This window comes from Sciurus vulgaris (genome assembly GCF_902686455.1).
Source record: "Sciurus vulgaris genome assembly, chromosome: 16".
NCBI lineage: Eukaryota > Metazoa > Chordata > Mammalia > Rodentia > Sciuridae > Sciurus > Sciurus vulgaris.
The window spans coordinates 32161007-32221954 of record NC_136477.1 but is presented as its reverse complement, the minus strand read 5'-3'; the positions used below and the strand labels follow the sequence as shown (position 1 = coordinate 32221954).

Sequence of the window (60948 nt, the reverse complement as noted above, 5' to 3'; positions counted from 1 at the left end):
CTGTAGTTCAAGATGTATTTGCAGGGCAAGATGTGTTGATCAAGGGAAACTCCCAAATTAAGGAAAGTTAGAGAAGAGCAAATCTCACACTCATTTGTCTCTCAGAAAGATCAGAATACTCAGTAATTCTATAAGCCAAACATTTCAAATTACTGATGAATCTTATTCATTAGCTGAAAAATTAGATATAAGAAAATACAAGTTATTTGAACCCAAATGCAGAGAATAAATACTTTATTAACTGATTACAGTTGAAAGTCACAAACCAAAAAGGAGTATATTAAGGCAGAGCCATATATATATATATGTATAGACAAATCCAAAGACTGTTACCTCTTTACATTTTTATAACCTCTGCATTTTTCTTTTACACATTTAGGCAGTGTGCTTTCTTTCCTTCTCAGCTGAAGAAAATACCTTGGCCAATAAATTCTACATCGTATTTTGATGACAACTTACAGGATCATTGATTTGAGTTGTGACTTGTATATCAAATGCTATCTCAGTTTTCTCAGTATATCCCACTTGTTGGTTCATTTATGTTGATGTGCAAAATCTGACAATTTTCTTTTTCAGCAAAACACACAAAATTTTTAAAATGATTTTAAATAGTCTTAACTAAAACATTTGGACTTCCAAGTCAGTCAAATGCCCAAATTGCATACTGTCTGCCCTTCTCTAAACCCTCCTATATGATAATTTAGCCTTCAGAATAAGATCATACGGTTATATTTCAGATCTATACATTTTTAGATTTTCAAAATCCAAAATTACTTCCCTATGCAAAATGGCAATGCAAATAGCAATTCTACATAATGTAGAATATATTTTCTTCTGTATAGCTCCTTTTATAAAAATGGGCAGCCACAAAAAAAAAAAAAAAAAAAAAAAAGGACATAAATTTAGTCCATCTGTAAAAGCACTCCAGCTCCCTAATTCCACTTTTGAAGGAAAAGGCAGAGGCAAGTTTACATTATCCCAGAAAACTGAATAAATGGCTTTATTTGGTATCTTCAAGAAGCTTCTCCTTCCGTAGGAGATGTAGGTGTTGTAGGAGAAACTGAAACGGGTTTCCGGGTAATTCTGTCTAGTTCTGCGTGAACATCTGACAGGACAGGCTTCTGGCCTACATTGAAGGAAAAGAAAAGAAGTAAGAATTAGATACAGTCAAAGTGTCTTTTTCACCAATGTCTCTGCACTTAAAATTGCCAACATTTTCACTAACTTTATCAAGCATGCTAAAGTTAAACAACCTAAATTTAAAAATAAATTATATCATTTTAAATTGTGAGATATGTTACTAAATGAGGCAACACTGGCACCCATGATTTAATCTCCTAAGTTTTAAAAATCATAAGACAAAAAGAATAGCAGCAAAAAATAAGCAAGTTATGCACTAAGAAAGTACAAACCTAAAATGATAATAAAATAGCAACAAAATTTTGGAATCTGGAAAGCAAGATGAATGAGTTGTAACAGTAAATGAACAATAACAAATGCTGAAGAGGGTATGAGAAAACTGGAATCCTCATCCCCTGTTGATGGGAGTATAAAAGGGTACAGCATTTTGAAAAACCTTATGGCAAGTCTTAAAAAATTTAAACAGAGTTGCTGGGCCCGGTGGCACTTGCATGTGATTCCAGCAACTTGGGAGGTCACTGAGGCAGAAGGATTGAAAGTTTGAGATCAGCCTGAGCAACTTAGCAAGACCAGTCTCAAAATAAAAGGAATGGGGATACAACTCAGGGGTAGAAAGCCCCTGGTTCAATCCCTAGTATCATACAACAAAACAAACAATAGAGTTACTGCATAACCCGGAACTCATAGGTATTTACCCAAGAGAATTAAAAATTTATGACCACATAAAAATGAATGCTCACAGTAGTATTATTCATAATAGATTTTTTTTTAAAAAAGGAAATAATCCAAAGATCTACCAAACAATGAATAGATAAAATGTGGCATATCAGCACAATGGAATATTATTCAGTAATAAGAAATGAATTATTGATGCATGCTGGATGAACCTCAAAACATTATGTTAGCCAGGCGTGATGGCACATGCCTGTAATCCCAGCGATTCTGGAGGCTGAGGCGGGAGGATCACAAGTTCAAGGCCAGCCCCAGCAACTTAGTGAGACCCTCAGCAACTTAGCAAGACCCTGTCTCAAAATAAAAAATAGAAAAAGGCTGGGGATATAGTTCAGTGGTAAAGTGTCCCTGGTTTCAATCCCCAGTACCAAAAAACAACCACAACAAAAACTGTGTTAAACAAGAAATACAGAATATGTATGATTCCCATTTTATGAAATGCCCAGACTGGCAAAATCATAGAGACAGAAAACAGATTAGTGACTGCACAGGACTGGGAGGCTAGGAGACAGGGAAAGTTCGAGGTTTCTTTTTGGGAAAATGAAAAATGTTCTAAAATTAGGTTATGGAGGTGGTTTCCACAACTTGTAAAGATACTAAAAACCAATGAACTATAATTTTAAATGAGTGAATTTGATGGTAAGTAAATTATACCTCCATAAAGCTGTTTTCAAAGAAAAGTGACTTGGCTCTAAGTAACTATACCTGATTTTTTGGCAGATGGTGGTAAAACACTGCTTCCACCTCCAGCCCCACCTCCAGGGCTACCACTACCACCAGGGCCTCCAGGAGAGCCAGTCTTTTTACTCAACAAACTATTGAAGAAATTTGCCAGGACACCTTCACTTGTAGCTCCAGCTATAAAACACAAACACATACCAAAAACATTACAAAAAAGCTACTCGAAAAAATTAGATTTTCCCATAAGTTATTAGAGTAATCACACACAGAAAACAAATGGTAGACTTAAGTTTAAGAGCTATATTCAGGTATAGTTTGATCTTTAGGGCTGAGTAGCTACTCATACTCTCTAATACACTCACACATAAAACAAATGAGTAAACTGCAAATATAAGGTAATTTAAAAATTAGAAAGTTCTTAGAAGGTCAGAAGCATTTCAAATAAACAACTGTTGAGAAATATTTGCCTTAGTATTACAAAAAGTTCCTCAATCCTACATGGAAACCAGAAGTTCTAAGAGATAAATGAGCAAAAGATAGTAATGGTGATTTCACAGAATAGAAATACCACTAGATGAGAAATGGCTGTTAGTATTTAAAATGTAAAAATTAGACTGTGGTAAAACTACAACACTGAATATTGATGATATTTATAAAACTGAATATTCCATTTGAAAGACATCAGAGGGTATGACCTACTTGTCCCACTTATGGCAATTATTCCAACACGAACAACTATTATGCATATATTTTTCCTATGTTAATTGCAGATTACTGACTGTAGTATAAAAATGAATTTCTCCAATGACCTACCATAGGAAAATGATTAGACATAAAAAAACTTTCACTATGTGCATAGAGATACATTAAGAACACACTGCAAAATGGTTTAGAATCTGATTAACTATAAGGTTATGTCTACTAAGACAGAGTTTAGAAGGTATTGCACTAGAATGAAAATAAGTTGTACTTAGGTGAGAAGCTTGGTATATTTTTTCCACTGCACAATGTATTGTGTTATTTTCTCCAAAAAAGAAAGATATACCTTTCATGTTTGGATCAATTTTTTTTGACCCAGCAGGGATGGGTGACACACTGGCAACATTGGATGACACGGATCTGTTTGGTGTTCTAGGGGAGCCTCCAGGGACTCTTGGTGAGGCATCCTAGATGAAAATAGGAAAACCACAAATACTAAAACCTAAAACTGTCAAATTAAAAAATTACTTGGCAATGATCCCCCATCTATTCTAGTGGCTTTTATACTGCAACCCATTGACAAAAACATTAGTAAATCTTGTCCTCATTATTAAAGAATACCAAAGGCCCACCATATTTTAGAACATTAATTTTTCCCTCAGTGAAAAGGGAGAATGTATAAAGTAATGAGGTGTGGTTATGAGCTTTAGCTTGGAGTCGGATCTGGGTTTCAATATGGATTTATATCGTATTCGCTAAATAATCTCAGGCAAGCCCAAAATGTCCTTGAAAGCCCCTGCTTTCCCATCTGTAAAATGGGGCAAATAAACAGTATCTGCTTCTCAAGGTTATGAGAATATAGTAATGGACATGTAATATATATTGAAAATAGATCTTTATATGATTTAGATATTCTGAAAAAGACTTAAAAAATCCTTTAAAAAGAACATTTCTTTTAAAATCTCACGATTCCAGAAGAATTACATTAAAGTAAACCTATGAGACAGGAATATAATTAAGAGAACTAAAACAATAATGTACTTAATTTTAATAATTATGTCAAAATTTGTAATACTGACCACAGGCCTTCCAGCTGCAGTTGGTGGCTGCTTTGCTAAAAGGGACTGAAAAACAAAAACATGAAAGAATCCTAGTTTAGACCTTCAAAGCATGTGGATTACTCTATTTTTAAAATACATTAAAAAATCAGTTTATTCATTAACCAAATTAAGTCTGCTTCTGATACAATTTCGTACCTGTAACTTCATAAGAAATACTTGGTCATCTTCTGCCATAATTTCCTTCTCATGCACAAACTGAAATGAGCAATGCATAAATGAGCAAGTTTAATACATTTTGTTAACACCATTGGTAACTTATGCTCTGGGTACTATATTTACATATACCCGAGTGAAGTGTCCTATCATGGTCCTTACAGTAGTGCTGACCAATAACTATCTGCAATCACACACAGGTTCTATATTTGTGAAGTTTAATATAGCAGTCACTGGCCACTAGTGGTAATTGAGCACTTGATATGTGGCTAGAATGAACAAGGAAGCAATTTTTTATTTGACTTTATTTATTTGAAAGCTACAATGTGACTAATGACTACTGTATTTTAATAGCTCAGCCCTAGAGGCACATACATGCTTAATATGATTTGTTAAATAACTGTTGGGTGTTTTAAAAGTGTCAGTAATATCCCAGTTGAGTGAAATGCAACTTGTCTCTGGTTTCCCTGCAATCAACATATATATATATATATATATGTATGTATAAACACACACACACACATCAGCTGAATCATTAGAAATTAGAAATGAAATTGTCCTGCTTCTGCTCTTGCTAGATAACACAGGCCCAGTCTATTTTCTTCTCCAGAGTCAAAGGGTTAAATTATATTACATCATTCCTCTGTTCAAACTGTAATCACTCTGCGTCTCACTCAAGAGTGAAATCCAAAGTTCTAACTGCAGCCTAATGATAAAGTCCCAAAGATCCTAACTCTGCCTTTCATCTCTCACCAGGTCTGTTCACCTTACAACTCTTTTCAGTCTGTCTTGCTCACACAATGCTCCCTTGGAGCAGGCACACTTGAAGATTCTTCTTGACATCAACATTCTCCCCTCTTACAAGACAACTTCTCTAGCCCAGTCCTCTCACTCTCTGCACATCCTGTTTTATCTCCACAACCCTTATCCCAACTCCATGGATGACCTATGAGTAAGTTTATTGCTTGTATTCTCCTCCTTCCTAGTTAGCACCTAAACTGCACCTGAGCTGATGTTCAGTATTTGAGGAATGAATAAAAGTATAATTTGTTGGTAAAAGAATGGGATACATTTTTAATGGGTCATTTATTTCTGATGTGTGCATTTCTTTTAATAGCTATCTAAACCTATTTAAATAACATGTCAACTGAATTTTCATTTGAGTTCACTTTTCTTATTACTAATAACCCACAAACAAAAGATAGATGCTCTACTTTACGAATATTTGAATTTTTTTGAGAGGTGGGAGGAGGCAGGGATTGAACCCAGGGGTGCTTAACCACTGAGCCACATCCCCAGCCCTTTTTATTTTTTTACTTTGAGACAAGGTCTTGCTAAGTTGCTTAGGGCCTCGTTAATTTGCTGAGGCTGGCTTTAAACTTGCAATCATCCTTTCAGCCTTCCGAGCCATAGAGATTACAGGCATGTGTCACTACATCCAACCAATGTTTGGATTCTTTTTCATTTTTTTAAAAATATTTTTTAGTTGTGGATGGACACAATATCTTTATTTACTTATTTTTATGTGGTGCTGAGGATTGAACCCAGTGCCTCACACATGCGAGGCAAACACTCTACCGCTGAGCTATAACCCCAGCCCCTGTGTGGATTCTTAAGAATCTTTCTTTTTTTCATACTTTTTATTGGTGCATTCTACTTACTCATAATGGTGGGATCTGCTATTAAATATTCATAAATACATTTCACCTTTTCCTTCCCTCCTTTAAGAATGCTAATATATATTGAATCAAAATGATTTTCCCCTAAAATATATGTCTAAATAAAAAGGAAGTCAGAGAAAAGTATTATATGTAAACATTCATGTGAGAACAGTACCCGATTTAATACCCATAAAATAACATGGTAGTCAAGAACACAGAAAACTGGAAGCTCTTGGATAGCTGTGGTTTAATGTGAGCAACTAATAACCATGGAAAAGAGCCAAGATCTATCTCAATAGGTCTAACTAAGAAAACTACTCTAGCAACCTTTTCTTGGCTTTTGGCTAGGCTGTAGACTGTAAAACTCACACACTTTCTATCTAAATTGTTAATTTGTTTTGAGATCCACATATTTACCGTGCCAAGTCATGATTTCTAAAGTACTATATCAATATATTCAGCATTAATATTTGCTAAAATTAATATGCCAAAGACTAATAAGATTCAGTGACTGAATAGTTCATTAATATTTTGCTAAAACAAATCCTTATGTGAACTGTACATTAGAAACACCCAAATTATACTTTGAAACTCCCCTGATAGTACAGGACATCCTTGCTTTTCTATCTATAACTTTAAAGTTATGCCTACCTCCTCACAGTTTAAAAGCCTAAATATGGAAGCTGTTTACTAAAATTGTTACCTTTCGGACAGGTGGTTTAGTTATGATGTCTTCAAAGTTATCTTCTACTTTCAATGTTTGAAAGTTTTCATGTAATATTCCTATTTTCTTATCATTATCCCACCCTGCTGGACTGTAAAGAAATGAGTATGATAAATTCTCAAACATTTATATCATCATTTTTTTCATTCAATCCATGATAATGTAAAGGGAGTATTTTAATGAAGTCAATTTAACCAATTATGGAAAACTAATTAGATTTCTATTATAATATTTAATTTTTACTTCACTAATTTCTACTAAAATGATTATCAATATTCCTTATATTTAAATATTACTACATAGTTTCACTTTTTTTTCCCCTGGGGAGAGGATAATTATTACCCCACAATTTTATTCAGATAACTTTAAAAGTACATTAGATTACATATATGGTTATTATGTATCTAATCAATTAAAAAACAAGTAGATATAATATACTAACATAGGCACACAACAGACATTTCAGCTAAATAACAAAGGCCTTTCAAAACAATAAAACTAAGGCCAGGTAATAAATAATCTAGGAACAGATTCATACCTACTCATCCTGGAAAGGTCTACTAATCCCATCTTAAAAGTGAAAATGGTGACTCAACATCAACTAGTAGCAACAATTCACATTTAACAGTATACTTACATAAATACTGCATCCTTTTCCACAACAACAGCAGGAATCTTATAGGGAAATCCATATAGTTTCTGAACGATGTATTTATATACTAAGTCTATATTTTTGTTTTCTTTTACTGAAGTGTAAATAAGTGCTGCACCATCTGAATAATACCATTAAAGAAAATTTTGAACAAATTCTATGAATAGGTTCCATAAAACTCTGTGTTCTCAGCTTAACCTTTACATCTATATGCTTATTAGTTTAAAAAATAAATTCCAAGGGTATATAACACAGTTATCAAGAATTTCAAAGCATAAAATACTTGGCATTCAAAAGACCCTGGGTTCAATTCCCAGCACTGACAAAATATAAAAATACTTATATTTGGGCTAGAATGCAAATAAAATAATGTTCACATAATTTAACAGAAGGATAGAAGCCTCATTAAGCCAAGAAGTAAAGGTAAATTTAATAATATGCATACTATTATTTAAATGACATAGAGGATTTTGCTTTTAACCTTCCTAAACTTCATGAAGGAGGGGATATTTTTGTCAATAACTCTTTTGCCTTTTCAACAAAAATGGTTTGCAGTACTGTTTCTTACAGTTTTTACTAATCCTAGGAATTAAGATTAAGAAAACAAAGCTCATGAAACTCAGCTCAAAGAAGACTCAGACAATCCAATAGTGAGAAAAGGTGGAGTCAATAGTTACTAATGAGAAGATTTCAAGATGACCCAAGGAAAAAGTAGATTTCATGATGTTATGGTTTGGATGTGAGGTGTCCCTCAAAAGCTCACATGTGAGACAAGGCAAGAAGGTTCAGAGGAGAAATGATTGGGTGTGAGAGTCAACCCAATCAGTAAAGTAATCCTGATAGGAATTAACTGAGTGGTAACAGAAGTGGTAGGGTGTGACTGGAGGAGGTAGGCACAGGGGGCATGGTTTGGGGGTATATACTTGTATCTGGCAAGTGGAGATCTCTTGCCAGATCTCTGTTTCCTGATAGTCACGTGAGCTGCTTCCCTCTGCCACACTCTTCCGCCATGATGTTCTACCTCACATTGAGTCCCAAGGAATGGAGTAAGTCTTCTATGGACTAAGACCTCTGAAACCGTAAGCCTCCAAATAAACTTTTCCTTCTCTACTATAGTTTAAGTCAGATATTTTGGTCACAGCAGTGAAAAAGCTGACTACTACAAAGGCCCACACTTGAAATAACACCAACTTGCATGATATTAATCAAAGCAGATTCTACCTTTGACCTTTTATCTAAAAGACATGATGGATTAAAAGACCAAGAAGCCTATGGGAAAAGATGTGATGTGACTATTGACAAATGATATACTCAGAGTGGCTAACAGATAGTCTATGATCAGCCCTTAGGATCACAATCTAGCACATTTTCTAGGACATAGCCTGAAGTTTATGAATCTAAAAGCAATATTGCTTAATTTAACTTAGTAAAAGAAAACATTATAATCTTAAGCAGAAGCTTAATTGTGTGAACTTTGTATTAATGATCTTTCCCACATTAGAATCAAGATTTCTGCCAGGCAGGGTGGCCCACGCCTGTAATCCCAGTAGCTCAGGAGGTAGGAGAATCAGAGTTCAGGCTAGCCTCAGTAACTTAGTGAGGCCCTAAGCAACTTGATGAGACCCCAAATCTAAATAAAATATAAAAAAGGTCTGGGGATGTGGCTCAGTGGTTAAGCGCCCCTAAGTTCTATCCCAGGTACCAAAAAATCCCCAAATTTTCTATTGTTGAAAAATCTGCACTGCAAATAAAATTTTTTAAATAAAGATGATTTTGAACTGTCCCCTTCACTCACTGATAAACATATACCTCACTAACTTGAAGTGACTTCTCACATTTTGAATTCTTTCAAAAATCAAGTGGCTCTAAAAGTCTCTTTAGTAGGAAGACTCCCTCTTGATTATATTTTTATATTTATGTTTTCAAGTATAGCATCGAGTGTTTAAAGAGATTATCCTCAAATTTTCTATTTTTCAAAGATAATGAAAAAGGCTACAAGAGTCTATTTCAATTACTCCCCTTTTTGATAGTATGTAGACAAGTGCTCTTTAATGCAATGCAACTCAACCATTAGGTGACATGAAAAAAGCCCACGAAGAGGGAAAGAACTGAAGAAAAAGAGGAAAGGGAAACTACCAGTGTCAAGTGATCTATTTAGCTAGGCTTTCTATAAGTGGCCTCTAAACTAACTGTCGTCAATAAAAATGATTTATAAACTGCAGACACTAGGAACATGTGTGTATTGCTTATTATTATCTATCCCTAATAAAATGTCATGGCTTGTTACTATCCCTAGTATAATTTCATTACTCTTGGACTCAAAAGATTTGGCTGTGGAATGTAATTATAAATATGATCCAACAGGGGCAGAAGGGAACATCTAGCTCTTGTCAGTATACTCAAGGTGTAAATGAGTTCAACTGTGAATTCCCTTGAAAACATTCACTAGAACCTTCATTTCCTCTTTTTCCTAGTAATAAATGTTACTCACTGGCTCACCTAATCCCTGCAATCTAAATTTAAAAGGCTCCCTATGACAGGTTTTCCAACCTTGAGGTCAAAAATACAACACAAAGTTAAAAAGTACAGATTCTCCATTCACACCTTGGACTATTTCAGTCCAATAGGTATTAGCTAACCCTATAGCCATATTTTGAAGCCAATAAGTTAGACTCTATATGGAGAAGCTAACATATTAAACAAACTAAGAATGAAAATACACAAACTTGAAGATTTGATCTTGCCTCACCACCCATCCCCAATAAGTGAATAGTTTTTAATCAGATATGTCCACTATGCCTTTGCATTAGAATTTTCCACAATAATGATTTTTCTTAAGCACAGTACTTTAAAAGCAGCACATCAAACCTAGATATTTCAACACTTGTTTTCATACCTAAAAATATTCACATATAAATGACTTGGGAACTAAAGTTAAATTTCTAATCACATATAAGACAAATAACATTTACAGAATTTCTAAAGTACCTTAATGCCTTTATTTTAAAAAACAAAATAGGTAGGGTACACTGCATCCATAAATGTCATTAAAAGGATACACTGTAAACAAAACTTCCGGATGTGTGACTGGATAAAATCGAAATGTTCATCTCTGTAGTCATGTTCTTTCTCCAATACACTAATAGCATCACACTGTTGAGTTAAAATTATTTAATAAAAATTAAATGTAATAATTTAAGCAGTTCATTTCTGGGTGAGGAACATCACAAATCCACCACTTTGCTATTGTGACTGAACAAAATGAACACAAGAATATAAGTTAAAACCGCTAGCTGACTTCTGTTGTGTTGCATCTGACCAGAACACCAAAGAGAAAGTTTTGGTCGTGTAGGAATGAAGACTAACAAGTCAAGCTTATACTAAGTGATCATGAAATAGGATAGGAAAGAAAAAATAGGGAGGAAAGAGACAAAAAACAAGAAAAACACAACTTTAATTCAAAGCCTTGTACTAAAGTTCCAAATACCTTTCTTCCCCGAGCCAATTTCTCTCCCAGGCCTGACAGTCCCAAATTTCACTTATGAAAACTGTACTATTAGTCTACATAATAAATAAATAAAGCAAAGAGAGATATACTATTTCAAGAAATCTATAATGTACTTTCCAACTCGTCAGATAATGAAGACTGTTAGCCTAAGGATTCTAAGAATGCTGGGCCACCATAAATCAGCTTATGATCATCAGACTGATGTCATCCCCACACCTTCCCATGCCCACCCTATATTTTTCTTTCAAAAAGAGTCCAATAACCCCAAAAGTGTCTCTTACTCTTGAGATGGCCCACATTCTCCCTTGAATTTGTCTCTGATTTCCTAAATGAATCTGTCTGTGCCTCTAACTGATGTGTCTGTAACTTATTTCTGCTATTATGTGTCAAGAACCCCACTCATTCTGAGTTGAGATTCCCCTCTCTAGGAATTCGTTGGACCTGGTCCAATATCAGCCATACTTGCTAACTTGACTTTAAATTCTCTAATAACTTTTTTTAATCTAAAATCGATCTCAGTTCTTTAAAACATATCAGTATAACCAGGGAGTCTTCACCTCTCACCAGTTCCTCTTTGTTCTTCTATTTATGTTATAATTCCAAACGACTTTCATTTCTTTTCTGATGTTTTTATTTATGCTCACTACAATCTCACCAATAACAAAGTAAGGGAAATTCAGTTTATTTTTTAAATGCTACCTGTGAAATTATCTTAATTCAAATATTTTTTTCCAAACCCTTCTGAATTGAAGGTGTGAAATTTTAAAACTAAATATTTCATAATGTTCACTATACCAAATATTAGTTTGGGTTTAACTCTTTTGTTACATATATAAAACATTATAGGATAGAATCTCCTTGTATCACTTTTTCTTTTTTTTTTTTTTTTTTTTAAGGTACTGGGGATTGAACCCACGACTGCTCTACCTCTGAGCTACATCTCCCAGCCCTTTTTATTTTTAATTTTGAGACTGGGTCTTACTAAGTTACTGAAGTTGGCCTCTAACTTGCAATCCTCCTGCCTGAGTCTCCCAGGTTGCTATGATTACAGGTGTATACCAGCACACCCAGCTCCTGGTTTAACTGACTAGCACTTGTTTGCCCATTTTATAGGATATTGAGAGTAATTTCAAATAATTAAAGATACTTTAACCATAGTACTGTAGATTAAATGACACTTTAGTGGAAGCATGGCAGTTTAATAAAGAGATTTTAATTGTAGCAATGATAGAACACCTCCTTAGCATGCATGTGGCCCTGGGTTCAATTCCCACCACAACAAAAACAAAGTTAATCGAATCAGAGGGCTTGGACCTACGACAGGAAACTTAATCTCCTTGAACATCCATTTCCAATCTTTTAAGTGGAAGGAGTTGAACCACCATACTTCCACACACATTCACTGGTTCCCCTACACATTTAAAAACTCATAAACTTAAGTACATCTGAGAGTGCTTGAAGGTTTTATAAAATACAGTAGATGATAACTTCGGGCTTGAAAATTGAAACCCTAGATAACTGCATATCAATTTTATATCATAATAGGTACGTCGAGGTGTTTAAAAGTCCATTTTAAGTACATTAGTGGATTAATATATCAAAATGTAATGTTGAAAAAATTTTACAAAATTAATAAACTATCATTTCCCCTGTAATTGAAATTATGAAAATGAAATTCAATCACAAAGTATCTGAAGAAACAATTTCTTTAAAACATTTATGATCATGATCAGAGAAGCTACAGCCAAAGGAAAGGAAAGATGGATAACACTGAAGCAGCAAAAAGACTGCACTTTCCTTCTCGTCACACCGTCATCTGCTACACCAGAATTTTCTGGTGTGTGGGGATTAGAACTAAAAGATATACTTTTCCCTCTGCCCATTTTTTGCTATGACCATGAAAGCTGGACCTCATCTTCTATAGACACAAGCCAACTTATATAACCTTAGGCCAATATTTCTACAAGTGAAATGACTGTGAAGAAAACAAAATAAAAAAATTTAAGAAGTCACAAAGTAACATTTAAGCACTAACAAATATTTTAAAACTAGTATTTCTGTGTAATTAAAAAAAATTATTACAAACACTAACGCAACTCCAAAACAACATGGAAAACAAAGTAGTTGTTCATTGTTGGTGAGTAGCAATAGCAAAATCTGTAAGAAGCAAACTAACCTTTGTGCAAACTACTAGGACTGGAATGCCCAAGTTATGTGTAAGTGTATCTGCACCCAGAGGTAAAACTACACTGTCGTCTTTGTCTTCCTGCGATGCCGTGTTTCTTCTCTGAGGAGAAGCTGGGAAATCTTCTCCAGGCTCTACATATTCTTGGAAGTCTCTAATCACTGAAAAATCAAAGTAAACAGTTTAGAAATTGCTTTTTTTCAGCAAGTAGTTATTTCTGCCATAATTTAAATATATGGTTTACTAGAGTTTATACTTAATTTTATATAAGAGAAGAAACAAAAAAGTGTTTAAGAAATCTATTCCAGGCCAGGCATGGTGGTGCATGCCTGTAATCCTAGTGACCAGGGAGGCTGAGGCAGAAGGATTGCAAGTTCAAAGCCAGCCTGGGCAACTCAGAAAACCCTGTCTCAAAATAAAAAATGAAAAGGGTTAAGGGTGTAGCTCAGTGGTGAAGTGCCCCTGGAATTAATACCCAGTACCAAAATAAAAATTAAAAAAAAAAAAAAAAAAAGAAACCTATTTCAAAGAAGAGTATACAGGCACTGGAACCACAGCAATAATTTTGAGCCACAATACTACACTGATAACTCCAAAGAGTAGAGCTATATGTAGGTCTGATTCAATCTGTGCAAAAGACTTTGGACAAGTTATACTATACCTTTGGCTCTTTACCTTCTCTGAAAGGAAGGGTACTGTAGAATAAAAGAAAAATAAAAACAATTTAAAACAGTGTTAGGGCTGGGGATATAGCTCATTTGGTAGAGTGCTTGCTTCGCCTGCACAAGACCCTGGGTTCAATCCCCAGTACCACAAAAAATTTTTTAAATAAAATAAAATAAAACACAGTTTTAGCTGGGCATAGTGGTACACATCTGTAATCCAAGCAACTCAGGAGGCTAAGGCAAGAGGATCACAAATTCAAGTCCAGCCTGGGCAATAGTGAGACCCTGTCTCAAAATAAAAAATGACAAGGGTTAGGGATGTAGCTCAGTAATAGAGCACTCCTGGATTCAATCCCCCGTACTTCAATAAAAATAAATAAAAATCCCACTATGCTACATGACTTTCTAATATTAATTTTCTAAGTCTTTTATTCAGGTTTCCTTTTACTTAGACTCAATCTTGTGCCATGTTCATTCTTTAAACCTGATAAAAATTAATGAGCTATTACCAATGCTGAAAAACTTTTTGAAGTCATTTGCAAGACTGTCAAAACTATCACTTAAAAAACAAAGTCAATTAAAAAAAAAAAAGTGAAGTGAACATGTCAAAAGCCTTAAAAATGTATGCAATGACTCAGTGATTACCTTTCTAGGAATTCTCAAGGACACAATCAGGAAGGCACAAACATAGGAATTTCCATTTAACACTGTTTTTCATGTTTAAAAGCAAAACAACAAATCTGGAAACAAATTATTCTCTGCACAGGATTAAAACAGAATGTGAGGAAATAACTGCACAGACCCATAAAATGTCAAGTTTTCAAATACTTAATGCTGTAGGAAAATAACAACTAAGCAAGAGATAATCAAGAAGAAAACCAAAAACTTCAGCTTAGAAATAAAAAGAATATCAGAAAAAAATATACTAAGGCATATTTTGTGGATATTAATACACCTAACTATATCACTTTAATAACTAGAGAAAAAGTTATTTTTTTTTTTAAGCAGCTATGAGCTAGATTCTTTTTTGGATTATGAACTTTGACTCCTATGGAGGAAAACTCCTGAATTTACGTAGGATCAAGGAACAAGGAACCTGAACAGCTGAGTATGAGTCCCCAGGAAGACAGGGGCATGTTATGTACCATTAGCAGTTCTTGTGGTTATTACCTTTAATAAAGATCAGAAGTTGAAATCTAACAATCGCTCTCAAATTTTATCATACCAGAATCACCCAAAGAGCTTAAGTCACAGATTACTGATCTACCTTCGAGTTTCTCACTCAGTAGTCTGAGGTGAGAATTCTTTCAGGTTCCCAGCTATACTGATACTGATGCTGCTAGTCCAGGGACCACAGGCTAGCACCATTGCTCTAGTATAAATCAGATCAGGGGGTGAGGGTGGGGTGGCAACTCCACAGGCCAAGGTCAACAGAGAAAAAAAAAAAAAAAAGTACAGATTAAAAGCATTAGACATCCTTTTCAATGACTTAGGACAAACATTCTTTTAAGTTTTTCTTTCTTTACATTTAAATTTCAGTAAGCTATCAATTTATCCCTAAAAGTTACCCAGGCTAACAATAATAAACCATTTCATCTACATATTTCCTTAGGCAAAGTACAACACTGGCAATTAAAGAACTCTCAGGTTTACAACCTATTAGAAATTATTCTTTTTTGTTTTCATAATCTCCATGAAAACTTCTAATTCACAAAAGCATGTGCAAAATGTATTATGCACTTTGTAAATAATTAAATCAGCTTAACATCTTCATATTTATGTTGTTAACATCTTTTCACACATTTCATTTTAACAAAGTTGATGAGATTACCATAAAATAAATAAATAAATAAATAAATAAATAAATAAATAAATAAATAAAAACTTCTGGAAATGAGCAGATGAAGAGAGATTCCTATTTCTCCCCCTGAAAAATTACTTCTAAAAATGAATACACACAACCTTTTGGCAAGAAGAAAAGGCACCTGTAATCAGAACTTTACCATTATGTAAGTTTCCAATTTAAAACTATATTAAAACCTAGCATGTCACTCAAATTGTTTCAAAAACAGTAGTCAATTGTGTTTCCTTCATTAAACCTCATTTACAGTAAAAAATTTTAATTGAAATATTTGGTATTTGATACCTATATTAGTATTTCTAGACTACTCACGCTTTTGTTCCATTTCTTTCATCTCTTCAGGAGGAATTTTCAATTTGTCAACATGTTCTCTAACAACACTTGCCCACTTCTGTAAAGAATCCAAAGCAGTCCAAGGCTTTGACATATCAACGACAAACATAACTAGAGTGTCCTTCAGAGAAATGGCATCCAGTGAAAATTTAAGGAGCCCTTTGTGATAAAGGTCTCCATCTAAGATCCATACATTACATCTTGTTTGATCTGTAACAAACAAAAGAAAGTTACCAAGGCAACAGGACTAAATCACTTCTTCATCAAACTAACAATACTACTTAGTATTTTAGGGCATCTACACAGGAGATATCAGTTAACTTTGATAAAGTTCAAATAAATATTTAGGTCACATCTACCAATTTTTAGTAAAGGCCTAAAATGATTTAATGGCCCACCAGAACACCAAAGCAACCTTTACTTCATAAATCTTAATCCAAAACCAAAAAAAGTGCATAACATGTTTTATTTATGTATTTATAAACATACGAGGTGCTGGGGATTGAACTTGGGTTCTCACACACACTAGGCAAGGGCTCTACCATTGAACCACATTGACAGCCCAACATTTTTGTTGCTAATATTTTTACTAAGAGCAAATAAAGTCATGCATACTAAAGATATTATATACAAAAATGAGAAGGCCAGTGATTGATAAGAGAAAAAAATGGTTGACCAGATGAAAAAATCTGGAGAATACATTATGTTATTATTAGGAAATGGGGAAAAGTGAAAAGGGAGTCAGCAAAATAATCATTATCTGAGGGAAAATAAACTGAGAAAGGGAAATTCTTCATGGATAGCCCGAAGGTTAACATCTGTATATCAGAAAACCCTAGATACTTTAAAATAGCATTATATGAACCCCAGAATACCCTAAGATGCTTTAAAGTATCACTTTGTGAACCCCAGTCCCATATCAATGACGTATGCCTAAACATAAGTACCTAACTGACCTACATGACATTGCAGAAGTCCTAGTAAAAAATGACACGCTAAGAAAAGCCAACGGCTAAGGTGAGCAACAATGCACCTCACAACAGACTACAGGAAACATAAGTTGACACTCACCATCCCTGTCTTCATCATGTACATTTAAGTACAAATATTCCAATCCTCTTCCTTTCTTGTACTCCTCTATTCCCTGAATTTTTCTTATTAAGCTTGTTTTTCCAGCTCCATCTTCACCTAGATAAAAAAAAAGATAGCATTTTACCTAACATACAGATTATTTAAAGACGCTTTCTGGTGCCAGGTGAAAAACCCAGCTGGAACTAGCTTCAACCAAAAAGGTAATCTGACAGAAGATAACTGGAACTGGGTAGCTACAGAATCAAAGATACAAACTCCATCACCTCCAGGATTCTCTCTCCCAGGATTGCTACTCCTCATCAAATCCTGTTATATCCTGTAACAAACAGCATCTTCCATAAGACATTTTTCAGTGGATGGGGAGACAATATAAAACATCACAGCTTCGAAAAGTACTCTTTTTTTTTGGGGGGGGGGGGGAGACTAGGGAAGATCCAGGCACTTGCACATGCTAGGCAAGTATTCAACCACTGAGCTACATCCCCAGCCCTTTTTACTATGAGACAGGGTCTCGCTACATCGTTGAGGCTATCCTGGAACTTGGGATCCTCCTTCAGTCTACTGAGTTGTTGGGAAGTGTGCCAGTGTACCTAAGTGATAGGTGGATGTTCCTATTCTCCTGATTCTATCTGAAAATACTATACTGATATTCTCTCTTCTGGAATTTTAAATGATGACAGTTATGCTTAGCATTCAGCACCTTATAGATTCTTTTAAAAATAAACTTTAAAAAATAAAATTGAAAAAGAAAAGAATATATGGTCAAAAAAATGTAATACATTAAACATTAGTTTGACACTTTTCCCCCCACCCTATGATTCAAGATTCATTTCTGGTAACAAATCAGAAGTGATCACATTGAGAATAAAGACTTCATAAACACAGCATTTGGGGTTACCAGGGACTCACACAAAATCTGATCTTCTTACAGATGAGGAAATTGAGACCAAGGCCATAAGCACAAAGATTGGTACAATGGGAATAATTCAAGCCTCCCCAAAGAAGCCAAGTCTACTTCCTTGGGAGTGCAATTCCCTTGAATCCCTAGTCTCAAGAATTTTCTAACTACCTAACCAGTGCTTGGCAAAAAGATATTTTCTCAAAACGTTTAAAGAAGCACTTTGCTGGCCATTTGCCTGCCTCTTGACTGTCCATCGCCTGCCTTTCACCTATCCATCACCCAACGCAGGAGGTTCACCTCCCAGCAAACTGATCGCCGACTGCCAGTGGAGCACCAGCTGCCTGCTGTTGCCTTGAAGTTCACTGTGACAGTACCTGCAGGTCTGATTACACATGGCTGCCTCCATTTTGAGACAACAGCCAGGCCCCGTAGGACCCCTGGCCAAACTGACTGAGCCCCGTCTCCAGGATCCCTCAGTCTGACCGATCACTCCCTGCCTCTGGGGCCCTCACATCGACTGACTGCTCCCTGCCGCCAGGACCCCCAGACCAACTGACTGCGCCCTATCACCAGGAACCCAGGCCGACTGATTGCACCCGGCCTCCAGGATCCCACAACCACACCAAACACACCCGACCTCCAGGACCAATGCCAGACCAACCGCACCCCACCTCCAGGACCTCCAGCCGACCACGTCCACACCCTGAGCTGCAGCTCTCCATTTGCCAACACATTTCGAAGCCAGAGCAGCCATCTTGGATAATCCTGGAAGCCATAGCTCCAATCTTTAGGTGGGGCAAATCCCATCCTGGGATTGCTGGAGGCTTGAAGCTCATTGTCAGGTACCTCTCATGCATCAGACTGCTAAAGACTGGGAGGTTTCATTACTATATGACTGTTATACTGTAGATTTTCTTTTTTCTCCTTATTGAAAATTTTTGTTTTTATTTCTTTACTTTTCTTGCTCTCTTTTCCTTTTGTTTACCTGTTCCCTCAGTTTCTTTCTCCCTTTTTTGCATGCTAACTTCCAATTTCTTTTGATTATACTCTCACCCTTTCTATTATCTAGAACTTCTGTATATTCTTTTCTTATCCCATTAACAGCCATATTCTATATCCCTCTGCATCCTCTTTGTCCTCCATTTGAAACTGCAGACCTTATTGCACATCTGTTTGTTTTACTGAAGATAATATTTGAACTCATTTTGTTATTATGACAATTTTGTTATTGTCCTCATAGGGGCTATTTGGTCTAGGATTGCATAGTGTCTGAATTGGGCACTGCTAATATTGATCTCCCCTTAAAGAAAGGGTTTTGGAAACCTATAGGGCCACTATAAGCCTATGGGGGAAATCTGTAATACCCCAGATCTGCAGCGCTAGAGGGGAAGATACATGAACAACATGAAAAAACAAGGGAAGAAAATGATCCAAACAAAACTAGATTCTATAGTAATAGAATCCAATGACAGTATGTGAGAAGAAATGTCAGAAAAGGACTTCAGATTATACATGATTAAGATGATTCGCGAAGCAAAGGAGGAGATAAGAGAGCAAATGCAGGCAATGGATGATAATACCAATAAGCTGAAAGAGCACCTGCAGGAAGCAAAAGATCATTTCAAAAAAGAGAGAGAGATTCTCAAAAAAAAAAAAAAAAAAAAGGAAATCCTTGAAATGAAGGAGACAATAAACCAAATAAAAAACTCAATGGAAAGCATCACCAAAAGAAGAGACTACTTGGAAGACAGAACCTCAGACAATGAAGATAAAATATTTAATCTTGAAAATAAAGTTGCCCAAACAGAGAAGATGGTAAGAAATCATGAACAGAATCTCCAAGAACTATGGGACATCATGAAAAGACCAAATTTAAGAATTATTGGGATTGAGGAAGGCACAGAGATACAAACCAAAGGAATGAACAACCTATTCAATGAAATAGTATCAGAAAATTTCCCAAACCTGAAGAATGAAATGGAAAATCAAATACGAGAGGCTTACAGAACACCAAATGTACAGAATCACAACAGATCCACACCAAGGCACATTATAATGAAAATGCCTAACATTCAAAATAAAGATAGGATTTTGAAGGCCGCAAGAGAAAAGCATCAGATTACATATAGGGGGAGACCAATACGGATAGCAGCAGACTTCTCAACCCAGACTCTAAAAGCTAGAAGGACCTGGACCAACATATTTCAAGCTCTGAAAGAACATGGTTGCCAACCAAGAATCCTATACCCAGCAAAACTAACCTTCAGATTTGAAGATGAAATAAAATCCTTCCATGATAAACAAAGTTAAAAGAATTTACAAATAGAAAGCCTGCACTACAGAATGTTCTCAAAATATTCCATGAGGAGGAAATGAAAAACAACAACGTAGGTCAGCAAAGGGAGGAACTACCTTAGAGAAAAACCACTCAAAGGAGAAACCAAGCCAACTTAAAAACCAAAAATAAGCCAAATGACTGGGAATACAAATCATTTCTCAATAATAACCCTGAATGTTAATGGCCTAAACTCATCAATCAAAAGACATAGACTGGCAGAATGGATTAAAAAGAAAGATCCAACAATATGCTGCCTGCAAGAAGCTCATCTCATAGAAAAAGACATCCACAGACTAAAGGTGAAAGGATGGGAAAAAACCTACCATGCACATGGACTCAGTAAAAAAGCGGGGGTTTCCATCCTTATATCAGATAAAGTGGACTTCAAACCAAAGTTAGTCAGAAGGGATAAAGAAGGACATTTCATACTGCTTAAGGGAACCATAAATCAGGAAGACCTAACGATAGTAAATATTTATGCCCTGAATAATGGTGCATCCCTGTACATCAAACAAATCCTTCTCAATTTCAGGAATCACATAGACCACAACACAATAATTCTGGGTGACTTTAATGCACCGCTGTCATCACTAGATAGCTCTTCCAAACAAAAACCAACCAAAGAAACCATAGAACTCAATAACACAATCAATAACCTAGACTTAATAGACATATATAGAATATTCCATCCATCAACGAGCAGATTCACTTTCTTCTCAGCAGCACATGGAACCTTCTCGAAAATAGACTATGTGCTATGGCACAAAGCAGCCCTTAGAAAATGCAAAAAAATAGAAATACTGCCTTGTGTTCTATCAGATCATAATGGACTGAGAGTAGAAATCCATAACAAAATAAAAAACAGAAATTACTCCAACACCTGGAGACTAAATAATATGCTATTAAATGAAACATGGATAACAGAAAACATCAGGAAGGAGATAAAAAAATTCTTAGAGGTCAATGAGAATGACGATACAACATATCAAAATCTCTGGGACACTATGAAAGCAGTACTAAGAGGAAAATTCATTGCATGGAGCGCATTCCAGAAAAGAACGAAAAGTCAACAACTAAATGACCTAACATTACAGCTCAAAGCCCTAGAAAAAGAAGAACAGAACAACAGCAAAAGTAGTAGAAGACAGGAAATCATTAAAATCAGAGATGAAATCAATGAAATTGAAACAAAAGAAACAATTCAAAAAATTGACAAAACAAAAAGTTGGTTCTTTGAGAAAGTAAACAAAATAGATAAACCCTTAGCCACACTAACAAAGAGGAGAGAGAAGACTCAAATTACTAAAATTCATGATGAAAAAGGAAATATCACAACAGACACCACTGAGATACAGAACATAATGAGAAGCTACTTTGAAAATCTGTATTCCAACAAAATAGAAAGTACTGAAGACATTGACAAATTTCTAGAGACATATGCTCCTCCCAAACTGAACCAGGAGGACATACACAATTTAAACAGATCAATATCAAGCAATGAACTAGAAGAAGCCATTAAAAATCTACCATCCAAGAAAAGACCAGGACCAGACGGATTCTCAGCTGAGTTCTACAAGACCTTCAAAGAAGAACTCATTCCAATACTTCTCAAAGTATTCCAGGAAATAGAAAAGGAGGGTACCCTACCGAACTCATTCTATGAACCTAATATCACCCTCATACCCAAACCAGGAAAAGACACATCAAGGAAAGAAAATTATAGACCAATATCCTTGATGAATATAGATGCAAAGATCCTTAACAAAATATTGGCAAACCGTATCCAAAAACATATTAAGAAAATTGTGCATCACGATCAAGTGGGGTTCATCCCTGGAATGCAAGGATGGTTTAACATCCGTAAATCAATAAACGTAAACCATCATGTCAATAGACTTAAGGATAAGAATCATATGGTTACTTCAATTGACGCAGAAAAAGCATTTGACAAAATACAACACCCCTTCATGCTCAAAACACTAGAAAAAACAGGGATAGTAGGAACATACCTGAACATTGTAAAGGCGATTTATGCTAAGCCCATGGCCAACATCATTCTTAATGGAGAAAAACTGAAAGCATTTCCCCTAAAAACTGGAACAAGGCAGGGATGTCCTCTTTCACCACTTCTATTCAACATTGTCCTCGAAACTCTAGCCAGAGCAATTATGCAGACCAAAGAAATTAAAGGAATACAAATAGGAAAAGAGGAACTTAAGCTGTCACTATTTGCGGATGACATGATTCTATATTTAGAGGATTCAAAAACTCCTCCAGAAAACTTCTAGACCTCATCAATGAATTCGGCAAAATAGCAGGCTATAAAATCAACACCCATAAATCTAAAGCATTTTTATACGCAAGCAAGGAAACAGCTGAAAGGGAAATAAGGAAAACAACTCCATTTGCAATAGCCTCAAAAAAAAAAAAAAAAAAAATACTTGGGAATCAATCTAACCGAAGAGGTAAAATATCTCTACAATGAAAACTTCAAAACACTGAAGAAAGAAATTGAGGAAACCTTAGAAGATGGAAAGATCTCCCATGTTCTTGAATAGGCAGAATTAACATTGTCAAAATGGCCATACTATCAAAAGTGCTATACAGATTCAATGCAATTCCAGTTAAAATCCCAATGATGTACCTTACAGAAATAGAGCAAGCAATTATGAAATTCATCTGGAAGAATAAGAAACCCAGAATAGCTAAAGCAATCCTTAGCAGGAAGAATGAAACAGGGGGTATCACAATACCAGAACTTCAACTATACTACAAAGCAATAGTAACAAAAACGGCATGGTATTGGCACCAAAATAGACAGATAGATCAATGGTACAGAATAGAGGACATGGACACAAACCCAAATAAATACAATTTTCTCATACTAGACAAAGGGGCCAAAAATATGCAATGGAGAAAAGATAGTCTCTTCAACAAATGGTGCTGGGAAAACTGGAAATCCATATGCAACAGAATGAAATTAAACCCCTGCACAAAACCCAACTCACAATGGATCAAGGACCTTGGAATCAGACCAGAGACCCTGCATCTTATAGAAGAAAAAGTAGGTCCAAATCTTCACCTTGTTGGCTTAGGATCAGACTTCCTTAACAGGACTCCCATAGCACGAGAAATAAAAGCAAGAATCAACAACTGGGATAGATTCAAACTAAATAGCTTTCTCTCAGCAAAGGAAACTATCAGCAATGCGAAGAGAAAGCCTACAGAGTGGGAGAATATCTTTGCCACTCATACCTCAGATAGAGCACTAATTTCCAGAATATATAAAGAACTCAAAAAACTCTACACCAAGAATACAAATAACCCAATCAACAAATGGGCTAAGGATATGAATAGACACTTCAGAGAAGAAGATCTACAAGCAATCAACAAACATATGAAAAAATGTTCACCATCTTTAGTAATAAGAGAAATGCAAATCAAAACTACACTAAGATTCCATCTCACCCCAATTAGAATGGCGATTATCAAGAATACAAGCAACAATAGGTGTTGGAGAGGATGTGGGGAAAAAGGTACACTCATACATTGCTGGTGGGGCTGCAAATTAGTGCAGCCACTCTGGAAAGCAGTGTGGAGATTCTACACTCATATTTTACACATATTTTAAGCCCATTTCTTCTTTTCTTAAGTCTCACCCCTCAATTATAATGATTTTTCTGCAGTTTTCACTTTACACCTAAATGCACTCTGACATGACTGTCTTGATGGCAAATGTATATACCTAAGATAGAACCATTTCATGAAAGATCTAAAAGACCAATGAAGACAAACGATTTTTCAAAATCTTGGGTTTTTTTTTCCCTGAGGTCTCTGCAAAGATGTCTTGTTCTAGCATTATATACAGCTTTCAATCATATTATTTATTATTTGTTCTTCTTTGTTGTCTTTACGCAAAAAGTTTATTAACTCATAGCCCCCTCCCAGTTCTCTTCTCACACTATAAACATATCACTCAAAAATAAGTATTAACCTGACACAGTGATGCACGCCTGTAATCCCATCTACTCAGAAAGCCGAAGCAGGATTTCAAATTCAAGGCCTGCCTGGGCAACTTAGCAAGACTGTCTCAAAAAGGGGAAGACGGGAGAGCTACAGGTGTAAGTTCAGTGGGAGAGTGCCTGCCTAGCTAGCATGTGTAAGGCCCGGGGTTCAATTCCCAATACCAAAAACAGAAGCAAACCAAACAAAAACAAGTAAGCATTAAGTGTATACTATACTCCATTCCCAGTCCTGCAGATAAGAGATCTTCCCAAAGCAATCTTATCATGCCTGCACCTCTCCCTCTCCCTCTCCCTCACCCTCTCCCCCTCCCCCTTGCCCTCCTCCTCCCCCTCCCCCCCCTCAAGACTGTTCAGGAATTCTGGTTAATGATATATATGCAGAAGTATTTAGAAGGAAACGTCCTGTATTTGCAACTTATTTTGAAATCGATCATTTAGGACTCCTCTGATAAATCAAATGTAGTTAAATGTTAATGGCAAAATCTAAGTTGGAACTCATGAGAATTATAAAATTCCTTCCACTTTCTATGCATTTGGAATTTTCATGTGAGAAAAACCCTTCAGGGTCTTAACAGCGCTCTTGCAGGTAAAAGACAAAACATAAAGGTCAACGCTTCTTATAAAGGCCCCTTTACCTCTCCTGCCCACCTCTACCACGTCCAACCTCCTATCCCCAATGCTAGGCTCTAGACATCTGGTTTCTTCCAATAACTTCTTCCAGTGCAGCAGAAAAGCATCACTTGCTCCCAATTCTAAATCTCCACATATGCTGTCATTTCTCCTTAGAATATTCTTCCCTTCCCCTCACTTGGGAGAACCCAAGCTTACCCTTCCGGTATCTAGGAAGCTTTCTTTGACTCCTAAGTTTGGTTAAGCACCGTCCTTCATATCTCAATAGCAGCTTGTGCACTGAGGATATCACATGGATCTGTTTCCTCCAGACCATTAAGTCTATCACCTCACTGAACAAATATTTTTTTGGGCAGGTTCTCTTAACCACAGTAGGATATAAAGACCAAGCTTTTAAGGAGAGTAAAGACAAGAGACTGGCCTACTATACTCTCTCTCTCTCTCTCTCTCTCTCTCTCTCTCTCTCTCTCTTTTTGGTACTAGGGATTGAACTCACAGACTCTAACTCTGAGTTACATCCCCAGATCTTTTTATTCTTTACTTTGAGACAGAGTCTTATTATGATGAATAGGGCCTTGCTATGCATCAGGCTGAGGCTGGCCTTGAACTTGCAATTCTCCTGTCTAAGCCTCCTGCGTCACATAGAAACTGTCTTATTTTCTAATAGGCACTTCCTGCTTGTTCATTAAAAACAGAAATCGTGTCCCATGCATAGAAGATTCCTTACCAACATTCATATCCCTTAATCATAACTATGATCTCCGTTTTTGTAACATACCTCATCCCTAACTGCTTGATCTAGGCCTTTACCACAATCTACCTACTAAAATCCTTCATTACCCGTACATATAAAACCAATTAATAGTATAAGCTCGTAATACATTCTTCCTTCACTAAATGTAGGAAAAAACTTCTCAGTCATTGAACTGAGCTGCTGGTTGGAAGCTACTTTGCCACAGTCAAGCTGGACTATGTTTGAAGATATTAAAAAGGCCATTATGGGATGGGGGTGTAGCTCTGTACAGCACTAGCCTAGCACACTTGAGACCCTGGGTTCAATCCCCAGAACCTCCAAAACAACATGAACAACAAACATGAACCTTCTATCTTTATTCTACTGTGTAATTGCAACATTAAAAAAAAAAAAAGTTAAAATTCAGGATGCCTATCCTTTAGAACTGATAAGACACTTAAAAATCATTTTTAAGGGGCTGGGGACATAGCTCAGTTGGTAGAGTGCTTAACTTGTAAGCACAAGGCCCTGGGTTCGATTCCCAGCACCCCCCAAAAAAAATCATATTTAAATTTTTAAAAAATTTTTAGTTATATATGACAACATATACACATATGGAGTACAACTTATTCTATTAGGTTCCCACTCTTGTGGTCATAGTTGATGTAGAGTTACTCTGGTCATGTATACAAATACAAGGCTAGGAAAGTTATCACTAATTCTACTGTCTTTCCTATTCCCTTACACCCTCCCTTCCCTTCATTACACTTTGTCTAGTACAATCTATTTCTATTATTCCCCTCCCCAACCTCCCTTGTTCTGGGTCAGCATCCACAAATCTGAGAGAACATTTGGCCCTTTTTTGTGTGTGTGGCTTTTTTTTTTTTTTTTTTGAGTGGCTTATTTCACTTAGCATGATATCTCCAGATCCATCCATTTACAGGCAAATGCCATAATTTCATTCTTCTTTATGGCTGAGTAATATTGCATTGTGTACATATGTATGTGTGTATGTATATATACACCACATTTTCTTTATCCATTCATCCACTGAAGGATCCCTAGATTGTTTCCATAGCTTGGCTTTTTTGAGTTGAGCTGCTATAAACATGGATGTGGCTGTATCATTATAGTATACTGTTTTTAAGTCCTTTGGGAATATAGACCAAGGAGTGGGATTACTAGGTCAAATAGTCATTCCATTCCAAATCATCTAAGGAATCTCCATACTGCTTTCCATAGTGGTTGCACCAATTTGCAGTCCTATCAGCAATGTATGAGTGTACGTTTCTTCCCACATCCTCACCAACATTTACTGTTACTTGTATTCTTTATAACTGCCATTCTGACTGGAGTGAGATGGAATCTTAGTGAAGTTTTAATTTGCATTTCTCTAGATGCTAGAGATGTTGAACATTTGAATGTATTTCTTCTGTGAAGTTTTCAGTTCCTTTGCCCATTTACGGACTGGGTTATTAAACATTATTTTTAAGGACAAACTTCTCAAGAAACATAAGTCCCTAAATTACAATATATTTTTGGAGAATATTTTATAGAATCTATCAGTTTGAAGAATAAAATGAAGTAGAAATAACTGCATATGTATTTTATTCTACACAAGTAATATACTTTTTAAAGAGGCAAGTACAGCAATGGGGCCTATGTAACTTCAAACAATGCTTAAAGAATTAACCTATCTTTAGTTCCTTGGTCTGCAGCTGGCAGTGAAGCAGACGTATCAGCTTTAAAGTCTGCCAGCCAAACAGTTAGTGATCTATAAACACACTTATAGAAGCAAAGAGTTCCTGTTTAAACAGCCCATCATGAAAGTCTTCCTATAGAGTACAGAACATTTTAGGTGATGATGCTAAAATTATTCTCTAAATAGTTTGCCTAAATTTTCACTTTATATACCAGATTTTCTGTTGGAAGGCATATTTTTATTGTTTATTGGGGCATTATAGTTGTACACGATGGTAGGATTTGTTGTTACACATTCATACACACACACACACACACACACACACACACACACACACACACACACAATATAATTTGGCTAATATTACTCCCTAGCACTTCCTCCTTCTCTTTCCTTGAAGAACCTATTTTAAAGGTGGTTTAAAAGCAAACCAAAACATTTCACTAAATTAATATTATAATATAGCTAATTTCATGTTCACATGCAAAAATTTTTTTGCGTAGAGAACTAGACACTAAATATTTTAAGTTTAACAGGCCACATCAGTTCTCTGTCATATACTTTCTTCCCATACTGCTTTAAAATTAGAAAAACAAAAAGTCATTCTTCGCTTGCTGACCATTCAAACACAGACCATGGTCCAAACCCTGTGTGACCATGGATGGACCAAAGGAGGGCAGGTTCATTAATCAGACTAAAATCAAATTCTCCACAGCAAATAAGCCTACATTACAAATTATTTGTCTCTGCCCTGTAAAAATAAGTTGCTCTCTGTAAGTCAAGTATAAGATTCAAGCACTTAGGTTCAGTTTTACCACAAAGCAAACATGGCCATCAACTCTCATTTTCAGCTCGAATTTGAAACCAAATTGATTACAAATCTCAAAATTTACACAAAGTTACCCAAACTGTATAGATATAAAGCCATGCTCATGATACTGTTTCACTTCCCTGATAGATCTCTAACTCAACAGTCCAGAAATTTTGTAATGACAATATAATTAACAGATCAAGAATGCGAAGATTTAGAAGATGTGATTTCTAAACTGCAACACTGCCATCATTAGCTGTGTGAACACAGGCAGGTCAAGTAACTCCATTTGCTCTCCAACTCCTAAATGGAGGGAGTAGGATTAAATCATCTCTATGGTGAAATTAAAGTTCTTTGACTACTGTCATTCATTGCTACTACTTTTTTTTTCCCCCAGTACTGGGGCTTGAGCCCAGGGGCACTCTACCACTAAGCCACACCCTGTCCCTTTTAATTTTATTTTGAGACAAAGTCTAAGTTGCCAGGCTGACCTCAGAGTTTCAGTCCTCCAGTCATAGTCTCTTGAGTCACTTGCTGCTTCAGTGCTTCTTGATCAGAGATTTACTAGAAATTAAACTCCTTTGTAAGATACCAGCAGTGCATTAAAAAGATAACATGAAAAAATGAGTCATGTGAAAATGAGTAGTCAAACAAAATACTTAAGTACACACAGCCCATTGATAACTGCTAACCCGAACACCTCCAAAGGATGCCACTGTGTGAAGTGATTCACCAATGCTGCATATATAATCCTCACAACGGCCCTAAAAGGTGAAGCAGTACTAGCGGAAGGATTAAACAACTACCTAAAACGGTCAGGATTTGAATCCAGCAAGTGCTCCTGAGCACCCACATTGCCACCTTCTCGTTCCTGGAGCAACTTCCAGTCATTCTCCTCCAGCTCAAGATAAATAGGGTGACAATAAGCAGTACACTGTCTCTTCTTTCTGAGTTTCCTCCCCTGGTGTAGGCTAAAGCACCATCATCTTCCTGAGTTGCCCATGCTCATGTGCTAGACACCCGCTTTCTCTGCAGAGATTTGATTCGCATTTCCACACCATTGTTAGAAGCCACATTATGGTCCAGCATCATGATAATCAGTAGAGAAAAAACTTCAACTCATCATATGTCTCACTTGTCATATCCAAGAGAGAGTAACATTGTAAAGCTAACATTTTTTTTCTTAATTTGGTTTTGAGTAATGTAAAATAAATCACCTATTTTACTGAAAAACTGTGGTGACAAGAACCATGAACTTCACTGACCTACTTTGGGTTCAGGTCTTCTGACATGGCCTTCCCTAGGTTATTAGGAGGACCCAGAGGGGTGGGAGATTTTGGTCTGCTTCCTGTCTCACAGAGGACATTTTCTCCCTCACCTCAGTGAATAAAAGCAGAGGCTATTTACAGCTGCAGGACCTGGTGTTTATAAGTTAACTTTTATGCATGCCTATTCAACACTACACCCATGGGGGCTGGGGATATAGCTCAGTTGGTAGAGTGCTTTCCTTGTATGCACAAGGCCCTGAGTTCAATCCCCAGCACCACAAAATAAAAAAATAAATAAACAAATAAATTAAAAAAAAAACAAGACTACACCCTTATAAAATGCCAAGGAGTACCTATATAATAGAAAGACACCCTAGTTTTGAAGCCTAGCTAAGCTGGGGCTTAAAACCCTCTTTGGTAAAACAGTAAACATACTACATAATAAATTACCTAACAGAACACCCAACACTAGTAACAGGCACAATACCTGATAGCTCCCATCCTAAAGCTGGCCAAAGCCTACCTTTGGATTTCATCATTCGGCAATCCATATTACCTTAAAAAATAGAATTTATCCTTAATCATTTCTCTTACTCCTGCTAGATATGAATTAAAAATCATTTAGTTTAATTCAATAAACATTTACTAAGGTCAATAAAAACTCAATGGTTATTAATAGTTCTTATGCTTCCGAAGATCAAAGTCCTACTTAAAGCAATGGTTCCTTAACAACAAATATGGTATATACAAGAAAGATCAAAATAATATTGTTGGCAATTATGCTAAACAAATACCCACATACTGATGGTAGAAGTGTAAAATGGTACAACCTTCCTAGAGGACTGTTTGGCAATATATATAAATATATAAAGATTTAAAAAATAAGTACTTTTGACCTAGCAATTCTACTTTTAGCAAGTGATCCCAAAGATAATACTGGGAAAATGGAAAATAAGATCTAACAATAATGATCTATTAATCAACTATAATTACAGTATAACCAAACATACTACTAAGTCAATAAAAGGAATAAATGCAGGGCTGGGAAGGTGGCTCAGTGGTAGAGTGCTTGCCAAGCATGTATGAAGCACTGGGTTCTATCCTCAGCACCACATAAAAAAATAAACAAAGTTTTCAAAAAATTGTTTTAAAAAGGGATAACTCCATACCTATTAACATGAAAAGAAAACCATATTTCTGGACTTCGAAGCTATCCTGTGTTTGTTGACAGGAGGCCTCAGCAGAGACTCAATTCCTCACCACTGGGCCTCTCCACAGGCTAAATGTCCTCATTCGTGAAAGCTGGCCCTCTCCAAGTTCTGATGCAGGGTAGAGTGAGCACCCAAGGGAGAAACCAGAACTTCTCATAACCCACATCATCCCCTACTAGTTCAACCCTGGCAGTCAGTGGGCAGGACTGCCCAAGGGTGTACACAGCAGGAAGGGGATGCCAGGGTCAAAGTTCTAGCAGGGAAAGGTAAGAGCTGTGAGAGACTGTGCCAAATTACAACATTCTGACCATACCTGACTTTTTGGAAAGCCCTGTAGAATGTGACAGAGGTGACAAGGAGAGTGAACTGGGGTCAAAGGACCCTATGCCACTTGTTCACTGAGTACAGTTTGGGGAAGACTTGCATCAGAAGTAACAGTGATTATCTCCAGGAATGGCAGAACAACTTTGTAATTTGAAACTGTGTATGTGTGGTGTTGTTATTGTTATTATTGTTTGTAAGTTGTCTTCTTTGAGCATGTATAATTTTCAAAGTTAAAACAAAAACAAGGGGCTGTGTTGTGGCTCAGTGTTAGAGCACTTGCCTAGCACACGTGAAGCACTGGGTTTGATTCCCAGCACTACATAAATAAATAAAGGCATTATATCCATCTACAACTAAAAATATTATTAAAAAAAAACAACCCATTTCATGAAGCGAACCATAGTAAAAGAAGTGTAAAAAAAAAAATCACAAAATAATATATAAGGTATGAGTATTTTTAAGAAAACAAATATACACAGAAAAAATACTGATTATCAGAAGGTGGGAGAATCATGCATTATTTTCAATTTTTATCTTCTTTCTCTGACAAGAAACATGCATTATGATTGTAATTTAAATAATGACTTCCAACTTTGAGAGACAATGTGTTAGATTTAATGTCTTTTGGTTCCTTTAATCCAAAGAAGTATGAAATAATCTCAGTTCACAGGTCAAGAGGTTGTGAAATGCCCACAATCCCACAGCTTCCAGAGACAGGAAGGGCCAAACTCCAGGATCTTGAGCCTCTGGGTTCTTCCACCACACCTGAACCTTTAGGTTATTTGCAGCATGTATTAGTTCCTTTTCACACGTTCCCTTGACCCAAAGTGTTTTCCTTCCCACCCTGCTTAACAAAAAATTGTGCTCAGATATATATCACCTTTTCCATTCATAGTGACATATTTGGTTTTCACTACTTTGAATTTTTTCCCCACAGTTTATAGGTTCTGGAGAGCAGGGACCAAGTCTTAACCCTATTTTCCACAGATGACTCAGGAAAATGCTATGCATAGCACACGTCTAATGAATGTTTGATGAACAAATGAACATAGAGGTAATTTGTGAAGTCTAACGGTCACTGCCCTGATTTTACAAATAAAGTAAATAGATTAGCCCATGTTCATTCACTCATTAGTGATGGGGTCCCATGTTGAATTTTGGACTTTTTTCCTAATTCAAGGTTCTTTTCTGTTTTTGCATATTTGAAGTGCTTTTGCTGATATTTTATCTCATATGGACTCCACATCAGCTGAATAACCATTCTACCAATCTTCATGGGTGATTCTTCCAACTGTTTTCTGTTTTTCTCTCTCTTTTTATTTTATTATTAATATTATTATTATTTTTGGTACCAAGAATTGAACCCACAAGTACTTAACCACTGAGCCACATCCCAGCCCTTTTTTGCTTTTTACTTTGAGACAGGGTCTCACTGAATTGCTTAGGGCCTCACTAAGTTGCTGAGGCTGGCTTTGAATTCATGATCATTCTGCCTCAGCCTCCCAAGAGGCTGGAATTACAGGAGTGTGCCACTGTGCCTGGGCTATTTTCTGTTTTTGACAATAGCACTGGGGGAAATATTTTATGAACTTCTCTCAATTCTTAAACCTATATTCAACTGTATCTCTACCTAGAATAACAATGACTTTTTTTTTTTTTTTTTTTTTTCTACTTCATAGGTATTCTTTAATGGTAGTTCCTACAAAAGGCACAAAATTTTTATTTTTTTTCTTCGAACTAATTTTTTGGCTAGTCTGAGGAATGATTTATTTTTCCAAACAGATATAAGACATTTGATATGTTCACTATTTTAATAACAATACATATAACCATGTCATCACCATGGAATGTAAGTCACGTTAGACAAGTGAATTTTACAAGTGTACTAAAGCATTCTGTAGTTTACCAAAGTTTGTGCATAATGCCTGACCAGACCAGCTTGTTCAAAACCAGCAATCACTTCCATTTTAAGTAATTTGTTTAATTTATAAGTCTTACAGAGAAAATAAACACTGCACACATTTAAAAAGTGCTCTTCATTTACCTTTGTATTAGCACTTAAAATACATTTCTATTTCAAGATGACATTTAAAAATTATTCTAATATAACAACAGCAAAAAATATAATTCTGCAATTAAAAAGAGCTAAAGTGGAATCCATAATTAAGTTGTTCTCATGTTTACAAGTGTGATTCTGAAATAAATACTATTTCTATGCAGTTCTGTTGTAAGCTTTCCAGGTATGGTTTAAACACACACACACTCTCTCTCTCTCTCTCTCTCTCTCTCTCTCTCTCTCTCTCTTTCTCTCTCTCTCTCTCTCTCTCTCTCTCAGTTGTGGGAAGATTTATAAGTTATAGTTCATGCACTTTTGTGAAGTAGTTCTTTAAGAGTCAACCAACACTAAAAAACTGAAGTTCTTAAACCAGTTCACAAGGCAGGCAGAAAAAAATTGAATTAACTGGGTTAAATAGGATTCCTACCCAAAATCCAAAGCATGTCTGTGATATTCTGTAGTAAACTGGGAGTACTTCAGAACTGGCCTGCTCTCTTCTCAGAAGTAATTTCTGTCGTAAGTGTTTAAGGTGGATGTTGTAACGCTATCCAATGTATGTAGGTGACATGTTTCTTTTGTGTTAACTTGACTTCCCTCAATGACCTAGTCAGTGAATTTGTCATTAATAATTTGATCACCAGGCAAATCAAGCCTGCAAGGAAAGAAGCCATTATTCAAAATACTGTGTTACAGCCTGAACCCACTCAAGTTATTTATTTTTTGACATAAACATATAACCTAGACATAACAAAAACAAGCACTTCCAACAAGACCAAGAAAGCATCTCTTCTTCTAAGGTTTAGGTTTTGCTCAGAATTCCTTATACATGGAATAGCCCATACCCAAAGTCATTGCTCCTACAACAAAGCCTTGGGCTGCCACACGCATGTGAATCAGGTGAATGGACATTTTAGTATTTCCCCTGTTCTTTAATTTGTATAATCCATACGCAACAATTGCTGCAAAACCTGCCATTCCAACAGGTACAAATGGTGCCTCTTTAGCTTTTCGGATAAGTTTAGATCCCTGATCTTCATCATACGAAGAAAGAGAAACATCTGTGTTGGTTGACATAGTGGTTGCTTGAAGAAACTTCCGAAAGCGACAAAACCCTTCACCACCGGAACGGCTTCTCAACAATGACTTCTTAAGTAAAACCCGTTCATCTTTTATCCAACACATATTCACTGAGCACCTAATATGTACCAACCAATATATCTCAATAACCAGGAACTTCTATTAACTGGCATCTTTGCTTATTGATAAAATTGATGACCATAATAACCTAAAGCAAGGATTCATAGACTTTAGGTCACAAACCCAAACTAGCCTGCTGCTCGTTTCTGTAAAGTTTTATTGAAACATTGAAATGAATGCTCAGTTCATTTGCATATTGTCTGTGGCTGTTTAGGGACTACCAGAATAGAACTGAGTTGTTGCAACAGACCATATGACTTACAGAGCCAATACTATTATCTGGTCCTGTACAGAAAAGTGTGCTGACCCTAACCCTTATGACATATGCCACCTGACTCTCACTTCATGTTTGCTATTTTAGTGGCAGTAACACATGATAAATACATAGCAATTTTTTGTTAATTCTTTGAAAATCACCAATTCAGTATTACATATGAGATACTCTAATCCTTACATATTCCCATAACCAATCATGCTAGAAAATAGCATTAACATACCTGAACTAATAAAAATCCATGTTGCCCACAAGTCACTGAAATGGTGGGGTTTTTTAAAAGTATTTTTTAAATCATAGATGGACCTTTATTTTATTTATTTGTGTTGTTGAGAATCAAACCCAGTGCCTCACACATGCTAGCTAGGCAAGTGCTCTACCACTGAACCACAACCCCAGCCCTTTGGTGATCTTTAATTCCAGTTCTGCACAAGATTAACAGTTTCAGACTGAACACTCTATCATTTTTAAAATCAGCCACACATATTAAACCACGCACTCCCTCCATAGTTACTTCTGAACAGCTCTCTAGTTCCACTGTGTATACCCTGAGGTTTCCTACTTGTAGTAATTCAAGCAATAATATAGGCTAGTTTTCTTCCCGAGTTATGTTAAAAAAAAAAAAAAAAAAAGACTTTCAAATATAATCCTTAATGATACTCAACATTTTGAGATTACATTTTGAGATTATATTTTTGGCTACACAGTAGTACCCTGGACATTAATGCCTTCAGGGAACAAACAATACAGGCTTTAAACTTCTTCCCTGGGAAAAACTGAACAGTCCAATCTGCAAAGGAATACTTTTACTGATTTAAACCCAATTGTAACATGCTTTACAACATTTCTTTAAAAATAAACACAAGATTTATAATTAAGAAAAAGAATGTCAGATCATACTAAGGCTTTGGAGATTCCTAAATCGTAATAGTTTTAAATTTGCAGATGAGAAAAATGAGACTTAAATTACTTGCCAAATGGCCAGGTAGCTTTTGGTAATTCACACTGCCTGCAATTCAGAAGGTGATACCAATCTCCTATCTATAAATCCAGGCACTATATTGGGAACCATGGTTACATATATATTTTAGTTGGCAATGGTTTCAATTAATCTAAATCAGTGAGATATTTTTGTTCTAAAACAGATACACTCAGGAATAGCAGATAAAATTCCTTTACCAGTGAGCACCCTCTTGCTTTTCCCACAAAGAAAGCTCTTTTCCTTTAAGGATCCAGTTTAGCACACAGATTAGCATTTTCATACAAATCTCAATTTACCAGATTAGGGGTACTGGCTTTGGATCCAGAATGCACAATTTCGAATCCTGACTTTTGCCTTTCTGACAATGTTACCCTCTAGCAAGTTACTTAAGGGATTTATGTCTATTTCCTGATCTTCATGGTGATACAGTATGTAAACAATCCTTACATGTCTAGTACATTTAAGTGCTCCATGTTTGGTATTACTATTCTTTTCCTAGGAAGTTTTCTTACTAAAACACAGGAAAGTAATCAAGATATAGAGAAGCTGCACTTAAAGGTAATTAGAAAAATATAATCAATTATAGTAAAATTGATTAAATGTAAAACAAAGAGGAAAAAAATAGTTCTTAAATGGGTAATTTATAATGAGATAACTATTTAAAACACATGCACAAGAAGTCCTACCTTTAATATTGAAAACAAACTTTAGGGGCTGGGGATATAGCTCACTGATAGATTTCTTGCCTAGCATTCAACAGGCCCTGAGATCAATCCCCAGCACCGCAAAAAAATAAAATATTTGGTCCAATAAATATTTGGCTTTTCCATTATAATAATTACCAGTAGTTTTGGTCAAAGATAACAATAGAGTAGGAAGAGTTTTGTATCTTGCACTCTCTCCCTGCAGGGACTTCTATCAAGCTGAAAAGTCATGCCAGAGTCACAAAACACTATCTTTACAGCAGTATGACCTTGGAGAACCCACTTACAAGGTCATTAATTTATCATCTCATCAATAAAATTGGTGCTTACATTCACCTCCCAAATTGGGTAGGAGCAAGAGGGTAAAATGAGATTCGTATGAAATGCTTTGAGAATAGCTGATGTACATATACACATTTCTAGTCCTAACTCCATTCTCTCATTGGGAAGGAAGGTCATTTAGCAATCTAAGGATAAATTCAACTTTTATGCTTATGTGTCTGTGTGAGGTGGGGGTAGCACATAGGCCTAAATCTTCTTTCCTATGTTGGGCTGCTTCTGGAAATACAAAGTCTTATTATGGTCTCAGGTTTAATTTTTTAATTAAGGGTCTTCAGAGAATATGATCATTCACGAAAGACGTATTAGGGTCAAGCATCTCCCTGCCTAACATCCTCAAACCCATAACAAAGAGAACCACAATCTCTACTCGCATATTTCTTTTCTCTACCACAACACCCTGAACACTGCCATAAAGAAACTGTAAAATTTCTTTAAGAAATCTTTAGAGGTACTCTAGAAAATTAATGCTAGTTATGTAAATAGTTATTAGTGTCTACCAAAGCTGAAAGGACTTTATGAAATTCCCAGTAGTCCTGAAAGAAATATTAAATTTCCAGCTCATATAACTTGATACCAGATGGGGCTTTCTGAACTATTCAGTTCATAAAAAGGAAATTTAATCTGTTCTAAGTATGGAGGAGTATAGGCCCTCTAGGTACACTAGGTCTTATGTATTGACTCAGTGTCAAAGAGGTATTAGGGGGGAAAAGAAAAAAAGCACATGAGCCACCTCAGTGCAAATTAAGGACACCACCAAAACTGCTACTTTTATTTCACCAAAAATAGAACCATACCAGTCACCCATGTAATATCTAATGTACAAGAATAACTGGAGGGAATTTATAGAATGGAAAGAAAATTCTGGAATCTTTACAATGGCAATATTTGAAAATAAGTCTTATTTAACTTAATTAAAATTATTTCAGTGAGGTCATCTGGTCTTAAGTCTTTTAGTATAGTAATTAGTAATTTGTTTAAATTGGTAAACTTAAAACATTTTCTCAATTTTTTTTTAACTGTTGGATCCTATCTCTGCCCTATGGATATCACTTATGTAGGCACTAATTCAGTTTTTAGAAGAGTCCTGACAAATGTTTTCTAGTTCAGTTAAAATAAGTCCGTTACATTGGCATTGTGCTATATTCACTTTACAAATATTATCTCATTTAATCCTCCCCACAATCCCAGAAGACAGGCATTATTTCCACAACATTCATTTTAAAGAAGAAAAAACTGAGGTCTATAGATATGAAGCAACTTGCTTAAGAGCAAACGGCCTGTGTGATAGGGCCTTTACTCAATCCAGGCTAATGTAACCTATGTACTTTCAATCACATTAAAAACAAAGGTAAAAAGCTAATTTTTCAACTAATTCCACATAGCTTTAAGAACATAAAACATTATGTATTCTAGATTGTAGTGTTCATGAAAAAGTTTCTTTCTACCTAATAATTCAATAAAATGTGAACCCTGTCAAATAGCATTTCTTCGTTTCCTTTCCTGTTTTTAGATGTACATAACAAAGTCTTGAGACACCAATACCAAAGTTTTAAAATTTAACCATCATCTTATAAGCCAAACTTCAATATCTTGTATTTTAAAAATATAAAAGAAATCTCTCCTAGAAACGAAGCAGGAGCTGAACCTGCAAAAATGTGAACCTGAGAATTGTTCTCCCTCAGTCCTCTACCTCCACCCCCACTCAATAAAGATAAAAATACATAACTTCAGAGAACCAATGGGATATAGATCAGGAAAATTGAGACATCGGGCCATTTCTCCTTAATACATCCGTTTGGCGGAAGGTACTAAACTGGAAAGGTGTTCTACTGCCCTTTACTAATTTCAGAATTATTAATTGAAGGTTAAAAAGACAACTGCAACATAAGCACATTGTACCGGGGAACGCTGAATCAAATAAGAACATTTATCACGACTACCAGTCTTAGTTCTAGCTTCTCTGTCAATTATACAAAGAGTCACCTATTAAATATTAACGGCATGCCATTTGCACTGGAGCTTTCACCAACAGCCTCCTGTTACCTATTTTTTTAAGAAAGAAAAACTGTCTCTGTACACTGGGTAAACCCCAGGCCACAAGAATCCCTCCTATGGGCTATCCATTCTGTTCCTCCCAGGGGAGGCTGACAGGGCCACCACCCCCACATCCCGGGGAGGAGGAGGAGGGACCTGAGGGAGGGCGGATCCCCGCGGGTCCGGGGCTGAGGACTGGGTTCCCCTTCTCCCCAGCTGTCAGAGACAGGTCGGGAGGCGGGGCGCGGCCGATCAGTGCTGTCCGCACAAAGAGAGTGAGCGAGCGGGTCCGCGCACCCGGACCCCGGCCGGGATAGGGGGCCGGGAGGGGTGCAGCGAGGCAGGGGACGCTTACCCAGCAGCAGCACGTTCTTCCCGGCCGGGAGCTTGGAGCGCGAGCGGGTGGAGACCTCGCTAAGGATGCAGGACCTAACGGGAAGCAAAGCGCAGGTTGAGGCCGGGGACCAGGGGCCCGAGCCGCACCACGGGAGGGACGGTCGGGCCTCGGCGCGCTCCTCCGAGAGCCAGGCGGGCCAGACGCCGAGCTCTGGCGGGCACGGGACCCCGAGGCGTCCGCCAGGCCGGGAGAGCCAGCGGGGACCCGGGGAGGGGTGGAATCGTTACCAAAGGTTCTGCCCGTCCTCGTCGTCGCCTGCTGCAGCGCTGCCGTTGCCCGACGCGAGCTCGTTGGCCAAAGGGCCGCCGGTATAAGCCGAGGCTAATCCCGGTGGAGAGGAACCGAACGAGCCGACTCGCCCCACCGCCGCCATCTTGGTCGGAAACCACACCACTCCCGGTCAGGCTGAATGAGCGAGGCGGCAGCGGCGGGAACCCGGATATGGGGCGTTCAGGCACGGGAGCGGGGCGGGGCCTGCGGGGGCGGGGCCCGGGCCGCGCCGCGACTGACCAAGAGTTAGAATGAACTGCGCGTGCGCCGCGGGCTGGCGGGTACCGAGGGGCTGCGCGTGCGTGTTCCGCCGAACCGGTATCTGCCGCAGCCCGGATTCCGCTGATTTCACCGTGCAGAAGCGCATCTCGCGCTGAAAGGCGAGTTGGGTGTGTCAAGTGAGCAGCGCTCCTTTCCACCTTTAGTCGGGTCCATAAACCCCGCAACTAGCGTGGAATTCCTGCGAAGTCATTAAGAGCCCATCCTCCATTCAGGCTCGGTCCGGGTTCCCAGCCTATACCTGTGCCAAGATAGAAATGGGCCGCCCTGCTGTTGCTTGCAGCCCGGAGTTGGAGTGTTCCTGTGGTCCCGGATTTCGGCATTCTCAAGTGGCGACAAGTTTCTCAAACCAGACTCACATCAGGAGCAGATTCTCCCAGCCTCCGAGCACCTGAGTGACCAAAAAAAAAAAATGTTGACAGAGCTTGCTTTAAAGGTCTTGATATTTTGCGAGGTGGTCCGCGTGAGATTTGAAAAGCTCCGTTTTATGAGTCATCTCTCCAGTCACCACACTCTTCATCCTACAATTAGTGCAGTAGGCACAGAATAACTAAAGCAGCCCCAAAATAACTCTCTATTAGAACTTCGTTGGTTAAGTATATTTGAATGGCTGTGCCCCACTTCCAGAAGGAGACAATGGTTTTAAAACTCCAAATAAGAGCAGTTGCTAAAAATAAATTTGGCCTTTATACACTCTCCATGTCATTTCATACTTGAAGATACTAACATCTTCACTTGCTAACATTTGACCTGAACAATGTGGTTATGCCAGTGAGAAAATTCACAGCTAAAGACAGCATTTGCTATATGTTAACTTTGCAGTTAAAAGTCGGGAAATCTTTGGAGGCTGTCAAAGTTCAGGTCTAGCTCCACCAGATTACTGGCTATGTAACCTTAGGCAATTCACTTAACCTCTCTGAGTCTGTTTCTTTTATCTGTAAGATGATGTGAAAAGAACCTAGAGTTGTGAATATTAAATGAGATGATTCATGTAAAATGACTTAGAACAGAGACTAGAAAATTTTAAATGCAGAATGCATGCTAATTATTGTTAATGACTGTTTTTCTTTTATTTTTCAAACCATTACTATCTGGCCAGCCCCTGGAATTGATGTACCTCCTGAACTCCTGCAGCTACAATTCTTTTTGTTATGATTAGGGGAAGCACCAGGACACAATGCCAGACTTCCTGTGATACCATGCTGGATGGTGATTCCCAGCCGAAATTGAGTCTTTAGGTCACTGTTCTAAAGACCAATTGTACACAGCTCCCTGCCCCTCTGAAAGCCACTTCACTCTCTGTACTTTATTCCTGGAATTTCCCCCTCAGTTTTGTTTATGAATGCCTACTATGTGCCAGGCATTCAAGGCATTGTGTTTGCCATCCTCATACTTTGTGATGAATCAGAAAAATTAGGTAACCTACCCCAGGTCACACAAATCAGAGGTTTATTGATTATTTGAGATTTTGAATTTCTACCTTTCCACTCTGTCAAGTGACCACAGTCAAATCATGTTAAAATAAATCTCCTGACAACTTCAGATGCTGTTATGAAAAGTACCTTTCATGAAAATCTCTACATTACAAACATAAGAAACTTATACAATATAAGGAACTCTATAAAAAGAAAGACGTGGCACTCCCTTGGAATTTTTGTTGCATAAATGTTATGTATAATTAAGCTACTCTTTTGGGGGGGCCAGTAACTGGGGATTGGACCCAGAGTGCTTAACCACTGAGCTACATCCCCAGCCTTTTTTTTTTTTTTAAACGGGTCTCACTAAGTTGTTTAGGGCTCACTAATTTGCTGAGGCTGACTTTGAACTTGTGATCCTCCTGTCTTAGCCTCCTGAGCCACTAAGATTACAGGTGTGAGCCACCAGGCCTGGCAAGCTACTTCTTTTTTTGGGCAGTGGGGCATACAGGGACTTGAATTCAGGAGCACTTGACCACTGAACCACATCCCCAGCCCTACTTTGTATTTTACTTAGAGACAGAATGTCACTGAGTTGCTTAGCGCCACACTTTTGCTGAGGCTGGCTTTGAACTTTTGATCCTCCTGCCTCAGCCTCCTGAGTTGCTGGGATTACAGGCATGCACCACTGCACCCTGAAGGCAGGCTACTTCTTATGCTATGATTATTTTTTTTCTTTCTTGCCCAATTTTCTTTGTTACATCTAAAATTAACAACCATTTTGAATTTCTTTTACTTAGATTTCTATGCCCTTAATTCTAATCCAGTCTCAAATTCTTGTCTGAGTTGTGTAAAATTCCTTATTGGGTTTTCTAACAATTTAATTTTTTTTGGGGGGGGGGCACCTTTCAGAGCCTTCTGGCCTGCCCTAATATGAATTGGTTGTTCTGTATGCCACACTGTCATCCTGTGGTCTCTTTTGTTCTGGGGATTCCCTTTGCCTCAATTCCATGTCTTCTTTCTTAATTCCTTATTTTAGTAGAGAACTTCCTCCAACAGTTTTATAAGACAAGTATGTGTAAATTTTTGGAGATGTGTATATCTATTAAGGATCCAGCCAAGTAAAAGTCAGAATTTTTTTTCTAGGGATTGCTAGAACAGTGTTAAGAGATGGAACTAGCAACAGCAGGAAACTTTGGGCCTGAAGAGGAAAGAGGAAGAAGTGTTAGGCTAGAATCCTGAGAGAGTTGCAGCTGTAGGAAAGGGTTCCCATCCACACCAGTAGCTATCAGTACAGAGCACTGACCTCTCTTTCGCTATCCCTGGTCTACTTTGACAAAACCTAATAAGAAGACTGAAGAGGAGAATCAAAGTAACGTAATTCACACAGGTATACCTTCCAGAGCACAAAGTGGAATAGAGAAGAATCTGGAGGATCAAACAAGATAGCCAGCACATTTTGTACATTAGAAAGTGCATTTACTCTGCCTTCATTAAGTGTAGATTTTTAGGTTGCAAGTGATCATCTCTTAGGTTTGTAAAGGTCTTGACTTCTTGTCTGTTGGATTGTAATGCTGCCATTGAGAAATTCAAAGCCATTCTGATTCCTAATATTTTGTTATATATTCTTTTTTTTCCTCCTTGAAGGACTTTGCAACTTGTACAGGGTCCCAACTTGGTTTCCGGTTTCTTTACTTTTATACTCTTCCTTTCTGCTAAGTATCAGAAAGATAATCCATACTTTTACACTAAAGCAATCTCTGCAGTAGATCCCATCTCCTGTTCACAACTCGAGGACATTGTTCCAACAATGCTTCCCCCTCTTTCTCTATATAATCATTTTTTGATCATTGGATCAAAATAGTATTATACACATACTATTAATTCTATCTTAAAAAGAAAGAAATTTCTCTGAACCCCACTCCTTCACCAGCTACTGCTACATTTCTCCTTTTTCCTTAACAGCAAAACTCTAAAAGATTCTTTATTTCCTGTCTTAAAAGCCTCTTCCCTCTTACTCTTATGATCCACTTTGATCAGACTTTCACCCCTGTGACTCCACAGAGACTGCTCTACCTTTGTCCGTGCAGTGGTGAATTCTGCACCCTTACCTCTCTCGACCCAGCAACAACACATGATGCAACTGAGCATTCCTTCTGGATAGTCTTCTTAGTGTGGCCTCCAGGTCACCAATTCTCTTGGGTGTTATCCCCCCACTAATTGTTTCTTCATTTTCCTGACTGCTGATGTTGGAGGACCCCAAGCCTCAGTCTTTGTTCCTCTTCTCTATTTACACTCACTCCATTGGTGAGACCATCCAGCCCCATTACTTTAAATTCCATCTATAGTCACCCTCCATATCTTCAAGGTCTGCATCTGCGAATTTTTCTTCCCCAAATTCAACCAACTACAAATTGAGAATATTTTTTAATTGTATCTGTACTAAACATATGCAGATTGTGTGTGTGTGTGTGTGTGTGTGTGTGTGTGTGTGTGATTATTCCCTAAACAATACAATTGCTAACTACATATATGGCATTTAGTAGGCCTTAGGAGCATACCTAGAGATAATCTAAAGTGTATGGGAGGATGTGCATAGGTTTTATGCAGATACTGCACCATTTTATATAAGGGACTTGAGCATCCTCACATACCAGATTCCAAAAGGGGTCCTAGAACCCATCTCTCTATACTGCCCCCCACAATACTGAAAGATGTCTGTATATGGTAAAGACTTCTAAATTTATCTTTCCAGCCCAGACCTGCATTTGAAACTCCAAATTAATACATTCAACTGCCTTTTCCACATCTCCACTTGGATGTTTAATAGGCCTCTCAAACTCAACATGCCCCAAACTTAATCTAACCTTTCCTTACAAAAGCTCCACTACCCATCTTCTTCATTAGGTAGCAACTCCTTGTTTCTCAGGCCAAAAACCTGAGTCATTCTTAACTTCTGTGTCTCTCACACCATACATGGAATCCATGAGGAATCCTGTTGTCTCTATCTTCCCATATACCCATAATCCAACTTCTTATCACTCATCCACTGACATCCCCTTGGTCTGAGCTATCATCACTTGTCTGAATCACTGTTAAAGGCTCTTAAACATGACATCTAAAGTGATTCTTCAAATATATGTCAGACTATGTCACGCTTCTACCCAAAATCCCATAGTGGCTTCTCCTTTTAATCAGAGGAAAAGTCAAAGACCTGACAGTGACCCATAAGGCCATACAGGATCTGTCCCCCAATGCTTCTCTGACCCCCATTCTGCCTCCCTCTCAATTCCTCCTATGCAGTCAGTCCTGCTGCTGCTCCTTGAACATGCCATGCCTCCCTTTGCTTTGAGGCCTGTGTTCTACGTGTTCCGTCTGCCTTAAAAGAGGTGGGGAGCTATCCAAGCCAGTAGCTTCCCCCAAAGGGCCAGTTGGATAAGTTCCTCTCTTCCTGCAACATGTTTGCTCAGTTCTCAACTTCATGAAGAGCTCTTCCCTGACCACTCCATCAGCATGGCAATCCGGCCTTTCACCCCTGGAATTCCAAGCTACCTTGCTTGCCTTTTTATTTTTTATTGCCCTCATTATCCTCTAATATAACACACAATTTACTTATCTGTTGGAACTTGACCCTTGATTGCAAGAAACTTTGTCTTGTTTTGCAGTTATAAACCCCCAGCCCTTAGCACCTGGAAGAGAGCAAGCATTTGGTGAAGATTTGTTGAAGATATGAATAAAGGAACTAATCCACTCATCATCAGGGTTCTAACATTTCAGGGTGTGTGTGTGTGTGTGTGTGTGTGTGTGTGTGTGTGTGTGTTGTAAGAGATGGGAGTAGAAATCCTCCATTCTAACACCTGAAAGCAGGAACTCTAATTTTTTTTTCCTAATTCAAATTCAATATTTATTTATTTATTTATTTATTTATTTATTTTAGGAACTCTAATTTTAAAAATATAGCTGGACATGGTGGTGCATGCCTGTAATCCCAGTGGCTGGGGAGGCTGAGGCAGGAGGATCTTGAGATCTTGAGGTCAAGCCAGCCTCAGAAAATTAGTGAGGTGCTAAGCAACTCAGTGAGATCCTATCTCTAAATAAAATATAAAAATGGGCTGGGGGCTGGGGAGATAGCACAGCTGGTAGAGTGCTTGCCTCGCAAGCACAAGGCCCTGAGTTCGATCCCCAGTACAAAAATAAATAAATTTTAAAAAATGTTTATGTATATATAAATTCTTCTAGCAGGCATTATACATTCTACTCCCTTGCTATTCTAGGTGATAAGAATACAGATTTATTTTTCCTTGAAGGCTCTGGGTTTCCTTAGGCTCATCAGTACTGGTACCCTGCAGTTGTATTGGGGATGTGCTCAGGTCATACTGAGATAGCCAGGGTGTACCCCAGGTGGTTCAGCTTTTTAGTGGAGTTCCTGATTCAGCTGAGCCTCAGGGCCTGGAAGTGGGAAATGGAATGCTAGACAGAAGAGGACAGCTCTTTCTCTCCCCAGCTCTTTCCCTGCTGAGAGCTATGCGTCTCTGCTATCTGCTTGTCTCTTTTTCCTCTTCTTTCTCTGTTGAGCAGCATCCTCTGCTTACTCATCAGCTTCCTCAGGGCCACGCTCGGGCATTTTGCTATCTCCAGGAAAGTGATCATTTGGCAGGCACAAGAGCTCTGCAGAAAACTAGTTTGATTGGGAGGGAAACCTTTCTGTAGATCTGGAATAGGGGATAGAGAACCACTTCCTCTCTGTTGGGGATGCCTCCCTCTGGGTTTGGGAACTGGGACAAGGCAGCCACCACTCTGAGCTGCTTCCTGTTGTACCAGCTCACACAGGCTGCCGCAGGCAGGTTTTCACATAAGGCTTGCTTCCCCCACTGTGCCAAATGCTGGCAGTCACAGCATTTGATACGAATGCCTTCTGCAAAACCAAAACCACAAGAACAAGGAAGTAAGCAAGATGAGTGGACCCATAGGTCTGAGTCTGAGCAGCTCAAATGATAAAGCAGTGTTGGAAAGGACCTTAGAATTTAAACAGCTCTATCCCTGACGTTTGAGACCAAAAGGTAATGCTCAAATTGACAGAGTCCTTGCTTGCATTCTCTCCCAGAGGACCCAAGCAGGAACCCAACTAGAGGGAAAGCAGATGCCCAAAGTACTTTTTTTTCCTTTGAATCATGTTTATCTTACTCTAAGTACCTCCTTAGAATGAATGAAATGATTGATACTGAATTTATTTTTTTGTCACTAGTTATTATGTTCCTCTAATTACAGACCTACAACTAGAGATTTTTATCAGATGATAAATAACATCAAATCTTAGCAAAAAGAGGTAGGGAAATGCCTGACAAGAAAAAGTAGAACTAAACTTTCTGGGTAGGTTGTAGGTTTTTTTCCTTCATACAAAACAGTAGAGAGAAAATTTACCTTCATTACTGAAGTGAAATTGCCCCCACTGTATTTTAAGCCCTTGTGTATGTGTATAGGTAGGTATGTTTGTATGCAAGAATACTTTAGGATTAAATTTTTCAAAGAAGAATTTTTTCATTGGTTTAGAAATGAATCACTGAAAAATAATTTCCAGCCGGGCATAGTGGCATATACCTATATAATCCTAGCAACTCAGGAGGCTGAGACAGGAGGATCACAAATTCAAGGCCAGCCTGATCAACTTAGCAAGACTATGTCTCAAAAAATAACAAGGGCTGGGCATGAAGGGGATCTGTGTAGCTCAGTGGTAAAGCACCCCTGGGTTCAATTCCCAGAACCAAAAATCAAAAAGGAAAATCCCACTGATTTTTTTCTTTATCTTTTTCCTCTTCTTCTTTTTTCTTTTTATTACTGGGCATCAAACTCAAGGCCTCACGTGTTCTAGGAAAATGCTCTACCACTGGTCTATACCCCCAACTCCTGAGTATTTTTTTTTTTTTTTAATCCAGTATAAAGTAATGACTGGAATTGTCTTTCACTTCACATTGAGCTCCTCAACATAATATCCATATCCATTCCTGGAAAACAGGTAAATGAATGGAAGGGTAACAATCTATAAAATCAATTCACATTCACAGCAGCTTCAGCAATCAGTGAAATGCACAGGGAGAGCAAAGAGACTTGTTTTTTAGTCTAGAGACTGTTTCTTCTTCATTGACATATTTTAAGTATCTAGTTATACATTTTTCAATACAGAACAAGTAAGCTTTTTAGGATCCTTAGTTGTCACTGTCATTTCAATCTCTTCTTTTAAACCTTGAAAGAAGAAAGAAAAAGATTCGTTGATTAATGTATTGTTAGCTGGGTACTTATTATGTATATTTTTGGAAGCTCTTCTTTCCTTGTAATCAAGTACTCTGAAGTTCAAGTCCATTATCCTTTTTTAATGCTACTTACTTCTTAGATTTCCAGTGTTAACACTCTGCTACCTTCTTTGCTTCCTAAAGGAGAAGGTATCTAATAACTAATCTTAGAGATCTACCTACACTAAGTCACGAAGGTAATTAGGTTTTTTAACTTTGGGGGCTTCATGTTAGGTAAAATGGAAACAATATGAAATTCCATAGTATTTTTAGAAATGTGCTATCTTTTGTAGCTGTAGGTGATTTCATATTCATACCAACTTGGTCTACTTTAGTCTAGAGCTCATTATGATTTCTCTTTGCAATGACCAACAGTCAAAGCTCCGGAATCAGACCAGTTTGAGTTCAACTGAGTGGATTACTAGCTGTGTGACCCCAGAGTTATTTAAACTCTGAAGCCTGTTTTCTCAGCTCTAGTGAAGTTATTATAAAGAATAAACAATCAAACAAACAAATCTGGCACATTGTGATGACAGTGTTAACAGAAATGTTTATTATCATTGTTATTTGAGATCAATTCATAAGACTGTTTCATAGACCAGTCTCTTAAAGTTTGAATGATTTAAATGTGCACAAGTGCCCTAGGACCTCATTAAAATGCAGATTCTGCCTCAATAGGACTGGAGTAGGGCCTGCAATTGATTCTTCCTCTCTAACGAACTTCCATGTGAATAATCATACACTGGACCACAAACTAAGATTATACAAAAGAAATAAACAGGCTTTAGATTTATCCATCTGTGAACTGGTATTCTGTATCCAGACATAATAGCTACATGATTTTGCCAAAGTCAAACTTTCTCATCTCTAAGATGACAATAATAATATGGATATCTAATGAAATCAATTTTCACTAAATAAAAACTAGTGTACTAAAACAGTAGTTGGCATTTTGTAGGTGCTTAACAAATCTAAGTTCAGCTTTTCTTTAAGAAATGCTTTGCTGGGCAAGATGGTGGCACTTGCCTGAACCCCAGCCACTGGGGAGGCTGAGGCAAGAGGATCACAAGTTCAAGACCAGCTTGGACAATTTATCAGAGACCTTATCCCAATTAAAAAAAAAATGTGGGGTGGGGGGCTGGGGATGGAGCTCAGTTGCAGAGTGCATCTTGGTTCATTTCACAGTACCAGAAAAAAAAAAAGTTTTACTGATCTCTTATGTGATAGTTTTCATTCCTGAAAGACCTGAGAATTCTGATTTCCTTTGAAAATTTCTTAGAATTCTGTCATAAATCAATGTCCACATTGGTTTAAAAATCTTTTGTTGCATGGCAAGCAAATCAATTTATACCAGATGCTGTGTGGACTGGGAAAATGCCCCAGGCAAGTAGTGGAGTCTGGAGTCAGTGGGTACAATTTCTACCAACATTGGGTGACTGAGAAAAGAAGCTGTGCAATAGAACATTTGCTTTTCTTTTGTTTCCCCTAACCTTCGTATTATGGAAAATTTCAAACCTATGTCAGGATAGAAGAGTGGTATAATGAACCCTATCTACCTACACATGACCAGTCTTATTTTGCTTTGACTCATATCCTCCTCCTCTATCTCTGAGTTCTTTTAACCAATGCAAGATATTGAATTGTTTTTTTTGTTTTTTTGTTTTTTTGTTTTTTTTGTACTGGAGATTGAACCCAGAGGTGTTTAAACATTGAACCATATCCCCATCCCTATTTATTTTTCATTTAGAGAGAAGGGTCTCGCTAGGTTTCTGAACCTGGTCTCAAACTGCGATTCTCCTGCCTCAGCCTCCTGAGTTGTTGGGATTACAAGTGTTCCGCACCCTGCCTGGCAAAACATTGTATTTTGTTCATAAATATTTCAGTACATATCTTTTATTTTAAAAAGGACTATTTTCCTTAAAAAACATAACCATAATGCTGTTACAATTCATTTCAAACAAAAATGTAACTATTGAATTTATAATATATATTTTAATTACCCAACTTTACTACTGGGTATGAGATATATGTTAAAATAGAATTCAAAAATAACCTAACTCTTAAGAAAAAAGTACATGTACTTGTTCCCTAAGCACTGCTGTTATTAGAGGGGGTGAAACCATCCTCTCCGCTTAGCAGGTCTAACATTTTCTGCGTCCCTTCTGTCACTACTCCAAGTGGTTCCTAAGTGGTCGGCCACTCTAGGTGTCAATTACATCCCAACATTGTCCTCTGCATTTGGAGCCTTCTCTGCTTAATTATCTGAAATTTGACAGAAAGCAGCTGCTTTTAACTTTTGCCCGGAGCAGTCCCTCCTAGCAAGCTGATCTGAGTTCTAAGTTCATCTCACAGAAAGCTCATGTGTACCTCACAGAGAGCTTCAGGTTCTAGAACTCATAAAACAACAGAGCTGGAAGGGAGGACATGCTCAGCCACTTGGTGGGAAAACTGAGAGTGGAATTAAGTGACTTGCCCTGTCTCGCGATTGTCTAAAATTCTCTCAAAACCAGGCAAATTATTGCAAGTTGAACCTGACCCTTCTGTGTGGTAAAATTTCAATCATGGAGTTTAATTTTTTTTTAATTTGATCTTCACCTTTTACCTTTTACCTTCACTAATTTCCTATTAAAGATCAAACTTTTTCTTCTTTGATATTTAGAAATATACATGTAACTCAATGATATTGGGTATTGTGGTATTGGGTTTGATCACCAATACCACAGAAAGAAAGAAAGAAAGAAAGAAAGAAAGAAAGAAAGAAAGAAAGAAAGAAAGAAAGAAAGAAAGAAAGAAAGAAAGAAAGAAAGGAAGGAAGGAAGGAAGGAAGGAAGGAAGGAAGGAAGGAAGGAAGGAAGGAAGGAAGGAAGGAGAGAAGAGAAGGAGGGAGGGAGGGAGAGAAGGAGGGAGGAAGGAAGGAAGGCGGGAAAGAAAATATACACATTTTGTGCAAAAAGTTAACAGAAGAACATGAAAGATTTTGAAATTCTTCTCAAAGCCAGGCATGATGACATATGCCTGTAACCCCAGTGACTTCGAAGGCTGAGGCAGGAGGTTTCACAAGTTCAAGGCCAACCTCAGCAACTTAGCAAGACCCTATACGACTAATAAAGACCCTGTCTCAAAATAAAAGATCAAAAGGGCTGCAGAAATAGCTCAGTGGTAAAGCACCCCTGGGTTCAAACTCCAGTACCAAAAAGAAAGAAAAAGGAAATCTTTCTTGAACCCATACAAAATTTCCATTATGATTTTTAATTATTAAAGATTTCAGGATTGGGAATGTAGCCCAGTGGTACAGTGCTTGTTTGGTATGCACAAGGCTAGAATTTGATGCCCGATAGCACACACGCACACACACACACACACACACACACACACACACACACACACACACGATTTCAGATATTGACTGAGCCTGATAATGCACATGGGGCTTGGTGATGTACACATGCCTATAATTTCAGCTACTCAAGGAGACTGAGGCAGGAGGATCACAAGTTCAAGGTCAGCCTAGGGCACTTAATAAGACCCTGTCTCAAAGTGAAAAGAACTGGGGATGTGACTTAGTGGCAGAACACTTGCCTAGCATGGTTCAAACCTCCATACCACCACCACCCCCAAAAAAGATTTCAAATATGTATAAATACCAAAACTAAGGTAATATACACCTGCTAATTTATTGATATATGCATTACATACAATAAATTTAATGTCACCAGAGAAGGTCTTTTCCTCTGAAGTTTTTTTTTTAAAGAAAATTCACTCTATTCATTCTTTCTAATCCCTTCTTCCTTAGAGGTAGTCTTTATTTTAAAGATAGGCAGATTTCATTCTCATGCAGATGTATATTCCTACATTCAATCGTTTTGTATGTTTTTAATTTTTACCTAATTTACTGTATGTGCACTTTACAAATTGTTTTTTCATTCAATATTATGTTTTTAAGATTGAGCCGTATGGACTGGGGTTGTAGCTCATTGGTAGAGCGCTTATCTAGCATGTGTGAGGCACTAAGTTGGATCTTCAGCACCCCAGAAAAATAAAATAAAGGGCCAGGCACAGTGGTGCATGCCTGTAATCACAGTGGTTCAGGAGGCTGAGGCAAGAGGATGGAAAGTTCAAAGCCAGCGTCTGTAAAAGTGAGGCACTTTTTAGATACCCTGTCTCTAAATAAAATACAAAATAGGGCTGGGGATGTGGCTCAGTGGCCAAATGTCCCTGAGTTCAATCCCTGGTACCCCCCACAAAATAATAATAATAATAATAATAATAATAATAATGATGATAATGGTATTGGGTCCATCTACAGTTAAAAAACATTAAAAAATTTAAAAAATGATTGAGGGACAGGGATTGTAGCTCAGTGATGGGGAGCTTGCCTGGCACGTGAGAGGTACTGGGTTTGATTCTCAGCAGCACATACAAATAAATAAAGTTTCATCAACAACTAATAAATTTTTTTTAAAAAAAATGATTGAGACATACGGATATATAGGTAAATTTTGGATCATTTATTTTAACGGCTATAGAGTATTATACCGTGGGAGTAAACTATAGTTTATTTGATCCACTTTTCTTCGTTGCAACAGTTAAGTTGTAGTATGAGACAATTCTGTGAGACTTATCACTAGATATCCTGTAATTTTTGCAATGAGGGAAAAGGTCATTTTTGCGGATACCACTTCTTGTCCTTCATTGTTGGTTGCTGGTGGACATGCTACTGATATTTGTATATTGATCTTACAGCTGTCGCTTGTGCTGAACTCCTTTATTCATTGCTAGAGTTTATCCATAAGGAGGTCTTCTTGCGGGGGAATGGTAATCATGTTATTGACCTCCCTGGTTTTTACTACCACGAGGCAGAGAAATTTGGATTTATTAGAATTCTAGGGGAAGAGGTGTCTGAAAACCAGAGTAACAGATGGTCTAGTGGGATTGTTCCTCTTGAAAGATGCAGCCAGAGCTGGAGGGCTATCCACCAAAAGATTCACGTAAAGAAGGTAGAAGGGCTTATGAAAGGATTTAACACGAGGAGCTAGTTGAAGGCGCCATGACAGAGTGGGTGGCTGCGTAATCTGCGATGGGATCCTCTGCTCTACATCTTCACGTGTCTTTGGGAAAATGGAAAACCACCACATGCCTGACCTTAGTGATATTTTTCAGGAGCTGTGGGAAGGTGCAACTTTCAACATGACTCACATGATAATTCAGGGACCGCAGAACTGCAGTAGCCAATGTCCACTGCGGCTAGGATCCACATAAGCATGAGGAAGAAAGGTTGAAGCCCTGGAGAAGTGCTGGAGCTGCCCAGACTTGGGAAGTGGGATATATGCTAGGTTTCCTGAACCCTGAAGGCAGGAAGTCCCCTAAGTGATATTTGAGTTTTCATCATCATCCATCATTGGATTAGTATCCTCCCCAATCTTTTTTTTTTTTTTTTTTTTTGGTACTGGAGATTGAACCCAGGGGCACTCAACCTTTGAACCACATCTCCAGCCCTTTTCTGATTTTATCTAGAGACAGGGTCTCACTGAGTTGTTTAGGGCCTCGCTAAGTTGCTGAGGCTGGCTTTGAACTCGCAATCCTCCTACCTCAGCCTCCTGAGTAGCTGAGAATACAGGCGTGCATCACCACACCCAGCATTCCCCAACTCTTTTGCTAAAATTATTTTTTCAGGAATTGACTTTACTCATTCTTTGGTCTTCCTAGAAATTAGACTGTTTGTAATCTGAGGGACATGAAAAGAAATATCACCTTCAAATTATCTCCATGGTGGTTTGTCATAAGGGCACAATTCCATATTAGATTTATTTCCTGTAGGTCTTCTGCATATATAATGAGCTATGACCTTACATTAGCCTAGGGAATAATAAACTATTATTATTTATTATTGTATAATAAATTAATGTTAATGTAGATTACTTTATCCATTTAGCCCATTGGTATCAAGAAGAAGATACTAGGGGAAAATCTTGGCGTCTAGGGTCAATTCTCCCTGGGTCAAATTCCCACTCAGCTACAATTTCTGTGTCTTTCGAAGCCACTGTGTTACCTCTGTGTGCCTCAGTTTCTTTACTGTAAAATGGATACATGAGTGGTACTTACCACGAAGGTGGCTGCAAAGATGAGTTAAACTTCGTCAAGCACTTAAAACAGTGACTGCCACATAGAAAGTGTTATTTAGTATTAGTCTTACCATTAAAGAGAAAGCAAACCCCCAAGAGACATCTCATTTTAAGGGAAGAATGAGATAGGAAAAATCCACACAGTGTATGAAACCCAGCAACAGAGGCGGTGGAGGGAAGGGACAGCTAGAGTAAGAAGGAGGGCATTAATGAAGAGGTGCTAAATACAAATATTTCCTTTTTTGAGGTTTTGCTGGAACAATGTCTAGATGCCGGGTTCTGCCATTTAGGGAAGCAGGGCTCTTAGTCATACATTAGAGGAGTTCTTCAGACAGCTTCCATAGCGATTGCTGCAATAGTGCTGCAGAATGAGGCACCCCAAAATGCAGTGGCATACAACACTCAGCAAGTATCCATCACTGTGGGTCCACAGGCCAGATGGAATTGGCCGCATACCATGGATCTGCGCCATGGGGTTCCTTCTGTGGTCCAGACTGAGGGCCAGTGACTACAAGGGATGTGTTCTTCTGGTGACAATCAAGAGGCCTAACACACTGTCAGTTCCTCCCACATTCATTAGCCAAAGTAACCACATGGCGAAGCCTAACCTCCATGGGATGGAGAAGTACAGTTCCCCCATGGAGGTCTGGTAGGAAAGGGAGAGGTACGTGCTGAACAGAAACCTCACTTTCTATGCCTTCTGTCTAAGATTTGATTGGTTCTTTTTTTTTTTTTTTTTTTTTTTTTTTTTTGCAGTACTGCGGATCGAACCCAGGGCCTCTACCAACTGAGCTATCTCCCCAGCCCCTGTCTCAGATTTGATACTTTGGATCATGTCTCCGCTCAGCATTTATTTTTTTAGATTGAGTATTCCAGTCCCCACCCCCTTGGCTTTCTCTCTGGTCTCCTCACCTTCTTAGATGTGACCCTTATGTTGGCCTTCTTATTTATACATCTTTCCATATTGAATCATTGGACTTCAAGATACAGCTGGGAATAGATTTCAATATCCTTTTCTGGGATCAAGATGAATAAAAAGCGAAAGGAAATTAGCATTTTGGGAGTCAACAGCATACCAGGCCAGGCACCATACCAAGAAATGGAATTCTTCATACCATGTTAGATATTCTTTGTGCATTGTCTCTTTCAATCCCCGCAATCTCAAAAGCCTCTAAGAAGTAGGCGGGCAAATGAGTGAAGTGAGTGGGCTATAGATTTCTCACTTCATAGATCGCTACATTTCACGATGGCACCACTTATTTTATTCACCACCAAAGGAACCCCTGTTGAAATTTACTTTTCAGCTAGTAAGTTTTGCACAGGCATCTTTTCTCTAAACCCATTTCAGTCCTTCCTATGGGTCACTTTAGAGCAGCATGTTACATTACCTACTTCTGACACAGACCCACTTTACACATTAAACATGTAGGACTTTATTTTTCCAAAAAGAACACTGTTCTCTTTTAATTTTCTTTATACATAGCCTTCAAGATCTATATTTAATTTTTCCCACTTTTGTTAGAGATATTCACACAGAGATATTTTACTTTCCTCTTGACTATAAGAAAACAAGGGCTGGGGTGTGGTGGGGCACTTGCCTGGCATGTGCAAGGTCCTGGCAAAATATATTTAAAAGAGAGAGAGAAAAAAATAAATAAAAAGGCCACACATAAGTGATAAAAGTGATGACAAAAGGTATTTTCCTCTCAGCTGTCTTGGGAATGGTGGGGACTATGGTGAAATCCAGAATGCATGCCCCCCCTTAAAGGGGCATAGCTCACCTCCAGATGATTATAACTGGTTAGGAATCCAAGCCCAGCATTGCTAGATCTTCTCTTTCTCAAGCTGTCAGGAGTCCAGGTTTTTCCAACTGTGTTAATCAGGACAAACTAACCAGGTTATGCTACAGTAACAAATATGCCTTTGGGGTTTATCACTGGTTTAGTACATCATACAGAGTGTATCGTCCTGGTGCCAGTCAGCAGGAATCTCTTCCAACTGGCAACTCAGGGAACCAAGATCCCTTTATCCTGTGATGCTGCCATCTTAACCTGTGGTTTCCAAGTCACCAATGAAGGGGAAGAAAGAGGCAGAAGATAACACCAGGCCTCAAGTGCCTTGGCCAAGAAATGATCATCCCAACTCACAGTCCATTGACTGCATCCAGATCCTTCACAGACGCTCACGTAGGTCTTGAGTGGGACCACAGATTCTAACAAGCCAACAAGTACTTCTATTACTTCTTGTCCATGGACTACATTTTAAGTACCCATAGTGGTGAGATATCAAGTTAAGTCCTGAATTTGCTTCTGATGGTCTGTCTTTGAGCAAGCTACTCCACAGTTCTGAGACCTACAAAATACGCTGAGTTTGAAGGTCTCGTCCTACTTTCACTCTGTGATTCCAGGCCTTCATTACCACCTGCAGATAGTGCCTTCTCTCAGTCTGTCTTTCCTCCAGCCAACATCTTTATATATCCATCACGTGCAAGGGCCCCAGGACAGAAGTTTGAGTGACTGCTGGCTGTGCTCAGAGTTGGGCAAACCAAGAAAAGTAGAAGCCGTGCCAGAGGTACAGGTACCGACAGTGCCGAGCAAGTCGCTGCCTCCTTGAGCCGCTGTTCTTGGGTTCAGTGATTTGAACCAAACCCAGGCCCTGTAAGAGTGAAAGGGAATGATATTAATAGTTACACTGGGATGATCAGGACAATCTTGTTCTTAGGGCCTCGAAAAGCCCCAGTTCTTTCCAGACTTTTGTTTTTAGTTTTTAAATGTCTTACAACTTTATTAGTTTTTTGTTTTGTTTTGTTTTGTTTTTGTTTTTGTTGTTGTTGTTTTGTTTTTTTGGGGGGGGTTTGTTTTTTGTTTTTTGTTTTGGTACAGGGACTAAACTCAGTGTGACTTAACCACTGAGTCACATCCCAGCTCTTTTTTTATTTTTATTTTTTATTTTTGAGACAAGTGTCTTACTAAGTTGTTTAGGGCCTCACTAAATTGCTGAGGCTGACCTTGAACTTGTAATCCTCCCGCCTCAGCCTTCTGAGTTGCTGGGATTATAGGCATGTACCACTGTACCCAGCAAGAATTTAAAAAAAAAAAAAAAAACCAACAAATTTTATTGTGAATATTTGAGGTTTATAGTCTGATGTTACAGGACACATAGAGATAGCAAAATGGTAACTATGGTGAAGCAGATTAACATATCTCAGTTACTTTTTTGTGGCAAAAATATCTCAAATCTATCTATTTAAGAAAGACCTTTACTACAACACAATTTTATTAACAATAGCCTCATGTTGGAATTAGATCTCAAGATTTGTTCGTCCTACATCCTTCCTTCCAGACTTTCCAGTCCTCTTTATTTTCCCCACTCCTCACCTGCTTCCTGTCCTCCTGGCTTATGTCCTCAGGTGTCCCCGTTGCCTTACCGTGAGAGCCCATCTCAGGAGAACAATGGTTTGTGTTGCCAACCAAGGCAAGGAAGGCACCAAGTCGTCGCGTTGCATAATCCCCTCTCCCAGTTAGAGCTCCTGAGCAGCTGCTCTGGAGGTGGATGAAAATAACCCGCCATTTCAGCTTTCATAACCCATTCAGGAGTGAGAATGTTATTTTTAGGGCACAATAATGTAAAAACTCTTGCCAGCCTAGGAGAGAAATGTCTTCAACCCTTTAGGGAAATGAAATGGGTTATCTTTTCTTTTCCAGCCAGTGTCCAGAACGAGTTCTTCCTTTGTAGTAATAGGAAATGACTCACTGCCTACTTCTACCAAGGGTTTTAACTGGAACTAAACACTCAACTCAGAGAGTTTTAAACCATTAGAATATAGGGCATCGTCCTACTTCATGGCCTTTGTGTTAAGATAAGATTAATATCCTTGAGCTGGGGCTATAGCTCAGTTGGTAGAGTGCCTGCCTCACAAGCACAAGGCCCTGGGTTCAATTCCCAGCACCGCAAAAAAAAAAAAAAAAAAAAAGTTAATATCCTTAATTCTACCTTGGTTTTGGAGATGACATTCATTCCAAATGCCCCAGAGCATCATCAAATACAAGTGAATGGGGTCTTCTTAGTTTATATTACCATCCAAAAAGTATCCTGAGGCAAGGATTTTGGTGCAAGTGGTTTATGCAGGACCACAGCAAGAGAGTGAGTAAGGACACAGAGGGAAAGACAAGCAAGCATAAGCTAATGAGCAGATTTCTGTTGTGAGTAAACGGGGCTTAATCCTGCTGAGGACCCTCAGAGAGTCTGCTGGAACATGCTTCAAAATTGTCCCACAGAGAGTTTTGAAAAGTGTCTACTCATACATTGTTGGTGGGACTGAGAAGTGGTACGACCCCTCTGGAAAGCAATATAGAGATTCCTCAGAAAACTAGGAATGAAACTACCACTTGACCCAGTTATACTACTCCTTGGTATATACACAAAGGACCTAAAATCGGCACACTACAGTGATGAAGCCACATCAGTGTTCAGAGCTACTCAGTTCACAGTAGCTAGATTGTGGAACCAACCTACATGCCCTTCAGTTCATGAATGGATAAAGAAACTGTGGTATATACACACAATAGAATATTATTCATGAATATTATTCATATTATTCATTATAAAGAAGAATAAAATTATGGCATTTACTGGTAAATGGATGGCGTTGAAGAATATCGTGCTAAGTGAAATAAGCCAAGCCCAAAAATCCAAAGGTTGAATGATTTCTCTAATAATTAGATGATGATACATAATGGAGTGGCAGTAGGGTGGGGGGGCAAGAGAAGAATAGAGGAACTTTAGATGGTGTAGAGGAAAATGGAGTAGGAGGAGGTGGGGGAAGGAAAGATAGTAGACTGAGACAGACAGTATTACCCTATATATATGTATGATTACATGAATGGTGTGAATCTACATTGTGTACAAGCATAGAAATGAAAAGTTGTACCCCATTTGTGTACAATGAATCAAAATGCAGCCTGTAAAAAGAAAAAGAAAAAAGAAAATGTGGTATATATACACAGTGGAATATTACTCAGCCATAAAAAATGACTTCATGACTTTTGCCAGTAAATGGATGGATCTGGAGAAAATCATGGTAAGTGAAATAAGCCAATCCCAAAAAACCGAAGATCAAATGATTTCTCTGATATGTGGAAGCTAACCCACAAAAAGGGGGTGAGGTGCATGAGGAGTAGAAAATAGAAATTCAGTGGAGTGGACAAAAGGGAATGAAGGGAAGGGAGAAGGATAGGAAAAGGAAAGACAGTAGAGTGAATCTGACATAACTTTCCTATGTACGTATATGACTATACCACAGTGAATCTCATCATCATGTACATCCACAAAATATTAATTTTTTAAAAATGACTATGGGTAAATGACAGTAAGATCAATAGAGGGCAGGGAGCAGGGGGCAGGAAAGGGGAAGGAGAGGTCCTGGGGACTGAATTAGAACAAGATATATTCCATGCTTTTATAATTATGTCAAAATGGATTCTACTGTCATGTATAGCTAAAAAGAGCCCTCGAATTTGTTTTTAAAAAATAAAACCCCCATATTAAAAAAAATTGTCCAACAGAGGTGAGAGAATTAGGGTATTGACACACCAACTCCCATCTCAGTGATTGAGGGGTTGCTTCTGGGTCATTAACTATCTGACAACTTCTGGCCTACCCTGGAATGAATTAAACCACTACCACACCAAGATCAGAGACAGTCCTAAGACCAAAAGACTTAGGAAGTCCTCCGTGGGGCAGTGATAGCATACGCTACAAGGGTCACGCTCAGGTTCACAAACGAACTGCCTCAGCCTCAGTCTAGGATGACAGGACTTCACCACAGCATCAACTGGTGTGGTCTTTTAAAAGACCATTTTTGCCTCGCAGGTTCTATTTGGCTATAAATAAAGCAAAGAAATAGCCATTGCTATTGACCATGGAGCAAAAGCAATTTGGAACTGAAACCTTTGCCATTTGCAATGTCCATCCCCCAACTCCAACTGTACCCAGAGTAAATGAGGTCATTCCTCTCTGTAGAGTCAGCACAAGTCTGGGCAGAAGATGACATCATTGACACTCAGTTGAAAACTGAGACGGTGGCATTTAAAGTCACAGAACAGAACAAAGACTCAGACTCCATCATATACCATCTATGCAGGCAGATATATTTATGCATGAGCGCCATGGTAAGCAAGTCCAGTGAGTAGAAGATAGCCAACATAGTACCCAATACCCAAAGGAGATTTGCAGACAAATAAGAAGGACTGAATTCACACTGTTTTAATTCTTCTTCTGAAAAAAAAAAAAGAAAGAAAAAAAAAAGAACCTCTTGTTTTCTTTTTGTTTATTTAAATACTACATTTTTCTGGCAATTGCAGAAAACTTAGTGAATACAGAAAAAGATAAAGAAGAAGAAAAATTATAACTTCATTTTATGATCTTTTATAAATATGTAAACAAAATTTGTAAATTTGTAAATATGTAAATTTCAAGCCTTTATAATGAAATCATCTATTGGAGCCCATTGGGATCCTTCTACATATATGGTTTTATATCCTGTTTTCCATGTAGCATACATAGGCTATATGATTCTGTAGGTCACTGAAAAGTCTTTCAAAAATTTCTATTGTTTTTGTTAGCACAAAATGACTGAGCCGGGTGCAAACTTCACAGATCAGCACAATCTTTATTCAGTGATGAAGTCATGCATCTGGTGCACCCACTTTCCTGATGGAAAATGAGCCACTGGTCACAGGAGGAATCTATGCTTATAGAGGTTACACTGAGAGGTGACTTAATTATTGACAGGGCGTGTCAGTTTGGGCACTCAGGAAACAGATTTGTGAGAATTTGAAATTTATTTTTACTGGGCGATATTTTTGCTTGGGGAGGAATGAAGGGTCTGAGGTCAGTGTTCAGTGCTTATCTCCTTCCCTTCAGGGTCCCGGGGTAGTGCCACTGGGAAAGGATTTATTTGGGGAAGGATCAATGCTTTGGCTTCCTCCCAGAGACTGCCGTTCTAGGCTTGCCGCATATCTCCTTCCCGTCCCGAGGAAAGGATGTATTGAGAAAGGATCAATGTTATCAATGTGTTGCCTTCTTCCCGTCTCCCTCTTCCCAGGTCACACTATTTTGGGGTTTGTCATTTTCCATATCTTAGTCTCGATCATATTCCGTCACCTGAATGTGCCATGAACCATTTGGCAATTCTTCTCTGAATTTCCATTTACACCAACTGTGGCAAATGTGTCTGTGCTGTGTATTTGACACCTGGGTATTTTGTTGGGGTACACTCTCACACGTGGGATAAGAGATTCAGAAGACAACGTGTCCTTTAGCCTGCGGATTTAGTTATAATGGCCTCCTTCTACCAGTGGTCTTCAGTGGAAATCTGTGACGTACACAGATGACTCTCCTTGATTGGAGTTGTAGACCAGGCCTGCCAACGTACAGGA

General features: G+C 38.0%; 2 protein-coding genes and 1 long non-coding RNA gene across 3 annotated transcripts; 1 reads left to right on the top strand and 2 right to left on the bottom strand.

The window, feature by feature from the left end:
- Positions 1-217: 217 nt before the first annotated feature.
- Positions 218-39587, bottom strand: DYNC1LI1 (dynein cytoplasmic 1 light intermediate chain 1). The gene is made up of 13 exons (XM_079113991.1): positions 39364-39587; positions 39095-39168; positions 17187-17303; positions 16095-16325; positions 13248-13417; positions 10623-10716; positions 7549-7684; positions 6891-7002; positions 4509-4568; positions 4332-4376; positions 3599-3719; positions 2578-2730; positions 218-1126 (listed from the first exon to the last, which is right to left on the bottom strand). The coding sequence occupies exons 1-13, from the start codon at positions 39507-39509 to the stop codon at positions 1014-1016; spliced, it is 1572 nt and encodes a 523-aa protein (XP_078970117.1). The 5' UTR covers positions 39510-39587; the 3' UTR covers positions 218-1013.
- On the bottom strand, positions 32936-34349 carry LOC306645869 (HIG1 domain family member 1A, mitochondrial). The gene has a single exon (XM_079114015.1). The coding sequence runs from the start codon at positions 34278-34280 to the stop codon at positions 34017-34019; it is 264 nt and encodes an 87-aa protein (XP_078970141.1). The 5' UTR covers positions 34281-34349; the 3' UTR covers positions 32936-34016.
- Positions 34400-40135, top strand: LOC306645876. The gene is made up of 2 exons (XR_013759754.1): positions 34400-39014; positions 39901-40135. It is a non-coding gene; the product is annotated as an uncharacterized lncRNA (long non-coding RNA).
- The last annotated feature ends 20813 nt before the right edge of the window (positions 40136-60948 follow it).

Excerpts from the sequence above, each read along its gene's own strand:
- LOC306645869 (XM_079114015.1), bottom strand. The coding sequence starts at position 34,280 with ATGTCAACCAACACAGATGTTTCTCTTTCTTCGTATGATGAAGATCAG.
- DYNC1LI1 (XM_079113991.1), bottom strand. The coding sequence starts at position 39,509 with ATGGCGGCGGTGGGGCGAGTCGGCTCGTTCGGTTCCTCTCCACCGGGA. Across the intron at positions 7,685-10,622 it reads CCGGAAGTTTTGTTTACAGT|ATGGTGCAGCACTTATTTAC; the intron begins GTATCCTTTTAA and ends GGTATTATTCAG. Across the intron at positions 4,377-4,508 it reads TATTTCTTATGAAGTTACAG|TCCCTTTTAGCAAAGCAGCC; the intron begins GTACGAAATTGT and ends TTTGTTTTTCAG.